This window comes from Glycine soja, chromosome 13, assembly GCF_004193775.1.
Source record: "Glycine soja cultivar W05 chromosome 13, ASM419377v2, whole genome shotgun sequence".
NCBI classification, from domain to species: domain Eukaryota; kingdom Viridiplantae; phylum Streptophyta; class Magnoliopsida; order Fabales; family Fabaceae; genus Glycine; species Glycine soja.
This window is the reverse complement of record NC_041014.1, coordinates 11,571,098-11,628,599: the sequence shown is the minus strand read 5'-3', so window position 1 is coordinate 11,628,599 and position 57,502 is coordinate 11,571,098. Positions and strand designations below refer to the sequence as shown.

General features: G+C 38.4%; 2 protein-coding genes across 3 annotated transcripts; one reads left to right on the top strand and one right to left on the bottom strand.

The window, feature by feature from the left end:
* The first annotated feature begins 11,053 nt into the window (after positions 1-11,053).
* Positions 11,054-22,178, top strand: LOC114382504 (small RNA degrading nuclease 5-like). Of its 2 annotated transcripts, none has more exons than XM_028341973.1 (14): positions 11,054-11,262; positions 11,930-11,986; positions 12,062-12,127; positions 14,325-14,458; positions 14,542-14,654; positions 15,776-15,904; positions 15,999-16,069; positions 16,508-16,567; positions 17,751-17,806; positions 19,807-19,867; positions 20,006-20,273; positions 20,468-20,649; positions 20,766-21,061; positions 21,389-22,178. In XM_028341973.1, exons 1-14 carry the CDS (start codon positions 11,128-11,130, stop codon positions 21,393-21,395), a joined length of 1,635 nt encoding a protein of 544 aa, XP_028197774.1. In that variant the 5' UTR covers positions 11,054-11,127; the 3' UTR covers positions 21,396-22,178. The 2 variants fall into 2 exon arrangements, with proteins under 2 accessions (XP_028197774.1, XP_028197773.1); XM_028341972.1 differs by having other exon boundaries at positions 11,055-11,262; positions 21,918-22,165.
* Positions 22,179-23,020: 842 nt separating this feature from the next.
* LOC114381437 (scarecrow-like protein 1) lies at positions 23,021-26,867 on the bottom strand. Its single transcript, XM_028340686.1, has 3 exons — positions 26,404-26,867; positions 25,160-25,223; positions 23,021-25,065 (listed from the first exon to the last, which is right to left on the bottom strand). Exon 3 carries the CDS (start codon positions 25,023-25,025, stop codon positions 23,250-23,252), a length of 1,776 nt encoding a protein of 591 aa, XP_028196487.1. The 5' UTR covers positions 25,026-25,065; positions 25,160-25,223; positions 26,404-26,867; the 3' UTR covers positions 23,021-23,249.
* Between the last annotated feature and the right edge of the window lie 30,635 nt (positions 26,868-57,502).

Sequence of the window (57,502 nt, the reverse complement as noted above, 5' to 3'; positions counted from 1 at the left end):
TTTTAACCGGTGGAGGGTTTTGACCAACGAAAAGTTGAGTGAAGTACCCCCCATGTTAAGTATTGTAGTGTGAAAGCAGTCGAGAAGTAAAAAATCAGGGATGTTTCAAGCAAGGCCTAAACAAGTGGAGTAGGCGATGATAGCATCATGTTTGCCCTTGTCTCTAGAAGTAGCCTCATTTGAAGTTATTGTCTGCTTAGGCACAGGTTCTATGGCATTGTGTTCAACTTCATTAGTTATGGTTGCATTAGATGCCTTAGGAGTTTCATCCATGACACCAATGTTGTTAAGATCAATGATGACCCCACATACAATGGTTTTGTCCAAAACTTTAATAAATGCTTCTGTTTGGACTTAGGCAACATCTTTCATAACAACAGTAAGTCAACAACAACTTCTTCTTCTTCAGCCTTCCTCTTTTGCTGAGCTTCATAGAGCTTAGTCACATGAACTAGCATCTAGTCTTCAATCATCTTTTTTAGATTGTAAGTGCATTCATATTGAATAGTAAGAAGTTTAAGTAGGCGTTGAATAAACAAGTATATGTCAGCATCCGTTGTGAAGCAGACACAAGTATCATCAAAGTGGTACTTCCTAACAAGATGTAACATTTTAACAACATCATGATGCTCAACATTGTCACCTTCTTCTGAAACTTGTTCTTGGGGGTTTAACTTCTTGTGAATGGTCCCTTTTGTGTTTTTCAAACAGATCCCTAGAAATGTTATTTTGTGTGCTTTTGTGTCTTTGAACTTTTGAAGACTTCGTCGTGCTTCTATGGGATACCTCGATTGATGAATGAACTCATTGCTCAGTATTAGGTGCAAGCTAGTGAAGAGGTATCTTGATAACATTAGGATGCATTGGACGAGTCCACTGTGGAAAAGGAAGATGAACTATGACATCTGTTGGTAGAACCTTAAAGGCCTTAGATGAAGTATACTCATAGTCATGCTTCATTCATGTAGGTGCTTGTGTTGGATCAAGTGGCCTCGGAATAATTAAGAAGGGGGGTTGAATTAATTATTACTAGACCTTTACTAATTAAAAATTACCATTCTTAGGCTTTTACTATGTTGTTAAGAAAATAAAGAATAAAAAAGAAACTTAACCAAAAGTAAAAGCAGGAATTAAAGTGCACAGTGGAAATTAAAAGAGTAGGGAAGAAGGAGACAAACACACAAGAGTTTTTATACTGGTTCGGCAACAACCCGTACCTACATCCAGTCCCTAAGCGACCTGCGGTCCTTGAGATTTCTTTTCAACCTTGTAAAAATCCTTTTACAAGCAAAGATCCACAAGGGATGTACCCTCCCTTGTTCTCTTTGAACAACCTAGTGGATGTACCCTCCACTAGAACTGATCCACAAGAGATGTACCCTCTCTTGTTCTCAGTCAACAACCCAAGTAGATGTACCCTCTACTTATACCACAAAGGATGTACCCTCTAATGTGTTAAGACAAAGTTCTCAGGCGGTTAAACCTTTGAAACTTTGTGAATGGGGATACAAAAGAATTCTCATGCGGTTAGTCCTTTGAAATCTTTTGTATATGGGAAAGGGAAGAATCAAAAGAATTCTCAGACTGTGTCGTTTTGAATTCTTTGACAAGGGAGAAGGGAGACACAAAAGAATTCAGGCGGTTAGTCCTTTGTTCTTTTGGAAAAGAGAGAAGAGAGACACAAAAAGAATTCAGATGGTTAGTCCTTGGCGAATTCTTTTTGGCAAAGGGAGAAGGGAATGAAAAAGATGAATAGCACAAGTTTTGTTTTCAAGGTTTAGAAAACCAGAAAACTATAGAAAGCCTTTGGCAAAGGAAGAAGAAGAAGGAGTTCAAAGAGATTCAGAAATCAATTGGCAAAAGTTTGTTGTCTAAAGAATGAATTGGAAAAGTATATCCAAATGCAAAACAAAGCCTTGCTTTTATAGACTCTTCATGTTTGGTCAAGAGAACCATTAGAAGAGTTATAACCTTTAGAAAAACTTAAAAAACCATTTGAAAAAGTTGAAAACTATTGGAAGAGTTACATCTTATGATTTTGTTCAGAAACTATCACTGGTAATCAATTACCAAATCAGTGTAATCGATTACACAAAGCTTTTTTGTAATAGGATGTGACTCTTCACAATTAAATTTGAATTCCAACATTCAAACACACTGGTAATCAATTACCAAATCATTGTAATCGATTACAACATTTTGAAATCAATTGGAATGTTGTAAATTCAGTTGAAGGCTTTTTGAAAACCATTTTGCTACTGGTAATCGATTACAACAATTTGGTAATCGATTACTAGAGAGTAAAAACTCTTTGGTAAAAGGTTTTTGAGAAAAGTTCATGTGCTACTCAGTTTTTGAAAAAACTTTTTAATACTTATATTGATTGAGTCTTCTCTTGATTCTTGAATCTTTAGTCTTGAATCTTGATCTTGATTCTTGAAATCAAATTTCCTTTTGAACCTTGAAGTGTTCTTGATTCAATCTTGAACTCATTCTTTGATTCTTAAGATCATCATCTTTGTTATCATGAAGTGTTCTTGACTTTTGAACTTTTTGTCATCATCTTTGTTATCATCAAAACTCTTTGAATCAATCTTGATTCATCATGAAGCTTGCTTCTACAGCTTGGACATTGATTGTTTCCCTTTCAACAGGTTCAACATATATAAACTCAAAGTATGGGTTTTAAGGTGTAGGACTACCATTAATCAATGCTAGAGGAAACCTCTGAGCATTTGTTAAAGGTTTCCTTAGACCAACCCTTCTGAATCTTTCTAGATGAATGGGTTATGGAGATAGACACGGTTATGCAGAGGAAACATGTTTGCGGAGATGGGAGCTAGGAGTGTCATTTTTGGACTCACTATCTAATAATGATGAGGCTTGATCCTCCTTGTTCCCAATGAAGGAAACTGCCCATTCTTTGTCACCAATATTGGGGTTGGCTTTGGTCACCCTCATCTCGATACGTCTTGGTATCATAGAGGGAATGATAGATACTCATGGTTTAGAGGCTGCAAACTTTCTTAACCTTTTTTAGGGCAGGAGCAACCAGGGGCAGCTGCTTTCCTTTTTTGAAAATGCAACATGTACGAAGCCTTTATCTTTTTCATCAGTCTCACTCAGGTCTTTCAACCTTTGTTCCCTGAGGTTGTAGCCGTTGGACGCACAGGGGTGGACGCAGTACATTGCTCATGTCTTTTCTTCGTCCCGTGCTCCCTGGCAAGTAACTATTTCTCCTCCTCTTCTTTCTGGGATTACTTCCTTGTTTTCTTTCTCTTTTGTTGCTCTGCCATAATCTTCTATATCTTTTTGGAGACACCAAAGTTGTTCATACCTTGATCTTCATCAGCAATGGCTTTGGCTGGCCTTTTCTACTTCCTTTTGTTGATGGCACCCATATCCATCAAGGAAGCCTCATTTTGGCTTTTTTCTAAAGCAACCCTCATAGCTTTTAGGTTATTCTTGCTAAATTTTTGTTGTGTTAGCAACAACTGAACCCTTGGCTATTAGGGTGTGCTTAGAGTCTTCGTGTATCTTAAAAATGTGATACACACCTTGATCCCATAACATCTTGTTGATAAGAGCAGCATAATTGATGTCATCCAGACCACCTAAGCCCTTTAGGTTTATCAATATGTTGATGTAGATGGTGTGTGACAGGTCAAATGGGAGATTCTCCGTCAAGTGAAAAAGAACAAACTTGTGGAGGTTCGACAGAGTTGTTTTAGAACTTGCTTTGTGGAGAATACTCTTATTCAAAATGTTGGCCCAAATCTTTGCTTTCTCACACATAAGATTATACACAATAGTCTTTTGATCTCCTGTTTTTTCAACATTTTCTTGGTAGAGCGCCCTTGTAACATGGGAATCATAGTTCTTTTCTCATCCCTCTTGATAGGTACTACCTTCACGTAGGCACCCTATTGGCTATAGTGTTGCTAGACAACACAACTTTGATTCCCATAATCTTGGATGCTATCGTCTTCTTGTTGACAAACTCAACATTTCTTCAAAAGGTTCAGATGAGTTCAGGTTATATAGTTTGTGGCTCGTTAAAGAAATTCTTGGCACCAAAAAGCCTCATTGAGCTTTAGACCCACTTTTTCGAGTTCCTAAATGTTGAAAAAATGTTCTACATGAATAGAGGGTTCATTGTTTATGTGGATGGTGATGATTTACAGGGTTGGGATAATCTTGAAAACAAGGGAGTTGGAGGTGGCCATTGTAGAGAGTTTGAGAGTTAGGGTTTGAATTTCAGAGAGGAAGATAAAGTGCTTTAAAGCAAGAGTTTCGACATTTTAAGGTTTTATAGTGGACTTTTTTTTCCAAAAGCAATCATTAAGCCCACTTTTCAAAACTGACTTAGCAAAAAACTTTACAACGTTTCTATATAAAAATGTTGCATTTTATATAATAATAATAAATGCATGATATGTTTGTCCATATATTGAACCGAGTGTGTTATTGTCTATTAGATGATATATCCTTGGATGTAAAAGTTGACAACATATAGATATTAAATCATTCATTAACAAAAATCATTCCAAGTTAACTTCTTAACAAATTTAACCTTTCTTCAGTTAAGGGTTTTGTGAAGATGTCAACAAGTTGATCATCAGTGGGTACAACTCGTAAATCCACTGTTCCATTCTGGACATGATCTCTTATGAAATGATGCTTAATTTCTATATGTTTAGCTTTAGAATGTAATGCTGAATTTTTCAAAACACTAATAGCAACTTTATTGTCATATTAGATGGGAATTTTACTCTCATAAATATTGTAGTCTACAAGCTGATTCTTTATCCAAAGTAGTTGAGCACAACAAATTTTTATTGACATGAATTTGACTTCAGCAGTGGACAATGCAATTGAACATTGCTTCTTGCATATCCATGTTACTAAGTTGCCACCAATAGAGTGACAACTTCCACTTGTGTTTTTTTCGTTTAACTTTATCACCAGCATAGTCAGCATCATAGTATCTTGTAAGTCTGAAACCTTCTCTTCTTTTAAACATAAGACCAAGATTAGAAGTTCCAATTAGATATCTAAGAATGAATTTAATTGCAATTAGGTGAACTTCCCTTGGTTGTTTTTTAAATCTTGCACATAGACAAACATTGAACATAATATCGTGCTTGGACACAGTGAGATAAAGCAATGAGCCAATCATTGCTTTGTACTAAGTCTCGTCCACCTTTGTTGATTCCTTGTCCAGTCTAAGGTATGTCGTGTTAGACAAGTGGCCTCAATAACTTTAAGAGGGGGTGAATTAAGTTTAAAAAATTTCTCTAACAAATTTTAATTCTCTCTTTAAAAGAAATTTGCAGACTTAATATGCAGAAAAGAAGTAATGAACAATTAACTTGATGCTTCTTTAAATATGCAAAGTAAAATTAAACTGTAATAAAGTAAAAGAGTTTAGGGAAGAGAGAATTTCAAACTCAGTTTTATACTGGTTCGGCCACGCCTTGTGCCTACGTCTAGTCCTCAAGTAATCCACTTAAGATTTCCATTAACTTGTAAATCCCTTTACAACTTCTGAACCACCCAGGGATACCCTTCCCTTGTGTTTAGAAAACTTTACAAATCAAGAGACCCACTGTCTCTTGATTAACAATAGATTGCTTTGAAGTATAGAAGATTATTTTTCTCTCTTTTAGAGAAGAATGATACAACTTGAAGAACTTGTAAGAATCCTTAATGATTTAGCAAGTGTTTGGCTGAAGGTTTTTCTTGTGAGAGGGTAGGACAATGAATGTTCTGAAAAACTCTAAAGAATTTTGAATACAAGTCACATATTTATAGGCCTTTGGTGACCTTTCAAAAACTTGTGAAGAATTGTGACTTTTCATAGTTATTTTCAAAATTTCCTTACTAGTAATCGATTACAGATATGTGGTAATCGATTACACAGTTAATTTTAAGGAGTTATGCCTTTTCAGTTTGAATTTCAAAATTTTCCGTTACTGGTAATCGATTATACAATAGTGGTAATCAATTACAACTTTTAAATTTCAAATTCAAACTTTTCTGATAGCTACTAAAATCATTTTTGCTTCTGGTAATCGATTACAGCCTCTGGTAATTGATTACCAGAGAGAAATACATATTTTTCAAAATGTAATATTTACTTAAAAACTTTGTAAGATATTTGAAAGCTTAAGTCTTTTAAGGCCAAACCTTTGCAACCTCTTTAAGAGATTCTTTTAACATATAAAGGTCTATTGTAAATCATTTTTCTCGATTTCTTGATCTTGACTTGAATCAACATTGAATAGCTTTAATCTTTTGGCATCATCAAAATCTTCATACATCATATGCAGTTACATGTCGTGGGGTGCATTGGATTCTTCATTTCTTTTGCATCGTCCATGTTGAATTTCTTCAATAATTCTTTTACATACTTGGTTTGATGAATGTAAATGCCTTTGAGTGTTTGTTTTATTTGTAATCCGAGAAAGAATTTCAGCTCTCCCAATCTAATTTTGTAGAGGTTTCCTTTTCTCTTGGCAAAGAACAAAGGAGACCCATCTTTACATAGAACGACACACTCATCCTTGTTGAAGGAGATACCATATCCACTGTCACATAATTGACTTATGCTCAGTACATTATGCTTAAGACATTCAACAAACAGAACATTATCAATAGAAGGGTAGGGGTGAATACCTATCTTAGCCACTCTAGTTATTCTACCTTTTTTATTTACTCCGAAAGTGAAATTTCCACCATGATAAGAAGTCGAGCATTGGAACATAAACCTTTCTCTTGTTATGTGTCATGAACAACCACTGTCCATGTACCATGATAGGCGTTTGCTTCCTACTATCAAGGATATTTGCAATAGGAATAACATTTTTCTTTAAGTACCCAAATCTTTTTGGGTCTTTTTGTGTTAGCCATGAAGGTATTGGTTGAACCCCTCTTAGGTCGATCCTTACATCTCGACGTCATGTGTCCAGTTTTTCCACAGAAATAACAGGCATTGGTGTCCTCATCATAAACATATACCTTCCTATCATATCCATTTCCAGATTTGTTTGAGGAACTTCTATAGTATCTTGAGGTTGACCCTTAAATTCTTGATTCTTCAAAAGCTTATCATTCAAGAATTTCATAGATCTCTTGTGTTCTTCACATTTCACCCAAAGATTATATTTACTCATTTTAAGGTCTTCATAATCTTTGTGTGCTTGTGCACATTTTCTCCATAGATCATATCTTTCTTCTTTTTAATAATCATGAAGTTCATTCAGTTTCTTCATATCCTTTTGAAGATTTTTCAATTTGTTTTCCAACTCTTGGAAGTTCTTGAGAAGAATAGCTTTTTCCTTGACACTTGTCTCAATCTCAAGACACAACTTGGACTCTTTTTCTTTTAGACTTATACAAGTTTCACATGTTTGACTGAATTTGTCTTGTGAAACATCTACTTGATCCTAAAGGGTTTTCTCAAGTTTTAAATGATCTTTGGATAGATTCTTGAAATATTTTTGTAGGTTTTTGTAAGGTTTTGAGAGAATATATGAGTTAGATAGAAGCTCATGATAAAATTTTCTCAAAGATTCAGGGTCGTTGAAACTTACCTCATCTTCCTGATTTGATTCAGACTCCCCAGACACTATATATGTCATCAGGCATATGTTGGCTTCTTCATCATCTTCATAAGACGATGTGCCATCCAGGTCCTCCCAGGTACTCATAAGACCCTTTTTTTCTCTAGTCTTGAAGAATTTATTCTTATCTTGATTCTTCTAAAGTTCTGGGCATTTAGACTTGAAATGTCCAGGCCTTTTACACTCGTAGCAAATTATGTAGCTTTCTTTGGGTATTCTTCTCGAGGAGTTTTTCCACTTGGAGCCTCCTTTGTTTCTCCACATCTTGTGGATCTTTCAAGAAATAAAGGCGATCTTATCTTCATCCAAGTCTTCCTCAGATTCATCATCATATAAATCATCGTTAAGAGCTTTGGATGAACTTCTTAAGACTTATTCTCTAGACGATGATGCCTTCTTGCTCTTCTAACTCTGAGAGCCAGCGACTTTTCTTTTTTGGGTCCTTCATCTTGCTGAAGTTCTTGTTCATGAACCTTGAGGGTACCAATAAGTTCGTTAAGGGACATAGAGTCAAGATTCTTTAATGCTCTCAGTGTTGTTACCTGCAATCTCCACTTCCTAAACAAACTTCTCAAAATTTTGTCAGTATGATCATAATTATCATAAGTTCTACCTAAGGATCTTAATTCATTAAGAATGATTTGAATCGAACATACATTGTATGTATTCATCTTATTCCATAGAGAAAAGTTTATACTTATGATTGAGGAGAGTGAGTTTGTCCCTCTTTATCTGTGATGATCCTTTGTATGTTACAGCCAGAGTGTCCCATATTTTTTTTGGAACTTTTGAAGTTGTTTACCTTGGTGTATTCTTCTTCTGAAAGAGCACATAACATCACATTCTGAGCCTTGGAGTTTAGCAGAAATCTAAGTGTTTGTTCCTTTGTCCATTGGCCTCTAGGAATTTCATTCAACTAATCATCATATGGAATATAATCTCTAATCCCTACCATGACTCATAGATCTATATGAATATATTCGAAGTGGACTGTCATACACTCTTTCCAATAATCATACTTTACGCCTCTAAACATAGGTGGTTTGTTGGTGGAGAATCCTTCTTCCATATCTGATATATTGAATCTTTTCCTTAGTATTGTCAGATACTCAACCCTTAAAGCCAAGCTTTGATGCCAATTGAAATAACAATAAACACACTAAAATGGGGGAGGGGGTTGAATAGTGCATATACCAAAGATTTAAACTTTTGCAATATTAAAGCAAATATAGATAGTGATATATATGTGGAAAGTCGTCCGTTGAAGATAACATAGATATTTAATGAAGACAAATATGGTCGTTCAATGACTTGATAAAAGAAAGAGTTCTTAAAACAATTTTTCAAATAAATACTTGGTGTTAAAAATGTGATAGAGAGTTCTATAAGAATGCTCAATAAATCGTTATGGAGAGAAGTAGAAACACTTGATTTCTACTGGTTCACTCAACCTGAGACACGTTTAGTTCTCCATTACTCACTTGTAAAGGGTTGCATTAATCAAAACTTGAATACAAAACAAGTATGCTAACCTACCACTCCTGGCTTTACAAGTATTCTTAATACCATTTCTGGCACTTTCTTAGACTCTCCTTGATTCAAAGAAACCCAAGTATTGTTTAACATTAAGCCACTTCTGGCTTTCACAAACAAAAGTTTGGATGAATACAATTATTTTGTTACACTCTATGAGTGAATAAACAGTTAAGCTCAAATACAAAATTACTTTGCTTAGCAAAGAGTAAATGAATGAAAATTGTATATTAGTCGTCTGGTGATTTCAATCGAGTTTTGCTTCAGATATTTTCTTGCTTTCTTGTAAGATGTTTTGTCATTCTTTTTCTAGATGGAGACTACATTTTATAGACTTCAGTGAAGGATCTGTTACATGATCAGCATTGATTCCTTGAAAAGTCCATTATCTCACACTGGAAGATAAGACTATGTGTCGTGCTCTAATTTAAGAGGAATGAACCATAGTACATATATCGTCATGTGTTCCTTGTCCGTAGCAAAAGTAACCCTTAAGAGAATATTATGTGAATACCTTTTATACTCTTCTATACTATTATTTTCTTAAATTCAAACATTAGCAATTCAAAATAAAGAAAGACAAATTGAATTTGTATAAAATAGAACACATGTACTTTCCTTTTTCGTCTATCACAGTCTTTTTGAGTTTCTTACTGGCTGGATGCAAGATTTAACTAAAAGACAATGTATAAAATCGATTCTCATAAAGGTGGATGCTTTCTGGTTTTAGCGCGTTGGTTGCTAGATAAAACAAAACATTCTTTCTTGGGGTGTGGAAGATACTTTAAGTCCTTTAACATATTGATCCTGTCCACTTGTCAAAAACTCATTATAACATCAATAATTTATACTTGTTGTCATTCATCAAAATCTAAGGTGGATGAAACGAATGGTTGTCCAGACCTAACAAATTGTTGGGAAAAGAAAGGTTGAGTGTGTGTTAGGAGAGAAGAACTTAGTGACAATAGAGTGATGGATTGAGGAGGAGAGAGATGAATTCAGTATGTGAGTATTTTTTTAGTTTCAAAAAAATTGTTTGGCTTCTCAATAAATTTTTGGACATATACTAGATCTTTATTTTTTGAAAAGTATAAAAGTTGTAGGTAAAAGAAAGGAGTGATAGAATACATAAATGCCCTTAGAGTGAACAACTATCATAAATGGAGGAAGGCTACCAGAGTCATTTAAATAGCCTAAAATTATTTGATGTTTCCTATCAATTTACCATTAAGATCTTGATGTACAATTGTTTGTAAGTATTGAAGCTTTTCGGCCTCATAAGATTCGTGCAATTGCTATATCCACCCCCTTTTGCCAACTATATTTACTTTTTCTTTTATCATCCAAATTGAAGGATCAATATCAATTATATATTTTCTCAGCTTCAATTATTTCACTATTGTATAGTTTTTTTTTTCTTTTTCTTTATATGAGATTTTTAATAATCTAGTGATTTGAGTGACTTTTTAGATGTTTTCTAAACATTCTGAAAGAAATTATCATAACATAATCTTTTTAACATTCTGAAAAGTAATTTCTTATACATAAAATAATATTTCAAAAAATAATTTTCAGAATGTTAAAATAATTAAACATTTTGAAAAGAACTTACCATAACATAATTTTTTTAACATTCAGAAAAGTAATTTCTTTACACAACAATATTTTGAAAAATAATTTTTAGAATATTAAAAATAAAATTGTATTCTAAAAAGTATTTTTTGGAATTTTAACATCAAAACATTGTTCGAGAATATACATTATGGAATAATGATTTTTTATGAATGTTATAGGTACAAAAGGCTGCATATGATAATATAAAAAATTGAAAAAAATCATGAGAGTGTACTTAGCTAAAAAGATAAGTGGATTTAACAAAAAATCAAGATCCCTCCCCACCCAGTCCACCATTTACCCAATTCCATAAAAGTAAAAATTAAAATTTGTGCTGCGTCGTTTCCGAACAACTATGTTCCAAGTAGTAGCCGCAGAGAGAATGGGTTCCTCGGAAGCCGAAAACGAGGCTCTCCGTGGCGCCGAAGAAGAAGAGGGTTCTACTTCTAACAAGAAATGCGGCAAGTTCTACGATGTTTATGGACCCGAAGTATATTTTCGTATCTTTATTTCCCTATTCAATGCCTGCGTTATTCATTTTTATTTTTATTTTTTATTTTTGTAAACTCTTTTTTCAGAAGAAGATTTTGTTTTCTATGTTTCTGTTCCGCTTTTGCACGTTAAGTTTGGACTTTTGTTTTTGATTAAAATTTGGTCTTAAAGATGAGGAGGTGCCTGTGGCTTTGGGATGGGATACTTTGATTTTGAAGTTGTGGTTTCAGTTAAAGCAAAGCCATTGATTTGATTAACTTTTTAACATTATAAAATGTAGTATTCTTAGCCGATTAGGGATTGTTTGTGGAATCCAATTGGGGTGATATGGTTTGAGAGTTCCCAATTTCTAGTTTCCCCCTTTCGTGTGTTTAGGAATTGACTATTTCATATTCATTAAATGCTTGTTATGTTGTTCGTTATGAACGGATAGATTATATTGTCCGATGAAACTCTGAAGTAATACATTGTTATTTGTTAATACACACACATAAATGCACACTAGTGTGGATTGCCGCCAATTGCTCACTTGGTATTGTAAATGCTGTCCTAAACTACCATTGACAATAAGTTTTTGTTGTTATGCTTGTGTTTGTTTGTTCATGGGGTTTTCTTTTGTTGGGGTATAAGAATCCGAAGTTGATTAATCTGTTGTGGTTTTGCAGGGCAAGGCAGACATTGTTTTTAACTCACCAGAAGATAATTCAACTCTCAATCTTAGTGTAGGTTTTGGCCACCATTGTTTGACTTAAAATTTGAATCAGAGTAGTTATGAATTGGTTTTGTATTGTGAGCAGGATGTTCAAGGACTTGTAACTTGGGTGCTCAGTGAAGGATTTATGCCGTCATGGGTTTTTATTAAGGTACAAATCATCTTTTATTTCCCCAATGAATTTTATTTCTAGTTGTGTGGCACATGTATTCCAAACTGCTTGTAATAGTAGGAGACGCGTGAATTGTAGCATGTATAATGTTCATGGGAGTCTTTACCCAATCTGAACAGATTGGATGGGGTATTGTGATTGCTTTGTCACTGGGATCACATGCTGAGTCCTAGGAATCACTTGAGTCCTGATTTGTGATTCCAGTGATATAATCACAGAGGGATACTGGGATAGCAAGGCAAACAGCCACTGGAGCGACAAACCGAGTCTCTGATGGCTGGTTGTTGCCAAAATCTTGTTGATAGAGAGATATGCAACTCAGATGTGCTATCACTCACTGTTCAGGTGCACCCAGACACAGTGAATTGGCGATCAACACCTGGCAGCACCTGGTCCCACCAGCAGTGGCAAGCCTCTGGTGGTTGGGCAGTCTCACACTATAGTGTTTTTGGGGGCGGCCACTACATTATCAGAGATTTAAACACTGGGCAAAGGAGAGAGAAAGCAAACAAATGAATGAAAACAAAAAAAAGAAGTGATTTTTCTTGCTATGTTTTAAATACCATTTATGAGAGAGATTTTCATGGAACAAATCCAATTATTGTGATAAAAAAGGAAATAAAAATTTATTCTAGGGTAAAATATGTTTAGGGTCCTTGTAAAATTTGAAAAATATTAATTTCGTCCTCATAAAATTTTTCGTATTAATTGGTCCTTGTAAAAATAAAAGATATTTTTTTGGTCCTCAATGGTAATTCCGTTAGACGGTAAGACGTGACTAACAAAATTACACGTGTAATTGGATTACAAATGAATTAAACTATTTTTGGAGGCTAAAACCCTCCAAAATGAAATAAACAATTTCTGGTGGCTAAAAACTCCCATAAATTGGAATTTTCCCTCACTTCCTGGGCGATTTTCTCGCACTTTTTAATGAGATTATGGGGGAAGATGAAACAACAATGGGCTCTGGTGTCTTTTGAGTGTGCTTGGTTAGGTAGGAAGAGAAAGTAATTAAGTCCGTTATCCACATTAGTGAACTGTCTAACTGAGTTACCACTGAGGGCCAAAAAAAATGTTTTATTTTTACAGGGACCAAATTAATATGAAATATTTTATAAGGACGAAATTAATACTTTTCAAATTTTACAGGGATTTCAAACATATTTTACCCTTTATTCTATTTCCTTATTTCTATTGTTTTATAAGTGAAATGAAAAATATATTTTTGTTATTTTTATTATTGATCTTACAATTCACAATTCATGATACTTTTAATTCACTATTCAGCTTTCTGATTTGCAATTTGGTACATCATATATACAGTCTCTATGTTTTGCCATGTCCAAACCCTTTTTATTGATGTATCTTAATTTACTCATTCAGTATAATATGCTTTGCAGTATAAGATAGTACTTTTATTGGAGGCATGACTTGACCATGTAATGGGGGTACTTCCTCCCCCTACACACTAGATGATAGTAGAAATGATGGATATAGACAGTGAACATTCTCAACAGCAGACTTCCTCTGTTTCACTAGTAGTGATCTGAGTTTTTTTATTTTTATTTTTAATTATTCTGCTATATTTTGCAGTAAAATGATCAATATCTTCTTCCTTTTCTCAATATTGCTTGAGTTATGGACCATGCAATATAATGGTTCTGCTCAATATAATTTGCTGGGGCGTTTAACAGGCTTTGAATGTGTCTCACATGACTAGTTTTTGTTAGTTTAACAAAAAGACAAGTTTTTCAATCTTCTATGCTTCTTAAGCTAGAATGTCATTAAACTTGGAAAATGTTGTTAGACTACCCTACAGTGCTATTAAATAGAGGCCATGGGACTGGCATGGTGGAATGGCATGGCGGATTTTTTCCCAACTGCCATAGACAATTTGTGAAGGGAGGTCTGCCATGGTGGTGACATAAGGTGCAATGGTATGTTTATATGGTGGAATTTCGGCCTTCTGCCATGTTCCGCTATCTGCCATTGATAACATTGCTATCCTAAAAAGCTTTAAGATTAAATACATGTTGGCCAATCCATTACATCCAAATAATGTGTTGATCACTCTTGTCAATTTAAAATAGCAAGACCTTCAATTTGTGCCCCATACAGCATATCAAATTTTATTTTGCAACAATCTCTAATGCAGCACTCTCATGATTTGCAGAATAAACCTCTTATTCCCAAAGTGGTTATGCTCTATGTGCCAGGCCTGGATGCAGCTTTGTTCTTGTCACAGTCTAAAATGCTTCCAAGATTAAAAAAATTCTGTGGCAAACCAAGGGCACTCCTAGCTCTTAGGTCTGTGGAAAATGTATTTACTTATTCTTTCCTTCAAAATGTCATTCCTTTGCACTTAAGTTTTTCCTTTTTTTCCTGGCTAGCTGTGTGTCAGATGGTATGCAGACGATAGATGCACTCCTAACATGCAAGATGAAAAGGAAAAGGGACGAGAATAGTTCAATTATGGGGAAATTTGCTCGGACATCTCAACAAGGTTTTCATTATTCAAACTAATATATGAAAATCTCTTTCATTAGGGAAAGTAGGTCTATTCTCGTCACTATCTAAAATGGTAAAAGAGTTCCTAGTGGCACTATCTAAAATTGTAAAGATTTCCACTAAGAACTCTTTCATTATTCAACATTTGAGGTTATTTAGATAAGTTAATGGTAAAAGAGTTCCTAGTGGGACTATCTAAAATGTTGTTTAGTCAATAATGCTATTTGGACTGCCTTTTGTTTTTCTACTCTCCCAGTCAAAGTACAAGAGTACAACTATGGCCGCAAGCCTGGAAGTCCTCATATTGTTGATATCAGTCCCTGTATTATGGTTCTAATTAATTCTAAAAAAGTTTTGTATCACAGCAAAAAGGAAATAACATTAATCTGGAATCCTTTCTGCTAAATTATTGTGTATAGTTGATGCATTTTGGCTGACTGAGTTGAAAATGTAAGTTATTAAATTCAAATTTTGTAGGAATGGCTTGTCTTTTGGTTTGTGTATCTGTAATATTTCGGGGGTGGGGAAGAGATAAAATTCCTCATTATACTTTACATAACCTTGGCAATGATGGTTCATGATATTTCCTCATTAATACTTTGTAATATTTGTGTGTATATGTTTACATGCTTGTTAATGATCTAGAATGGAATACTTGTTAAGCCTGTAAGGAAAATAGGCTCCATGGCAGTGGGATTTGTTCTGACTTTTGATATACATATTTTAATTCTCATTTGTTATTATTTTGAAATTACATTGATTCCTTAGACCAGTGATATATGTTTTGTAACTTTTCTCATGGTTCACTCTTAGTTGTGATGTATGTTTGTTAGATTTCATGTCTATGCCTATTTGATAACCCTTTAGCATTTTCTCTTAATTTTTAATTCATTTTAAGATTACCATCCCTATAGTTCTAATAAAATAAGTTTTGAATCTGAGAATTCAAATACAAGTGAAGGCTAGTGTGTGTCTTTTACCACATGGAGCAACTTCATTTGAGCTGTTCTTTTGCTGGCCACAAACATGATTGCATCGCTATCATTCCTTTGCAATTATATAACTTGTAACTTATATAAACTTAGTCACTTTATGAAATGTGAAATCTTCATGCAGAAGAAGGTTGTTGTGATACAGACAGTCTATCATTTAAGGAGCTTACAAAAGACATACCTTTCCCTGTTACATACTATACACTAACAGAGAAAGAGTTGGAAGAGAATGGATATTCTGTTAATAAGCCAGGTGATTTTTTATTCTGCTTCTACCAATTGCATATGTTAATCTATATGAACATTTGCTTACTGGGCAAGTTTTTTATTTGACCGGTTTACTACAGGTTTTCTTTCTACTTTGCCCGCTCCTTCAGGATCTCCTTTTTATGAGATGTTGGCACTTGATTGTGAGATGGTAAGTCTATCAATACCAGTTTTGTTTAAAATGCTGCTTTTATCATTTAGAAATGATGTTTTGGATGATGATAAACTTATCAGATTTTTGTCAGTCCAAGGAAGCAAGTTTCTCTGTTTGTGGAAATATGTTCATATTTTGTTACTCCCTATACTTATAGAATATTTATTTACTAGATTCTTACTAGACTAGGTGGGGACTATTTCCAAAGCAAAGAGTAAAGGGGTTCTACTTCCTAAATGCTAATTCCTATGAAAACTAAAAGCATTTAACGTAGCTGTAAATTATATTGACTGAGGTTTTATTCAAATACATAGGCAAAATTTTAAGTAACTTCATTTTTATTGAGACAAATTAAAGTAGTTATGGCATTCTTTTTATGGTTATCCTGTACATATGTAATCTTGATCAATCTTCATTTTCTTTTCATTTGCTTAGTGCATAACAAGTGAAGGTTTTGAGCTGACAAGAATTACTCTAGTAGATGTCAAAGGACAGGTATTCACTGAATTTATTTTCTGCACTAGTTTTGTAAAGTAAATGCATCTACTACTGATTTTAAGAGGAATGGCCATTAGTTTTAAATTTTCAATAAATAGTTATCAATATTTTAATTCTTTATATCTTGTGTTTGTTTCTATGTATCTATTTCCATTGAGATATATATAAATTGGCATGTCTTTCCTTCCTGAAGCTTGTTGAACTTGGAAGCATAGTTATCAATCTCATCATAGGGTGTTTAGCAACCAGTCCCAAAACTGCTATAGTGTGATAGAGCATGGCAAAATGACCACTATTTTTAAGTTTATAAATACAAATTAACTAATTTAACTACTCTCACACATATATGCTCAGAAATAATAAAAAAGTTATTTAAAATTGTTTAGGAATAATTAATAATATTCAAAATGGTAGTTTTCTCTAAAAATAATAGAACACATGAGGATACCCTGCCACTCTGAACGCGACATGGAAAGAAAGTAAGAAAAGAGAAAACACAACACATGCTGAAAAAAAATTGGGATTGGCCTGAAATGGTGCCTAAGTGCTGGGTCAGTGACCAGATATGGAGGTCAGCCTTAGCCGAGTTTCTTGGTCTAAACTCTCAAATACCAGCCAAGTGTGAAAGAAAGGTGTGCTATTCTCAAATCAGATGTCTAACATTGTGAAATGACAAAAATACCCAAAAAAGGCTTGCATGGATCACAAAATAAAATGGATGAATAGGGGATTTTTCTCTGTAAAAGAATAACACCTGTAAGGTCTGTGATTTTCCACAGTTGCAGCCATGATTTGTGGATGCGACTCTGCTCCTTCAAAAAACTGTGACAGTAATTAAATAACTTCCCAAGGCCATTCCTCTGCAATAGTGGCACTATTGATAACTAGGAAGTTGTTTCCTAAGAACCTTTTTTCACAAAACTGTGTTATGTTGCTCATCATTGCTTATTCATTGATATTATTGTCCTTTTGCCATTATGTTGCTCATTGTAGCATTTATTCTGCAAAAGACTTGATGCTATTCCATAGAGATTCTGTTTTGGTTGTTTTTTTATTGTCTCGTTTTTAATCTTTAAGAAATTGAAGTAGCCATTTTTCATATTGAGACTTGGTCAACTCTTTAAAATTGGTAACATTTACTTGCACAGAGATGGCTTATTTCTAATATTTATCTTTTCAGGTTTTGATAGATAAATTGGTTAAACCATCAAATGCCATCACTGATTACAACACAAGGTAAGCTGTTGTTTGAGTATCAGTCAATGTCCCAAAATAAAATAAGTTCATTATTTAATATTAGAAATTAAAAAAGTTATTGCTAAATAGATTTTAGCATCTTCTACGTTAGTTGCTCATAAGTCATGTGTTGATAAAACTAATCAACACTTGTATTATAAATTTGGGTCCTTATTCTTGAATGTGAGGACATCTTAACGTATTTGAGTCATTATTTGGCTCCTATTTTTATATTTTAAAAAATTCTTAAATTATTAATTGTTTTCAAATTTTCCTTTTGTATTGAAATCTTTCCTCTCAAATCTCAGCTTTAATTTACACTTTTATACTAAAATTTCCCTTTTCATTTTAAATCTCAAATACTTATAATCTCAAGTTAATTGTTTTCATTGTTTTTAATAAATTGCTTTCCCCCTAGTTTCAAACTACTTTTTTTTTTTACTTTTTTATTTGAATTATATATTTCTTATTATTTGAAATTATTTTTACACGTTTTTATATTTTACTTAAATTCAAAAATACCACAGAGCCATACTTGTTGCTTCTAATGCTCCCCCCTAGGGAAACTATGAGTAATCTGTATAATGTGTGAATTGTATGTTATGTGTAAAAATTATGTTTTTTTCTTTTTTCCATTCTGATGGGGGTAGTTTGGTGCTAAGACTTTCACGGTCTTAACGTGTAAAATAAGAGAAACCAAGAGAAATGAGTGAAAACCGTGTGCAGAGTACACAACTGGATGCTCATTTATATAGATGGATAGTAATAATTACACATAATTAGAGGATATTAAGTTTTCCCTAAATCAGATCCTATCAAATCAATTTATAATAAATGACATATTTATTCCTAATTCTCAACACTCCCCCTCTAGCTAAAGCTTACTAAGCTGAGAGCTTGATACAAATGAGGTAAACTCTAGAGAAACGAAGGCGGTTCTGGCCGTGTGGTTGTGCTGGATAAATGATGGCTTGGTGGCAGCCAACGAAGGTCTGCAGTGACGATGGAGACCAGTGTGACACTCGTTGGAGATGCATCACACATCGTGCACATGAACTTAACGTGTTGGGAAAGGGTCTTGTGATCAGTAGTGTTTTGAGTTGGCTTCGCATGTGGATGGTGTGGCGGTCTTTGGCGATGGGCGACAGTGGTCAAAGGTGAGCTTCAGTGAAAAGACGTCGGGAAGTCTGTCACAGAAGGCAGAGCAGCTGCACGGTACTGTTTACCGTGGAGAGGGATTGTGTGAAAAAAGGAAAACAAAGGGAAGTTGAGTGAAAACCCTGTGTCGGAGTACTCAGCAGGATGCTTGTTTATATAGATGGATAGTCATAATTACACATAATTAGAGGAGATTAAGTTTCCCCTAAGTCAGATCCTATCAAATCAATTTATAATAAATGGCATATTTATTCCTGATTCTCAACATAACTCATTGTAAACTCTTCTCATAAGGGTTATTACTTGCTCAGTTGCAAAGATATATGTACAGCTTGGAAGCTTGATTTCCATCTAATTAAGGGTTGAAATTTTGTAGGAAAATGAATAGATTAAATAAAAGGATTCTGTTAGGTAACCCTAATGGGCTGATTCTGTTCGTTGTAAGAGTTATAGTTATTTAGTCATTGTTAGTTAAATTTCTAACAGAATGTGGCAGAGATAGGCTATAAGAGATTGGGAGAGAAGACTAGAGGCATGCTTTATAGTAAGAGATTGGTCCTGGGGAATGGTCTTGGACCCTCAAAATACTGAGAATATACCAGAATGTTGTTTCTGGTGCTAGAAAACCCTAAATAGATTGAGAGACTACTGGATGATGTTTTTCAGTCTTGGGAGTTGGGATACTGTTATTTATTTGTAATGAAAGCAAACAAGTCAAAAACCATAAAATAAGTTGAAATAGAAAAAAGAAAAACAAAGTTTAAATTGTTCTGTATGACCTATTTTTCTTCCTTGGATTTGAAACAAAATTGTCAGCATCAAGTAATATTTATGCTTTGCAGATTTAGTGGAATAACGTCTGAGATGTTAGATGGCGTGACAACAAGTCTGAGAGACATTCAGGTTCTGTTACTTGAGTTTTCTTGATTTGTTCTTTGTCTTATTTCAGTTAATCGGCTGAAACTTCTGTTACTGTGCTGAACCATTTAAGTTGAAACTATTTGTTTAGCTGATTTAATTTCAGTTGCTTCCCATTTACAGGAAGAGTTCATAAAGTTGGTTTACAAGGAGACTATCCTTGTTGGGCATTCTCTGGAAAACGATTTGTTAGCATTGAATATATCTCATGACTCGGTCATTGACACAGCAGTATTATACAAACACCCCCGAGGATCGTCTCATAAAAATGCTCTACGGTTTCTTACTAAGAGATTTCTTTCAAGGGAAATCCAACAGTCAGGGAATGGACATGACAGCATTGAAGATGCTAGAGCTACCATGGAATTGGCACTATTGAAGATCAGAAATGGCAAGTAGTTCTTCATGCATTAATGCTGCAATCTTTAATGTTGGAAGTTCTGAATGCATTCTAGTTTAAGTACACATGCAGTTTTAGTATATAATCTTTTATTTATTGTTTTATCTTTCTGTCTTATCCCTTTATATTTACTTGGTTTGCCATATAGTTAGCATAACTTCTGTGATGTGACACTCTTGAAGCAGGGCCTGATTTTGGTTCCCCTCCATCCTTTACAAGGAAAAAGCTCCTTTCTATTCTGAGTGAGTCTGGCAAAATTTCCTCACTGATTGATGATATATCCGTAGTAAAACGGTATGCCTCAGAGTCCTCTCATGCAATTCCAGTGACCTCTGATGATGTAGCACTTGCAAAGGCCAACAAGGAGGTAGATGCCTTAGCTGGCAATATTTGCAAGTTTTCCCCTTTCTGACTAACATTTATAACTATTTTATGGTCTTGTTTGATTCCTTATTTTTTTATTTTTTTGTTTTTTTGTTTCAGGTGAAGAATGAAAAGGTACATTTTATCTGGACTCAGTTTTCAGAGCTACACTCGTACTTGAAGAAACAAGCTGAAGATTCTGAGAGCTTGAATAAAAGACTTGCAGAGATGATTGCAATAAAAACATGTCAAAATAATTTTGCAAAAGGGAAAGGCTTCAAGTTAAATGCATCTGCTGAACTGAAGGAAATTCTGGCTCGCATGGACGCTAGAATTCATAATCTGTATTTGTCATTACCCACAAATGCTATGATGATAATTTGCACTGGTCATGGAGACACTGCTATTGTCCGCAGGTAAATATGCGTGCCTCTTTTAAGTCCAACTATTCTATCTTTCTATTTGTTTTAATTGCTGTACACTTTTCACCTTACAATAACGTAGGAACAAATAAATGCTGGACTCTAGAATGATTTAAATTTTCATGAGTCTTCATATATGTAATTTCCTCAACAGGGTATATACAAGTGTCTGTTTGTATATATCTTGAAGTTCCACAAACCCTAGGTAAGTTTGAGGGCCAGATTTGCTCATGCAATTTATTGACTCCTCCTGTGGATGATGGACCTTGGGTCACATTGGACTCGCTGATTTGTATGCATGAATTTGGTTGCGCTTTGCAGTTGTTGAGTTGGCAACAAACTACATGGCTGGTCCTATATTATCATCTGTTGATTACAAAACTATGTATACGAGACTTCCAGAAAACCTGCTTTTTAGTATCTTTAATGGAAGCCCTTGTGCTGACTTGGGGATTTTGATTGTCTGTAGCTCATTTAGCACTGATAGGATTGGATAATGGCATCCTTTGCCCTAGGCGACTGTAGTTTTCATTATCACTTGATGTTCTGGGACCAAGTGACACCATTTATTAGGGCTTCATGTATGCTATCCACAAGTCCATGGAAGCTAACCCATTCATTAGTCCAATGTGATCCTTGCTGACGGACATTACTGATTGAAACATTGAAGCTATCCCACACAATTCCATTATGCATATGAGGATTCAATTAATTTTGTCAATTTAGACAGGCCCGGAGCATAAAAAAATCTGGGGGTTGCACTATTTTAACGTACATTTATTTTTGGTGAATTAACTTGTTTGTTTTGCATGTTATGTTTTGTGTTCTTAACTTCCCCCCCCTCATGAAGGCTGAGGAAAATGCTTACGGAGCAGAATGAAAGCAATTTATGTCGGGAAGAGATTGTGGAAATATTGGAAGAGGTTCAGGCCCGAGCTGAAGTAGCCTTGTGTTTTGTAGGTGTAAAACATTGAGTATAATAATTAATTCAAAATGAACTGAAATTAATTTTTGTTAGCATGTTGTGAGTACTCACAATTTGATCGTGAACGTTATAAATGTAAATATTGTGGCAGGAGGTCCAAGAGTAGTTATACATGTGTGTGCCATAGCAATTTTGTTTTTCTTTTGTGGAGGGGGGGGGGAATTACTTAATTTTCCCCCTAATATAATTTCTTACACGGTATTTTTCATAGTTAATTTTGAAGTTTCAAGACACGTCTGAATAAGCTGTTAATAAATTTGACTAACCTATTTTAAGTACTTGATTATGTATTTTTATTAAATAAATAATTCATAAAATTAACTTTTAACCTTGTAATAAATTGACTTAAAAAAACCTTATAATAAATTAAGAATAATTTATTCTTGTTATTTTTATGTAATTAATTAATGTAAGTTAAAAAGAATTCATAAATAAAGTATTTTGTAAATTTAAATTCTTCCAAACATTTTACTATAACTGTTCAGTTCAGTTTAAGGCAGAAAATTTGAATAATCTTCCGTCCAGTTATCTATAAATTTGAACTTCAGTGCAACAAAAGAATGGAGCTACAACGTTGTGAAGTAATTGGAATATGACAGAAATAGCATCCGAAAAGGGGAATAAAAGGACATTAATTTACGTATAAACATTGTTACAATCCCTTTTTTTTTTTTTGGATGTATTGATACTAAATTAATCATAAACTTAGAGCAACTCTAACGGGATATTGAAATTGATTTATTTCATAAAAAGATTGGTAGATGACTAAAGTTATTTATTTCATTTAAAGATTAGTAGAAATAGCTTGTTACAATTATGTATTTTTTTAGAGAACTTGTTACAATTATATACTATAAACGCACGTATCATCTTCAATTGTCAAAGCCTTATAACTGCCTTAAAGCGACATCCTAACCAAAATGAACCACACGATTGAACCGTTAATGTGAACGAGAAGCAGAAGTGGAAACGCAAAATTATATGCTAACTAACAAGAAAATGATGTCATTACAAGCCTAAGCATTGATAGCTGTTTTGTGTTGCCATACACATGAAAGTATGTATTAGCATAAGTTGCACGTTAGTATACATCTGAGTCTGAACCAAGCATAAACATAACAGATACAAACTAAACAAGCAAACAAATACTACATCAACACTACAATGAGTCTCATGCAACAAAAGAATTTGTATTGGTCACTTCCATGCTGAAGCAACAATTAAGTTTTTGTCTTCCCACCCAAAATGAAGACCCCCCATTTCCTCCTTTATCTTGAATTTGTCACAGTATTGCTTAATAATGAGTTTCCTAATTGCTTCTCTCACATTTGTGCTCATTGGGGATGGAGTGAAGCCAGCCATTGACAACCTTGCCCTCCATTTTCCGGCGACTTCATACCGTTCTATTCTTTCCTCACCCTCGCAAGCAACAATGTTGACTATGTCCTTTGCCAGGCATTGCCTTTCGACATTCATCCTGTCCTGGCTCTCCCTAGGGAGAGTTGCATCAAGTGTGTTAAACACAGCAGAGTAGTAATTGTAGGCTTCAACAAATCTTGGGAGAAAAGGGGAGGTGTTGGTGTTCATGTCCTGCTCCACAACTGTCACAAGTTTTGGATTCAAGCTCTTAACCATGCGAAGAAGTTGGTCTCGCTCGTTCACTGTCGATACAGTTTCATCGCGCATGTGGTGAAGCTGGAATGCAAAGTTCACCACAAGTGCTTCCCCCGGACGACAGTCAAGCATTGATTGTGTGACATTTGAGGTCCCTGACGCCACTGCTCGAAACTCAAATGGCAATCCAAGTTCCTCTGCCAGCTTTTCAAGTCTTTGTCCTATGATGTTTATGCCACCAATGGAACGCTGCACAGACTCAGGATCATCCACCCCGGTTAATCTCACATGAGGTGGCCTACCTGGCATTGAAGCAAGTGTTTGTATTAGAGTTATGTATTGAGTTCCTTGGCTGATGTCAAAGTCTATTATGTGAACCTTCTTTTCATCTCTAACAGCCTCAGCTATTGCACCATTTGCCGCGATGTATCCAAATTTAAAACACGGGCAGACCTCAAATAGTATTTGCATTGCTGCTAAGCGATCGTTAGAAGGAGGTTCCTTGCATCTCAATGCTTGATAGATGCATTTTCCGGATGTAGCGACACGAGCTGCAAGTCCTTCCACCATGTAAGCTGCAATTCTCTGAGAAGGATCACCCTGAATTGAGACCATTTGCCGGAGCTTGTTTATCATAGATGTGGCTTCCTGTTCATTTCCTTCTGAAAGTATCCTAGCACAATCATAAAGCAGTTGCTTAGGGGTTTGGGGTGAGTTTTGTGATGTGTCTTTGGTGGTGCTACTGATGCTGCTAAGATTGGAAGAATCTGAGGATGAGGACTCCTTTGGTGAGTCATGGAGCAGCATATCTTGAAGCGGATTGGCCCACTCGACCATGTCAGGATCAATCTCCATGCTTTGAACAGTCTCAAATATGCCTTGCTCCTCCTCTTCTTCATCAGAAAGCAAAGCCCTCTCCAATTCTTGAAGTTTTAGTCTCATTTCACCATCGAAGTCAAGGCCATCCGGGCTCCCATTTTCCACGAAATCTGATACAGAATTGGACTGATAGGCATCGCGATGCCTTGTAGACCAGATAGAAGTGTCAAATGGGTTATTAACAATCACAGAAGCTCCTGAACTAGCTCTGAGCAGGTAAGAAGAAGCACCATCAGGGTGAACTGAGTTTCCTGATATGCTGGAACTTGATGGTTCTATCAGCTCTTCTGTTGGTGAATCGTGGAAGTACTTTTCATAACTCTCACAGGAGTATGACTTTGTCATGTACATGTTTCTGTGCTTATCTGGTGCAAAATTGTGGGAGGACAAATCTGGTGTAACATCAGTTCCCTTTAGTGTGTAGAGCTTGGCATTCCCATATGATGTATCAGCCAACTCTGTAGATATAACCAATGACATAGTTCTCCTTTTATTCACTCAGCTCATACAAAATTTCAGTCTGTACCAAAATATCACAAAGATTAGTCAGGAATTTGCTATAAAATTTGCAATCAAATAAGACTAACTGGCTTTATTTTTTCTCCCTTTCCTACCTTGAGAAATAGTAAAACAAGTGCTCACTGATAAAATCTTGTTGAACCTTCTAAGATGACTTTGCTGAGAAAAAAGGAGAAGACATTTTCAGTTAGAATAAATAACCAATCTATATAAAATACACTGAAAAGTTTAGTACTTTATATACTGTGAGTCTCATGAATAAACAGATTGAGAATTATTTCAATCTGCAAAAAGTTTTAACTAAAAGTTGAAATAGACCTATGCAATTGTGTGCTTTAGTCATAAACAGAAACTTTTGCATCCTCAGATCACCACTATGATTTTGATTTTTGAATGTATTCCAGAAGTAAAAGTGATCTCACTTGGCCAGAAAAGAGAACCAAAATAACCCTTGTTAACACTATTTAGTATTTAGCTTTGTTCAAATATGAATTTACATGGCAGATGAAGTTCAACCTAGCATGCATAGCAAAGAGTATCGTTGTTACCATAGTGGCCTCATTCAAAGTATTTGGAAGAGGAAAATAAATATTAGACTATTCTTTACAGTTTAGACCCATATGCACAATATGGTGACATGCCTGCAGAAATTAGCTGGATAATGATCCAATCAACATATCCAAATGCATTCTTGAAATCGAATGAAAATACCAAGGAAACAAAAGCTTTTGTATTTTCCAAGATTCTCCAGACTTTAAACATATCTGCCATTAAAAATGAGGAACTCCCACGAGACAAAATATTTGCCTTTTTCAACAATGTTCACTCTAGCCAGAAAGAAGAAAGAAATGAATCTCCTGCTTTGAACACAAATTTTGATGTTAAAGCATAGGAGACTCATGCAACAATTAGTCAACCAAGGTTCCAATTCATCTTGATTACATAGATAAAATTGATGACCATACATAAAACTTTTCGGGTAGTACCTATCACTATGAGGAAACAGCTTTATTTTAAGACAACAAAACTCCCTTCCAAAATCCAACTTTGTTGCAAATGCAGAAACAGAAAAGGATAACCAAAAAAATCCATTTGGAGAACCAACCCATCATAGGAAAAATGAAAAGAAAAAAAAAATCCTTCAATAAAACACTAAATTAAGAAACTAGAGAATAAAAGACCATTTTCCGCTAGTCTACTTAACTTCAATTCACAATTAATCACAAGAATTGTAAAAGATGGTACCTCTTATTAGAAGGAGCATCCAAGTTACAAAATTAAAACCACACAGTCAAAATTCAAGAGGTAGAAGTATAATTAAACAAGAGACAAAGGGTACCTGATGCAACTTGAGACAGATAAGGTTGATGCTCCTAGAGACACAGAAGGAAACTCAGATAAGGCTTTTGACCAAGTGGTTGAGCGTTTGATTATAGCAAACCAAAGGGCAAGACAATCTCTTGAAGACTCCTTAATATATTAAACAATTGGTTTCCTTAGGAAGGTCCGATTGGTGGAATAGCAATAAATCAGAAAAAAAAAAAATGAACAATAGGGTACTTTGGAATTGATATGCACAACCAATAAATTCTAATAAATATAGATGTAGACAAGGGAAGAAAAAGATAACAAACAAGACTTTTAAGTTTGAAGCTTCCAAAAAATTAAGAATGGAGGTAAGTTAGGAGCAATTGAGAAACCCAAATAAAAAGATAATATGAATTTATGAACATATGGTGTTATAGTCTAAAGAGGCCAATATGTTTATTTATTTATTTTATCTTATTATAAAATTGCAATCATGAAGACAATCTGAGCTTCTGGAACGGAGTGAAGTGGTAAGCGAGTGGAAAATCAAACCCACCTAGAATTAACGAAACTTGGAATTCACTGCAACTTGTCTATCTCAGACTAAAGACATTGGCCACACGAAACTATGATGGTACAATGACATATATACCTCTTATGGACGGCGATAACTGCGAATAATGTACACCTTTGGTTCACATATATCAGCAACATTGTAGGGGCAATTGTGTCTTTTCCCGTACTCTACCCACTTAACTTCAACCTTCAATGTGAATACTATAAGGTTTATCAACACAAACTTATTTATATTAAATTATTATTGATTGAAAGGGTTGAATAATTCTACCTGGGCTCGGAAAGACAACGAGAAATCCACATCATCTTTCAAAATAATTTTGTTATGATAGCATTATGAAAGTTCGAGTAAAAATGATCAATAAAATGAGAAAAAAAAAATTAAAATATAAATTACTTTTTCTATGTTTGTCGTGTAATTTAGACATCTAGGGACGGTAATTAATACATAGAAATTTCTAAGATTTTAGAGTAATTAAGTCACATTATAGTATTTTAGAAATAGACGCATTATGCCAAATGAGTATTAATGTGTTTATACCCGATCTATTAATTATGTTTTAGATAAATTAAATACTTTAATATGTCTTTTTATTTGATAAATTAGTTAAAAAATATTATTTAAATATTAAAATTAATTATGAAAAATAATGAAAAATATTAATTAAAAGTATAAATTCCAACTCAAATAAAAATTATTTAAAAATTTAACAATTTAATTATAAAGTATAAAAATGTATAATTATCCAATTATATTTATTACTTATACCTGTATAAAAATGGATTTAGAGTGGGTCTAGGACTAGATCCCTAAACTCACAAAATTTTTTAGAAAATTATTATGATGTCAATTGGATCAATAAAATTCCTATTTAATTATTTGTACTTTCTATAAATATTTATTGAGTCGGAATCTAATTTAATTGTAGGATTTATAGGTACGTGTGTATATTCATTAAGTTTGAGTCCAATATCATTTATACGTAATATACTTCAGTTCTAAATTCTAATAGTTTAGCCGCGTACATGTTTCAATTATAACATTTATTTTATTCATATATTAAATTATTTTGATTAATTAATAATTATAAAGACCTTGAACCCTAGACCCTTATCGATTTACAAGAATGATAGGTTGAAGTTTTTAATTCGTTTTATGAATTAAAAAAAATAGATCCATAATTATTTGCTCAGTCTTTTCTCATCAAAATCTTGGAACGCGCTAGAAACAAACACAAGTGGGGCTGGCCAACATAACATTGTTTGTATATATCTCAAGATTTTATGTGAAAAACTCAATAGTGGCTTGTGACGTAGAATCTATCATCATATCATAACTCCATGACGTGTGTTTCTTTCTTTCTAATTAGCTTTCTTTTTTCTTTTCTATCTGAACGTTGTATGTTTATTATTTTTGAAGGCATGCAATAAGGAAATGAAATTTAACTATGTTACCAACACGTTCGAATTTTTGTTTCTTAATCTTTGCATCAAAAAATAATATTCGTTCAAAACGATTTTCTTTATTTTATTTTGAAGAGTAAAATAAACTAATCAACCCATCCATGGGGAATCAACTTTTAGTACCCAAAATTCTAAAAGTGGAAATAGGAAAATGATTATCCTTTTTGACCAAGTCATAGTTGTGCAAGCCTACCCTTTTATTTCTAGTTCAAACCTTACTTGCTACCAACACCATTGTTGGTGGGCAACGTTGGACAAATTTCTTACCCTTTTCTGCTACCGCGTGAGATCTTGAACGAGCATGCGACTGTAAAAAGACATATAAGCCCTCATCCCCTCTCATTATTCTCAAGTAAAATGATGACACAACGTTTCAACTAAGATGAAAGTTACATGCTAGAGCATTTTTAAAAATCAGGTGAAAAATTTGTTTTCAGGTAATAGTACTTTTACAAAATGATTAGAATTATTATTGTTTTATTTTATTTTATTTTTATCTATTAAATCTATATCGAATTACATGCCACGACATTTTCAATTACGAATCAAGTATGCATTTATTTAACTACCAAATTACTTTCTTGTTTTCATATATAACCAATGAAGGATTCACATTATAAGGAAGTGTAAATTCACTCCTTACGAAATAAAAGGAAGTCTCTTACGAATTTGTGTTTTCATCAAGTATGCATTTATTCACATTAGTGGTTGGCGTTCGATTATGTAACTTGAGAGTTTATGTTACAAATAAGGGAGTGGGAGATGGTTCGGATTTTGCCATTTCAAAATGTTCAAGGAAGTCTCTTACGAATTTGTGTTGGGAGAGTAGAATGCCAGAGGTAGAGGGAACTAATTCAACCCCTAAGAAATAATGTGGTGTGCCCATAATTTTAGGGAAAAATGGGTTGACAATGAGGCTATGAAGGCAGCCATGAATCTTGTGTCCTTACCTGTGAGTAGAAGATCATCCACATAGACCAAGAAGTAGGCTATCACATAGTTGTTGGTGTATACGAAGAGAGATGGGTCACTTTTGCTCGCGGTGAACCCACATGACACGATGAACAATTTTAAAGCATTGTACCAGGCTCTTGGTGCTTGTCTTAGACCATAGATTGCTTTATGAAATTTGCAAACATGATCCGGATGTTGAGAGTCTTTGAGGCCAGGAGGTTGGGCCATGTATACTTCTTCATTGAGTGATCCTTCACGGAACACATTGTTGACATCAAGTTGATGCGTCAGTTGTTGCCAAGGACTATTGCATGGATGATGTTGATCATCTAAGGTCGAACAACTAACACAAATGTTTCTTTAAAGTCAATTTTGAGGCATTAAGTGAAACCTTTAGCTACCAGGCTTGCCTTGTAATGGGCTACTGAACCATCTGGGTTCCTTTTGACTTGAAAAAGCCATTTGCAAGCAACAATGTTTTGACCTTTGGGACGAGGGACAAGAGATTAGGTTCTATTCCTGATGAGGGCATCAAATTCATCTGATATGGCTTGATGCCAATGATGATGTTGCATAGCTTGTCACACATTGGATGGTTCTATGTTCTCTGGGAGGGTATGTACGGAGGTAGTGTGTGCTCTCGTTGGTTTAAAGATGTTGTTTTGGGACCTTGCTATCATGGAATATGTATGATTTGGAATAATGGTTGCATTGACAGGGTTAGTAGAAATAAGATTTTCTTGAATAAGTGATAAGGCAGGAGAATCATTACTTGGTGAGGAAAGGACAATGGTGACAAGGGTTTTGCATGCATAATTGCCGAAGATGGGGACCATTGTGAGATGGCATGGTGGGAGTTACTGGGTTAATTATGGGAAGTGTAAGGTGTAGGGGTTGATTCAGAATGGTGTATGAAGTTGTTTGGGTTTGGTTGTTTGGAATTAATGATGGGTATGGGAAAATTGTATGTTTAGAGGTGTATATTTTATTTGTGGTTAGGTCAAGACATTGGTAGGTATATTGGGTGGGTGAGTAACCAAGGAAAATGCATGGAGTAGAGTAGATCTTGGTTGTAGTTTGTGATTTATGTAGGGTCATAACCATGGGAAGCATAAACATCCAAAGGAGTGCAAGTGTTTAGGATTAGGTTCAGTTTTGTGAAGTATTTGAAATGGAGGCTAGATGTTTAGGTTTGGGGTAGGTAGTTTGTTGATGAGATAAGTGACAGTTTGGAAGGCAAGGGTCCAAAATTTTGGTGGTAGTTTAGCATGATGGAGAAGAGCACAACCAATTTCTACAATATGGTCGTGGCGTCTCTCGACAATGCCATTGAGTTATAGAATATAGGGTGGTGTTGTGTAGTGATAAATGCCATGAGTGGATAAATATGTTTTCAATTTAAGAAACTGACCACCATTGTCAGAATATGTTGCTATGAGAGGTAAATTAAAATACTTTTCAACAAGAGGTTTGAATTTTTGGAAGATAGAAGAGACATTTGAGTTATTCTTGAGTGGATACAACTAAATATATTTTGAAAAATGATAAAAAAAATTAGATAATACTGAAAATCATCTAAAGACCTCGTAGGAGTAGGCCCCATGCATCAACATAAACAAGCTCAAGAAGTTTGGTGGTGACAACACTGGATATAGTGAAGGGCAATTTGTGACTCTTGGAGCTGCTACATGAGATGCAAGGTGTTGTGGTGCTTGACCTTATTTGATGGTGGGATGCTAGATGTCTTAGAATGCGATCAGATGAATGCCAATAGATGTTATGTTGTGCTTTGTGAGATGGTGAGGTCATGATGTATGTTGTTGGTGATTTGGGTAGATAAGGCATGTGGTAAAGACCATCCCTATGTAGTCTTTTAAGTATTGGAACCCTTGTCTTCAAATCCTTCACCAAAAAATGATTAGAGAAAAATTCAACAGAAATAGGATTAGTTTTACACAATGAGGAAAAAGATAATAAGTTTTGGGAAACAATGGGTACATGTAAAACTTTTGGTAGTGAAAGGTTATGTGTGTGTGTCTTGAGAGCTGTTTTACTTGTGTGTGTGATAGGCAGAGTCGATCCATTACCAACAAGGAGGTGATCGCTGCCATGATATGATTGTGTGAGGTGAAGGTTATCAATATCATTGGTAATGTGGTGGGTTGCTCTTGAGTCCACTATCCAATCTGAGGGATTGAATGAGGGTGTATGTCTAGTATGGGTAGTAGATGGACCATTGTTTCTCATGGGGGGATATGGATAGCCATTGATTTTGCAACAATCCTTGGCTATGTGCCCAATTTTGTTACAATAATGACGAACAACTTTCTTGCAGCCAACGGGGTGGTGGTGTGGCTTGAGGTGGAGCCATAGTTTTTGTAGGACATCTTACCTTTGTATGCACCATGTGTAGTGACCACTAAAGAAGAGTCCTGGTTGGTGTCTTCCCTCTTTAGATTACTTCTTTGTATTTCTATCCAATATCATCGAGAGTGTGAATGACGAGATTGACATCATCCATGGGAGTGATGACATTGGCAAGTTCATTTGCAATGGATTTGATACCTTGAAGGAATTCAGTGATAGATCTGATGATGTAGCTCCATGTGGAGCTTGTAGGCCTTGGATCTTCTTAATCAATGGAGTCCTTTGCTTCTTGAAGATGAATGGCAGTGCAATGGAGAAGGAAGAAAGATGATTGGAGATGCAACTTCTGTTGGACAAGTGGCCTTAGAAATCTTAAGAAAGGGGGGTTGAATTAAGATATCACAAACTATTCCTCAATTAAAAATTCTACTTTGATTTTAACCCAAGTCCCAAGATTCCTTTTAAAATGAATTCCTAAATAATAATTCAAATTAAACTTAATGAATAGAAACAATAAGCAACAATGAATAAAAGAGTTTAAGGGAAGAGAAAGTGCAAACACAGTTTTTATACTGGTTCGGCAAAGTCCGTTGCCTACGTCCAGTCCCCAAGAAACCCGCTTGGGAATTCCACTATCTCACAAATCCTTTACACCTTCTGAAACACACAAGGACAACCCTTCCTTTGTGCTCAGATGCTTTACAACAAGAGACTCATAGTCTCTTAGCCCTTTATCAGAAGTAAGAAGAAAAAGAAGAAATGATCTTTCTTGAAAGAGACAGATGTTACAATGAAGCCCTCAATTCCTTATTGAATAACACAAGTGTTTGGCCAAGGAATTTTTGAAGATTAGAGATTTTTGTTTGAGAGGATTATGCCTTTTGTGAACAGTGAAAACTCTAAAGAAAATTCGTGTCCAAGCCACCTATTTAAATGCCTTTGATGACCATTCAAAAATCCAATCAAAAGTTGTGACTGTTGGCAGATTTTCTCAAAAATCCTCTCTGATAATCGATTACAGCATTAGCGTAATCGATTACACAATTATTTTTATTCAAAATTCAAATGTCCAACGTTCAAAAGCTCTAGTAATCGATCGATTACACACTTACAAAATCATGTTTGACCATTTTAAAACATTGGTAATCGATTACAACTTTGAAAACTTTGAAAATAACTTTGAAAATATTTCCAGAAAGCTTTGTGGCCACTAGTAATCGATTACAACCTCTGGTAATCGATTACCATAGAGTAAAATGCTTGGAAAAGTTTTTGTTAAGATAGAAACTCACTTGGCCAATCATTTGTGCTTTTCAAAAACTTTTCTAAGAGTCTATCTTAATTCTTATCTTGAGATCTTTGCTTTGCTTGACATCTTGCTTTCTTCATCCTTGAAATTCATCTTGAATGATCTTTGAAATTCCTTGGCATCATCAAAATAATTCTTAAATTCCTTGGCATCATCAAAATAATTCTTGAAGCTTTGCTTCTACAATCTCCCTCTTTTTGATGATGACAATTCCTGAAATCAAGATAGTATATACAAATACACCCCCTTTCTTTAAGCTCTCTTGATTTCTAAGTTCTTTAATTTTTCTCCCCCTTTGGCAACATCAAAAAGCCAAAATGCGAGGAAATTTAAAAGATCAAACTCAAGCAATCAGTAAATTCAAATGTTTCAATCAACCAATCAATCCTTATTTATCCAAATTACTAACATCTAAGAGGCCTGTCATACCCTAATTTCGTCCGGGGATTATTATTTGATGATATACAACCTTTGATTGGCCGCTTCGAGATACTTGGCACCCTTTGTTGCACAATATGTGAAGTCCTGAGACGTGCCGAAAATCAAAAGGAAGCAGGCTTACGCGATCCGTGAAAATTCCGTAAGGTGACGAAAATCGAAAGGAGGTGTTTTTTGCAATCCGTGAGTTTTCGTAACTTCTTCGAAAGCTAAAAAAGAGTAAATACATAATCTGTAAGGATTCGTAACCTTGCGGAAGGAAAATAAGTATCGTTACGAAATTCGTAAAGTTTCGTAACGTTACAGAAAAAGAATTACCAAAAAAGGTAAACGGGGGTGCATTTAGTAAAAAGGGGGATACAAATAGAAATCAGGCCCACTTGGGCCTTCCAGATTCTTCCTCCAAAAGGCTGTTGCTTCTGGAGGAAGCAACCTTGCTCGCCTGGGCGAGCTGAGCTCGCCTAGGCGAGCTGGGTGGCAAGCTCCTCCCCTATTTTGCTATAAATAGGGGGAGGAATGAAGGGAGAAGGGGTTCAGCCTTCTTGGCACTTCTTATTCTCTCGAAATTGCTGAGGAAAATTGTTTTCGTGAAGAAAATCCAAGTCGAGGCGCTTCCGTAACGTTTCCGTGAGTAATTACACGAAGATTTTCAACCGTTCTTCGACATTCATCGTTCGTTCTTTGTTTTCCTCAGTCTTCAACTGGTAAGTACCCCAAACCGAGCTTTTCAATTCATTCTATGTACCCGTGGTGGTCCACATTTTGTTTCATGTATTTTTATTCTCGTTTTCATTCGCTTTCTATACCCCCTTTTGACGTGCTTCAATCATTTATTTAAGTCATTTCGCGCCTAATCTAAAAATAAAAATAAATTTCCATCGATCATTTGAATTGTAGTATTCGTTAATTTATGTTAAAATGAATTCCGACCGTTCGGTCGTGCCGTAACCACGTTGGAAATAAAAAAAAGAGGTAAAATAATAATATAATAATCAAAAAAATATCTTTTAGTAAAATGAAGCACAAAAATCAATCGGACGTTTTCTCTTTGGGATTTCTCATTCTTAATTGAATTGACTAATAACTAAAGCGAAACTAAGGCTAAAATCAATTCGCCAAGTCAAGCTCGTCCACAAAAAAGTCACTAAAAAGGGTTTGAAAGTTTATCATTTCAGTTTTCCTTATCAAGTAAATGGATCATTTTTAAGGTCCAACGCTTTAAAATGATCACCTTTCAAGTAAAAAGAATCGCTTGATTCACTCTTAAAAAAGAACTACGTAGGTCTGATTTCCTCTCCAAAGGAGGGTACGTAGGAGCAAAAGTCCCGCTTTTGTCGACCTCAAAAAATAAAAAGAAATAAAAGTTAAGGTAATACAATTTCCACAATTCTAAAAAATAGGCTGTTGTCCTTTGAGACAAACGCGAGAGGTGCTAACACCTTCCTTAAACGTAAATACAACTCCCGAACTTAGAATTTTCATTTTGACCGGTTTCCTTCGGTTTTTCCGATGTTTTCCATAAATAAACGTTGGTGGCGACTCCGCGCATCTTTTCCTCCTTTGGAAAGTGCACCCGTGAGCCTCGCCTCGCTCGCTCGCAAAAGGGCATGTTGCGACAGTTGGCGACTCCACTGGGGACTATTTTTGTGAGTTAGGCCTATTTTAAGGAATTGTGGATTTGTGAAACTTCGTGTGTGCATTTGTTGAACTGTGTAAAATGTAAATAACTGTTGTCTATTTTGCATTCTTTACACTGCATTCTAAGCACCCACGGGTTTGAGTAAAAAAAAAAAAAGGGGGCCCTACACCCGGGTACATGAGAATTTAAGGAGTGGAGGTGAATCTATCATCATGCTAGGTCTCCGACTTGCTTGATAATAGTGAAACCTCGTCTAGAGCTTTCTCTCTTTATAATGTGTTGTCGCTGGTATTCCATACCGCCACAATATTATTATCTTGAGTGATGATACCTCTAGAAAACAACCGTGTGAGTTATGAATTGTTGGGGAGTAGTTATTAGAGACCCCTAGATATTGTCCTATAGGTTCCCAAATAGGGGAAAGAACAAACACGCTCCGTGCCATTTGTTCTCATGCATCTTTTGATAAATAACACTAGTTTATAGTTTTGCTAGTGATGTTTGGTTTCTTCAGAGTAATGCGTAACCTTTTTAATACTACGTTGAGACGCCATCATGCCCTAAACGTAGCATTAAAATTGGATCTCTACGGTCTCGTATGTGTGAATTACCCATTTGTGTTGTTTTCTTTCCGTTTCATGCATACACATTGCATCATTCATGTCGGAGTCTTGATCCACCCCTTTTTAGGTAAATGATGGGGACAAATCAAAACAACAAAAGGTTTTATCAAGTCAAGGTTAAAAGTCTAGATGTCACCAGCCTCAAGGAATTGGGACGATTGATGGGACCTCTCCAAAGGCAAGCCTTCCGCAAAGTGTATGGGAAGATTCTAGATTTGACCGCAGCAGAGGTATTTACGGAAGCTGTCGTATCTCTCGCCCAATACTATGACCAGCCGTTGAGGTGTTTCACGTTTGGGGACTTCCAAATGGTATCGATTATTGAAGAGTTTGAGGAAATATTAGGATGCCCTCTTGGGGGGAGAAAACCGTATCTTTTCTTCGGGTTTCTTCCCTCCTTGAGCAAGATTGCAGCTGTGGTTAGAGATTCGGCAAAAGAGATGGATCACATGAAGCAAACTCGGAACGGCGTAGTGGGCCTGCCTCGGAAATACTTGGAAGGCAAGGCAAGGGATATGGCGAGCCAAGAGAAGTGGGGGCCGTTTGCGGATATATTAGCTTTGTTGATTTTTGGGGTTGTCCTCTTTCCGAACGTTGACGGTTTGGTGGACTTAGCCGCCATTGATGCTTTCCTCGCATATCACCATAGCAAGGAGAGTCCAGTGGTGGCTATCTTGGCAGATTTGTTTGACACCTTTGACCGGAGGTGTGAGAAAAATAGTGCACGGATTGTCTGTTGTTTACCCGCTCTCTGTGTGTGGTTGGTTTCACACCTATTCCAACAAGACACAAGACACCCGTGTCCGCTTCAAAGTTATCGCTCATGCACCGGAAAAGGAAGAGTCTATTGGGACCAACATTTGGCTGGGATAGGGGGCAGCGCAATCAATTGGTTTCCTCGTTGGAAGGAAGGCAAGGAAGGAGTTCTTTTCTCGTGTGGGGACTACCCTAATGTTCCATTGATAGGGACTAGGGGTTGTATTAATTATAATCCCACACTCGCCATAAGACAACTAGGGTACCCTATGAGGGGAGTGCCAACAAAAGAAAGTTTCTCGCCTTTTCTTCTGAGGGATCTAGGCACGCAAAGTCTCAGTGTGATACAAAGAGTCCACAAGGCGTGGAGAAGTCCGTTGAGGAAAGACAAGGAGCTTAGAGGCATCCGAAATGGCGTCATCGGAGGTTATCATGGATGGCTAAGAATTCACACGCGAGAGTTAGATTGGCTCTCCAAGTTGAAAGTTATCGATGAGGAGAACTTTGAAGCTCCGGAGGAAGATGAAGAAGTCTGAGCTCTAAAATTAGAGCTAGGGAAGGCAAGACTCGCCAAGGAGAAGTTCAAATCAGCCGCTACACACATCTGGAAAGAGTGCATCGAGTTACAAGAGGAAAACGCGGCTACTGCAAGAGCCCTTGAACAAGAAACTAAAAGGGCCCGCAAGGAGGAATATGGCCGAGAGAAATTCTGAGGAGCATTGTGGGGTAGCAACAATGAGCTCAAGCTCCGAAGAGAGGAAAGAGACCGGTCACGGGTGCATGGCATGATCTTAAAAGAAGAGTTAGCTGCTTGCGCAAGGTCCAAGAGGAGTTTGGCTCAACACTTGGAAGCCACAGAGCAAAGCATGCTAGCTATCATAGGGCAATACAAGGAAGAGTTGAACCAGTCTGTGGCCCATGAACAAAAGCGAGCGGAGGATTTTGCACAAGTGTACGCCGAAAAAGAAGCAAGAGGGAGGGTGATTGATGCATTGCATCAAGAAGCGACTATGTGGATGGATAGGTTTGCCTTGACCTTGAATGGAAGTCAAGACCTCCCGCGTCTATTAGCCAAAGCAAAAGCCATGGCCGAAGTGTGTACGGCTCCCGAGGAGATTCATGGGCTAATCAATTACTGTCAACACATAATACATTTGATGGCCCATATAATTAGAAACCGTTAGGTTCTCTTGTAACACCTTTGTATAATCTTGGCTAGATGAAAGCTTTGTTCTTTTTATAAAATGAGAAGTTCTGAACTCATTACGTTATCTAAAAAACCCTTGGGATGGATCCAAGTGCTCTGATCATTCATTTGCATATTCATGTTTTGGTGGCATACTCACCGTTGTTTATTTCTTTAGGAAATTCATCATAACTAAGAAAGCACAAAGGCACCCCTATAACACTCAATCCATAAAAATGGATAATGAAGAGGGCATGCAGGAACAGATGAAGGCCGATCTATCGGCCTTAAAAGATCAAATGGCTTCCATCTCGGAGGTCATGTTAAAACTCCAGAAAACTATAGAGGATAAAGCCACGGCAACCGCCTCCAGTACAGTTAGGGAAGCGGAGCCGGTGCTGCAGCCCGCCTTAAATCCAGGCCGAGACAGAAACACGGCAGTGTTTGGTCGGAGGTATAGTCCGCAAGCTTACCCCTATGGCTTGCCTCCGGACTTCACTCCCCGTGCCACCCCGGAAGATTTAAGCCAAGCCCCTACTTTCGAGGGGCAACTCCCACCTTATGACGACTATCCCGGGCAAGACGATGAGGAAGGAGATACCCATCTCGATCCCCTGCTCCACCTCAAAGATCCGTCCCCCCATGAACTACCCCAACCAAACATAGTCCGCCATATCCCGGCTTCACCCACACCCGTAAAAGAATCTGTTCCCTTCGTGGAAGATAAGGGAAAGATTGAGGCGCTTGAAGAGAGGTTGAGAGCAGTTGAGGGCCTCGGCAATTACCCATTCTCAGATCTAGCGGACTTATGTCTCGTACCCAATATCGTCATTCCTCCCAAGTTCAAAGTACCGGACTTTGATAAGTACAAAGGGACGACATGTCCGAAAGGGCATCTTCGGATGTATTGCCGAAAAATTGGGGCGTATTCTGCGGACGAAAAGTTGTTGGTCCATTTCTTTCAAGACAGCTTGGCCGGAGCAGCTGTAGCGTGGTATACGAATCTGGAAGCTTCCCAGATCCGATCATGGAAAGACTTGGCAACTGCCTTCATTAGGCAGTACCAGTACAATACGTATATGGCTCCCGATCGGAACCAGCTTCAGAGTATGACTAAGCGAGAGCATGAGTCCATTAAGGAATATGCCCAAAGGTGGAGAGATCTCGCAGCCCAAGTCGTACTGCCCATGATGGAGAGGGAGATGATCACAATTATGGTAGATACGTTACCCACGTTCTACTATGAAAAGCTGATAGGCTACATGCCAGCTAACTTTGCGGATCTCGTCTTCGCCGGAGAAAGGATTGAATCTGGACTACGAAAAGGCAAGTTCGAATACGCTTCCAATGTGGCCCCCAACAACAACAGAAGAGCCCCAGTAGTGGGCGCAAGGAAAAAGGAAGGAGACGCCCACGCGGTCACCACCGCCCCGATGTGGATGAAAGCACCCCAAAATATCCAAAGCTCATACCATCCCAATCCCCCAGATTTTTCAATCCGAGCCGGGAGTTCCCCCCCGACTCAAGTAAAAGGACCGCCCACGGCAGAGAGAACGCCTGCCCAACGCACAGTTCCAGCCACGTCCCGGCCAGTCAATAATACGGCCCTCGGCACGAGCTATAATAATGCACAGAGCCCACTCCTGAAAGATAACTTCTCTCCTATTCCCATGGCATACTCCGAATTATGGCCTTCATTATTGGAGAATCATTTGGTGGTAGCCATACCCGGGAGGGTCTTCCAGCCACCCTACCCCAAGTGGTATGACCCGGGTGCCAAGTGTGCGTACCATAGTGGAACTCCCGGACACAACATTGACTCCTGCCGCCCGTTCAAGTATAAAGTGCAGCACCTAATCAGTGCCGGCTGGCTATCGTTTCAAGAGGAAGGCCCAAATGTTAAAACTAACCCGCTAGCTAGTCATGGAAAGGCTAGTGTAAACGTCATCCAAGAGGATGGGCCATCGCGGGCAAGGAGATTAGGAGAGGTGGCTACTTCCAGACGTTTTATCTACCAATCGTTGCAAGCGGCATGTATAGTCTCCCGTGGCGGAGGCGAAAGGGAAGAATGTTTGTTTCACCTCGGGGAGTCGCACGACATGGAAACCTATCCCGCAGTAGAAGAATTGCTTCAGCGGCTCATGGATTGCGGTCAGCTTGAAGTGTCCATAGGAGGGAGGGAAGAACCACAAATTTGCATGTAGTCGAAAGAGAAGAAGGTTCCTCTGACCCCCAAGGCCCTAGTGATATGTTTTACTAGGAAAGGGACCGGCTCCACACCCATATACCCCCGGACAGCGCCCAAGCCAACGACATTTGCATATCAAAGTAATAAGGCCATTCCGTGGAAGTATACCCCTCCCGCGTTCAGCGAAAGAGTTGCAACCGAAGTTGACTCCCTGTCAGCTAAGGTGACCAACATCACCGACCTCAGTGGCATAACCCGCAGTGGTCGGGTGTTCGCTTCCCCTCACCTGGAGGAGTTGCCCTCCAAGGGGAAAACGCCCATGGTCCAAGAGCCCACAGACGTAGCCACCCCCTCGAAAGAAGTAGATCCTCCAGTGGTAAGAGGGGCTGAAAAGAAAGAAGGTCTTCAAGGAAAGACGATGACTTTGGAAGAGGCCCACGAGTTCCTTCGCCTCATCCAACAAAGCGAGTTTAAGGTAGTCGAGCAACTGAATAAAACTCCAGCAAGGATCTCGTTGCTTGAACTGCTCATAAAATCCGAGCCTCATCGTACGCTGTTGATAAAAGTCCTTAATGATGCCCATGTAGCCCATGATATCTCAGTGGAGGGTTTTGAAGGCATCATTAATCATATAACCACCAACGATTATATCGCGTTTACGGAAGAAGAGATTCCCGTAGAGGGGAGAGGACACAATAAGGCTCTTCATGTGTCGGTAAAGTGTATGGACCATGTTGTCACAAAGGTGCTTATTGACAATGGATCGAGTTTAAATGTAATGCCGAAGACCACTTTGGAAAAGCTTTCTTTTAGTGCGTCACGTTTAAAACCGAGCTCGATGGTGGTGTGAGCCTTTGATGGTACTCGGTGGGAAGTGATGGGGGAAATCGACATTCCCATTCAGATAGGCCCCCACACTTGCAATGTGGTGTTTCAAGTAATGGATATAAATCCCGCCTATAGCTGCCTCTTGGGAAGACCTTGGATTCATGCCCTGGGAGTGGTCCCTTCAACGCTTCACCAGAAATTGAAGTTCGCAGTGGGTGGACTTTTAGTGATAGTGTCGGGTGAAGAGGATATGTTAGTGAGCTGCCCTTCCTCCGCCCCATACGTAGAAGCGGCGGAAGAATCATTGGAAACGACTTTCTAATCCTTCGAGGTGGTGAGCTGCGCCTCTGTGGAACCAAGTCCGTTGCTACCTTCTCTCTCCAACGCGGCCATAATGGTGGCGCGTGTTATGCTCAGGAACGGATTTGAGCCCGGAATGGGTCTAGGAAAGGATGGCCTCGGAAATGCCGACGTGGTCGATATCAAGGGAAATCCATACAAATATGGATTAGGGTATGAACCCGGGATGCCGGGGAGGAGGAATGTGCCGTCAAGACTTCGGGCGGATAGGGTATGGCCCGGCCGTATTAGCCAGTGTTTCACCAGCGCCGGAACGGTGTCCGAGGAGGAGGTGGCCGCAATAGAAGAGGAGTTCCCTCAAGACCCACTAAATTTCGTGCAACCATGCCACCCTGATTCCCAAGTGGGGAACTGGCGCGTGATAAGCCAGCCAGAAGTCTATACCGCTGATTCAATGTAATTAGAGCCTATAGATTTCCTTTCTCTTTTGTTTTGTGAAACCTACCTTATTAAATAAAACAAAGAGATCTTGTTTCATCTGTTCTTGCAATTCCACCTTTTCTCATATCATTTTGCATGTTTTTGTTTCTTTTGTCTTGTTTGGTATAGATATGAGGGTCGATTCTTTGAGGATCCTAACAACGAGGGTTTGACAATCGATTTCGATCGAGATATAAGCCAAACGATAAACGAGGAAGAGGAAGAGGACGTCCTTTCACCAGAGTTGGAGAGGTTGGTCGCTCAGGAAGAACGTGAAATGAAGCCTTACCAAGAAGAAACCGAATTGGTAAACTTAGGGACCACGGAGGAAAAGAAAGAAGTAAAGGTAGGAACCGGTATGACCGCGCCTATCCGCCAAGGCTTGATAACCCTTCTTGAAGAGTATCAAGATGTCTTTGCGTGGTCATATCAAGACATGCCCGGTCTAGATTCCGACATTGTGCAGCATAAGTTGCCTTTGAATCCTGGGTCTTCCCCGGTTAAGCAAAAGTTACGAAGAATGAGACCCGAGATGTCTTTAAAAATTAAAGAAGAAGTAAGGAAGCAATTTGATGCAGGGTTCTTAGCTGTAGCTCGGTACCCAGAGTGGGTGGCCAACATTGTCCCAGTCCCGAAAAAGGACAGCAAGGTTCGAATGTGTGTAGACTATCGGGACTTGAACCGAGCCAGTCCTAAAGACAATTTTCCCCTGCCACACATTGATATATTGGTAGATAATACAACCAAGTTCGCCCTTTTCTCATTTATGGATGGTTTCTCGGTGTATAATCAAATAAAGATGGCACCCGAAGATGTAGAGAAGACCACTTTCGTCACTCTATGGGGGACGTTCTGCTATAAAGTGATGGCCTTCGGGCTGAAAAATGCTGGGGTAACCTATCAACGTGCCATGGTGGCGTTGTTCCATGGCATGATGCATAAGGAAATAGAGGTCTACGTAGATGACATGATTGCCAAGTCTCGGATTGAGGACGAACACCTTGTCAATCTACGTAAGCTGTTTGGAAGGTTGCAGAAATACCAACTAAAACTAAACCCAACCAAATGCACCTTCGGGGTAAAGTCGGGGAAGTTGCTAGGATTTATCGTAAGTCAGAAAGGGATAGAGATAGATCCCGAGAAAGTAAAGGCCATCCTTGAAATGTCGGAACCACACACGGAGAAGCAGGTTCGGGGGTTCTTGGGCAGGTTGAATTATATCGCGAGATTTATCTCGCAACTCACCCCTACCTGTGAGCCCATTTTCAAGCTATTATGCAAGAACCAGGCGGTCCTGTGGAACAGTGACTGCCAAGAGGCCTTCGAGAAGATCAAACAGAGTCTCGCAAACCCCCCGGTGCTCATGCCACCTGTAACAGGAAGACCTCTTTTCCTGTACATGACCGTGTTGGACGAGTCTATGGGGTGCGTGTTGGGTCAGCACGATGATTCTGGGAAAAAGGAGCAAGCCATCTACTATCTAAGCAAGAAGTTTACCGCATGTGAGATGAATTACTCAATGCTGGAAAGGACGTGTTGTGCTCTAGTATGGGCATCACATCGGCTTAGGCAGTACATGCTCAGCCATACCACATGGCTTATCTCCAAAATGGATCCCGTGAAATACATCTTTGAGAAACCGTCCCTCACAGGACGAATCGCTAGGTGGCAGGTACTATTATCTGAATTCGATATCGTTTACGTCACCCAAAAGGCGATAAAGGGAAGTGCCTTGGCTGATTATTTGGCCCAGCAACCCCTCCAGGATTATCGGCCGATGCACCCCGAGTTCCCAGATGAAGATATCGTGGCCCTATTCGAAGAGAAGCGGACGCACGAGGATATAGACAAATGGATTGTTTGCTTCGATGGGGCATCTAACGCTTTGGGCCACGGAGTAGAGGCAGTCCTGGTATCCCCGGATGATCAGTGTATTCCTTTCACGGCTAGGCTAGGTTTTGATTGTACCAACAATATGGCCGAGTACGAAGCATGTGCCCTCGGGGTTTAGGCGGCCATTGATTTTGATGTAAAACTACTCAAGGTGTATGGAGACTCAGCTTTGGTGATACGCCAGTTGAAAGGAGAATGGGAAACTAGGGATCTGAAGTTGATACCCTATCAAACTCACATCTTGAGGTTAGCCAAGTACTTTGATGACATTTCTTTCCACCACATACCTCGGGAAGAGAATCAAATGGCTGATGCATTAGCCACCCTGGCATCCATGTTTCAACTTGCCCCACACGGGGATCTGCCGTACATCGAATTCAAATCTCAGGGCAGGCCGGCATATTGTTATGCAATAGAGGAAGAGTGGGATGGGAAACCGTGGTATTTCAACATCAAACAATATGTCGAGAACAGAGAATACCCACCAGGGGTTTTTGACAATGACAAAAGGACGTTGAGGAGATTGGCTACTGGTTTCTTTGTAAGTGGTACCATCCTGTACAAACGGAACCACGACATGACCCTCCTACGATGCGTAGATGCCAAAGAGGCGAACTTCATGATTGAGGAGATCCACGAGGGTTCCTTTGGGACACATGCCAATGGGCATGCTATGGCCAGAAAAATCCTTAGGGCCGGTTATTACTGGCTCACTATGGAAAGCGATTGCTGCGCTCATGTAAGGAAGTGTCATAAATGTTAGGCATACGCGGACAATGTCAATGTTCCGCCACATCCTCTGAATGTTATGTCCGCTCCTTGGCCTTTTTCCATGTGGGGAATAGATGTCATTGGAGCCATCGAACTCAAAGCGTCGAATGGTCACCGCTTCATTCTTGTGGCGATAGATTACTTCACCAAATGGGTCGAAGCGGCTTCTTATACTAATGTCACGAGAAGTGTGGTAGTCAGATTCATAAAGAAGGAGTTGATTTGTCGATACGGACTCCCCAGGAAGATCATTACTGACAATGGCACCAATCTGAACAACAAGATGATGCAGGAAATGTGCGAGGATTTCAAGATCCAGCATCATAACTCCACCCCTTATCGGCCAAAGATGAATGGGGTTGTAGAGGCTGCGAATAAAAATATTAAGAAGATTGTTCAGAAGATGATAGTGTCATACAAAGATTGGCATGAGATGTTGCCTTTCGCCCTACACGGATATAGAACCTCGGTACGAACTTCTACTGGGGCAACGCCGTATTCCTTGGTTTATAGGATGAAAGCAGTACTCCCATTTGAGGTAGAGGTTCCTTCTCAGAGGATAATAGCGGAGTCAGGCCTAGAAGAGTCAGAGTTGGCTCAAGCACGCTACGACCAACTCAATCTTATTGAAGGTAAGCGTTTGACAACCATGAGCCATGGGCATCTATATCAACAAAGGATAAAGAATGCATTCGACAAGAAGGTACGCCCGCACAAGTTCAACGAGGGGGACCTCGTGCTGAAGAAGGTGTCCCACGCTATTAAGGATAATCGAGGCAAGTGGGCCCCGAATTATGAAGGACCTTTCGTGGTGAAAAGAGCTTTTTCTGGGGGTGCTCTGATACTCACCCACATGGATGGCGAGGAGCTGTCCTCGCCCGTGAACTTCGATGTAGTTAAACGATATTACGCTTGAAGTCTGGGGCAATCGAGAGGACCGTTACATGTTTTTATTTATGAGTTTTTCTCGTTCTTTTTGGTTTCCTCTTGGGATTCCCATTCACTGTACTTGTCTCGTTTCTTTGAAAAGAAAAGATGGGTGAGGTTTCAGTCCTCCCTTTGGTTTCAAACCTTTAGTTTTGTTATAACCTGAGCCCTCTTCGCTCGGTTCATGGGGTGCCCCAAATGCTTATTTAAAATTGAATTTAACCAGCCTTCACTAAGAAAATCATCGCATGAGAAACATTCATACATGCACATGCACATGCATATCTTGTGGTAGCATGGAGCAGAATCGTCTCAAGCCACGGTCAGAAGTCAAGACAAGTCAATGGTAGAAATCAACCAAGGTAAGACGATGGCCGGTCACGATTGGCCGCGTATTGTTTGTCTCCTACTTGCAGGTACTTAGGGATGGAGGCAAATGGAGGATATGGTCACGGCCAACCGTTGTCCCTTCCCAGCGCTAGACAAACAGAGAACGTCGCTGCATGGCAGGCCAATATCCTTTGAATTCATAGTATTTTATTACTATTATTTGTTTTAAATAAAGTAATTGACGCCTGATTCTAACTTAAGTAGGTTCGAGTAGGCAAACGCTAACCAGTAAGGGGGGGAGGCATGGTTAATGTTTCTCAAGAAAAAAAAATTTTTTTTTGCAGGTTAGCTTGCCTGGGCGAGCAACCCCTGCATTCAAAATATAAGAACGAGGGAGGGGAACATTTTTGTATCCAAAAACTCCTCCCCCCCCCCCTCATTCAAAAGAGAGAACTCACGAAGGCTTGCGGTTTTTGCTTCCCTAAGCTACTTTTGGTTGCATTTTGCTTTCATTTTTGGTGTTTCTACTCACTCCAACAAGTAAGTATTCAATCCTTGAGTTTTTTGCTTCCCATTGGAGTATTTTCTTCATCTTTTGGTGCTCTAAATTGTGAGAACGTGCTTATATTTGTGGGGCAGTTTTGGGTTGTTTTTATGCTTGATTTCTTGAGTTGAGGATTTGAATGAGAAGGCCTTAGGCCTATGTTGTGTTCTAAAGCAATGGGGCATGCCACATTGCCCCCATTCTCTTGCAATTTATGTCCAAACGTGCGCCCACCAAGTGCTCGGTGAAATGCCCCAACGATATATGAATATGGTTTTGCAAAATTGGGATGGTGGGACTGTTTTATGTATGTAGAGACAGCATAGGAGATTCAAAATAGGTACCCACATGCAATTTCAAGCTTAGGAACCCAAAATTTTCAGCTTTAATGCAAGAAAACATACTCATGGCTAGGAACCCAAAATTTGGTTTTAGAATTAGAAAAGCATGAAAATTGGGACTTGCTTGCGAGAGTTTTTACTCGAAATTGTTTTGCCCCATGATTGATACTTTGCACCTAGGTAACGTGGGAAATGCTTTTCAATGGTATGTAGATATATGTGTAAATATAAGGGGCATGAAATTCCTTGCCAAGTGTGAATGATTATTTTCCTAAATGGATGTATTATAGCATGGAATTCTCTTTTGAATGCAAGTGTGTGTAGGATGTAATTAGCTTGCCAACATGAATAAATGTGAGTGAAACAATAAAAATTTGTATGATATATATTTCAAATATATGTAGGTAGTTTGTAATAGCAAATGTTTAGGATATAAATTAGGTGTGAATTTTGACGCAATGCCTTGAGCGTAAGAATGTATGTTCTTTTCAAATGCATATATGTGTGTGACAATTAGAATGTGTTGGATGGCCTCTATGTTGATATAAATGGTAGGATATTCCACACGTACGCGTGTGCATAAATAGATTACATGAGTTCGTTCTAAAATCAGAGGGATTAGCATGACATTTTTTGCGTTAAGATAAGCATTATCTTGTAAAATTAACTTCCAAATGTTGGCTTTCGCAGGAAATGGCCCCAAGGAAGCTTGCCTCAAAGAGATCCAGGAAGGATAAAGCGGCTGAAGGAACCAGTTCCGCTCCCGAATATGACAGCCACCGTTTTAGGAGCGCTGAGCACCAACATCGCTTCGAGGCCATCAAGGGATGGTCATTTCTCCGGGAACGACGCGTCCAGCTCAGGGACAACGAGTATACCGACTTCTAGGAGGAGATAGTTCACCGGTGGTGGGCATCACTGGTTACCCCCATGGCCAAGTTCGACCCAGACATAGTCCTCGAATTTTATGCCAATGCTTGGCCTATAGAGGAGGGCGTGCGAGATATGCGATCCTGGGTGAGGGGTCAGTGGATCCCGTTCGATGCGGATGCTCTCAGCCAGTTCCTGGGATACCCTTTAGTGCTGGAGGAGGGCCAGGAATGCGAATATGGCCAAAGGAGGAACCGGTCCGACGGGTTTGATGAGGAGGCCATCGCCCAGTTGCTATGTATACCGGGGCAGGATTTTGCCCGGACTGCTGCTGGAAGACGGGTGCGGATCATGCGCACCAACATGACCACCCTGACTCAAATCTGGATGACTTTGCTGCTCAGCAACATCCAACCCAGCGATCATAATTCCGACCTCCCCCTACCGAAGTGTCAGCTGGTGTACGCCATCCTGACACGGATGAGCATTCACGTGGCTCAGTTAATCGTTGATGCCATCTATCTATTTGCAGGTATGGCGCCTACCAGGCACCCTCTGGACCCGGATAAGTCCAACAGGGCCCTGGGATTTCCCGCTTTGATCACAGGACTCTGCCAGTCGTTTGGAGTCCCCGTCGCACCTAGCAAGGTGATTCGGCCGCCCATCACCCGAGCTTTGATTGAGAAGTATTGCACGCAGAGACAGGCCCAGGGGGATGCTCCGCAAGCCGCAGACGTGCCGCCACCTCATCAGGCTGGCCCAGCTGGATCATTTGATACGGAGCAGTATTTGCGGAATTTGGTTCGCCAGCAGGTGGCCAACCACTGGGCGCATGTACAGACCCATGATTGTCTTTACCAGTTGAGCCTTAGCCTGCAGAGCCAGGGTTTTACTTCTTTTCCGTGCCCTACTCCGGATCAGTTCAGGGCAGAGGTCGCATGGCCCGGAGATTGGCCAGAGGCACTAGCAGAGGCACCAGCAGAGGCTCCCGACGAGGCAGATGAGGCCCGCGAGGACGAGGAGATGACCGATTTACTTGATTTCTTAGGAGGGAGCGGAGCCACATGATTGGGAGATCCCTTGATCCGTATTTCTTTTTTGTTTCCATTTTTTCCTGTTACATATCATCTTATTTTTGTTTGACTAAGGGACTAACGTTTGTTTCGTGTTGATTGACTTTTGTTTTGTACATACATATCGTTTGAGTTGTTACGTCAGTACTTGTTTCGTTGTTGTCAATAGTGTTTGTAGAAATTCCGAAATCGCGTAGAATTTTTTTCATTTAGGAACGTCGTCCTAAAAATAAAATGAACCAAAATCATGATAAAAAAGAGAGAAGTGTAGTGAATAAAATGTCTGCGTATATAAAGAAAAAGGAAAATATGCATAAAAGGGTTTTTATAAAAAATACGTGTAGAGAAATTCTTGTGTGTGTGAACAACGAGTGTATATAAAGAAACTTTTGTTTGAACCATAGGTGTGCATTGGAGAAAAACGAAAAAGATCTTTGAATGTAAATAGGGTTTGATCGTGTGACGTAAAGAGAGAGAGAGTTCCAATGCGTATACAGAAAAAGTTTGTCATGTATAAGAGTGTAGATATACAAAAGAAAATTTCTTCATAAAGGACCACAGGTGTATAATTTTGTGAATATATAAAAATGAAACAAAAAGGAAAAAGAAAGAAAAACTGCAAAGGTCGACATGTTATAGTTAAGAAGTATAAATCATTCGTAAAGAGCAAACGTATCTTCTGGAAACAAGGGACTGATGCTAAGAGTTTATTGTCCGGAATAAACCGAGATAAGATTGGATAAATTCATTGAACTGATGAAAGAACATAACTTGGAAATGTTGGGTCTGTTTGTGTAAATTCCCAACCGTAGTATCACAATGGCATAAACGGGATGCTTGAGTGCCCACCTGGCTGTAGCCATGACTAATTTTGCACTTTGTTTTCAAATCATCATTGTCACGCGTGCCTTATGGAGTGATATGGGAGGTCGGCCCGAGACCGACACCTTGACACCCAAATTTGTTTTGCCCCAGATATCAAGATTGGGTTCCCACGATAAAAGACCCCATTGAAACACAACCTTAGACTTGTTGAACCTTGGCCTATAAAAAAGAATCCTCATTCTTTCCCTGAAGCAAAGGACAGCGGAATCTCCTCAAGGGAGAGCAAATAGAATCCTAAAACTCGATTTCCCAAAGAAAAGGATGGGGAAGGAGAAGTGAAAAGAAAGAAAAGGAAGAAATGGAAAGAAAGAAAAAGAAAAAAAAATGAAAATAAAGAAAAGAACAAAAGAAAGAAAAGGAAGGATTCCCGATCAAAGATTGAAAGGAAGTAAAAAGGGAAAAGAAGCAATTCTCGATCAATGAAAGAAAGAGAACGGAAGATCTATAGATCAGATAAATTTTCGGCAAGGTAAGTGACTGCCGACAAAGGAAAACCCATTTTCGGTGTCTCTTCCCTTTAGATTGCCATTCAAGGTCGTTGTCAACTGGCGATATCCCACCCCACATGAACAAAGAGGAAAAGACCGAAACACCCAGCTTCCTCTCCAAAAACTCTACCCTTGAGAAAATCCTATTGGTCCGTGATCGTACGTTTGATCTTTGATTCGATAGGAAGTCGTGTGCAAAATAGAGTCATGGTGCAGTTATGGTTTGGGAATAGGATAAAACACTTGCCTGTGTGAGTTTTATACACTATGAGTGATTTATTTTCAGCTTAGCCCGATGTTTCCCTTGCATGTTCATTTAAAAGCTAAAAGTTGACATCCTGCCCTTCATTCTCGGTTACAAGGAAGATTACCCTTGGCCCAAGTATATTGTTTCTATAAGATATGGTGCTCTCGCGAATGATTTATTTTTCTTTGCATAAAGCATGTTTGCCTTTTAGGTGGAAAAACCCGGTGGACCGTTCGGTCCTACCAACAAACTTTTTTTTGGAGCCCCATGAATGTTATTGCCTAGCGCTGTTCATGCATCCTCCACCTTCGAGTCTGAAGCCCCGCGAAGTTATTGCGTAGCGCTGTTCACCAATTTTCCATTCTCCATTTTTTTCGGAGCCCCATGAATGTTATTGCCTAGCGCTGTTCATGCATCCTTCACCTTCGAGTCTGGAGCCCCGCGAAGTTATTGCGTAGCGCTATTCGCCAATTCTCCATTCTCCACTTTTTTTCGGAGCCCCATGAATGTTATTGCCTAGCGCTGTTCATGCATCCTCCACCAACGAGTCTGGAGCCCCGCGAAGTTATTGCGTAGCATTGTTCGCCAATTCTCCATTCTCCACTTTTTTTTGGAGCCCCATTAATGTTATTGCCTAGCGCTGTTCATGCATCCTCCACCTTCGAGTCTGGAGCCCCGCGAAGTTATTGCGTAGCGCTGTTCGCCAATTCTCCATTCTCCACTTTTTTTCGGAGCCCCATGAATGTTATTGCCTAGCGCTGTTCATGCATCCTCCACCAACGAGTCTGGAGCCCCGCGAAGTTATTGCGTAGCACTGTTCGCCAATTCTCCATTCTCCACTTTTTTTTTCGGAGCCCCATGAATGTTATTGCCTAGCGCTGTTCATGCATCCTCCACCTTCGAGTCTGGAGCCCCGCGAAGTTATTGCGTAGCGTTGTTCGCCAATTCTCCATTCTCCACTTTTTTTCGGAGCCCCATGAATGTTATTGCCTAGAGCTGTTCATGCATCCTCCACCAACGAGTCTGGAGCCCCGCGAAGTTATTGCGTAGCACTGTTCGCCAATTCTCCATTCTCCACTTTTTTTTCGGAGCCCTATGAATGTTATTGCCTAGCGCTGTTCATGCATCCTCCACCTTCGAGTCTGGAGCCCCGCGAAGTTATTGCGTAGCGCTGTTCGCCAATTCTCCATTCTCCACTTTTTTTCGGAGCCCCATGAATGTTATTGCCTAGCGCTGTTCATGCATCCTCCACCTTCGAGTCTGGAGCCCCGCGAAGTTATTGCGTAGCGCTATTCGCCAATTCTCCATTCTCCAATTTTTTTCGGAGCCCCATGAATGTTATTGCCTAGCACTATTCATGCATCCTCCACCTTCGAGTCTGGAGCCCCACGAAGTTATTGCGTAGCGCTGTTCGCCAATTCTCCATTCTCCACTTTTTTTTGGAGCCCCATGAATGTTATTGCCTAGCGCTGTTCATGCATCCTTACCAACGAGTCTGGAGCCCCGCGAAGTTATTGCGTAGCGCTGTTCGCCAATTATCCATTCTCCACTTTTTATTCGGAGACCCATGAATTCATTGCCTAGCGCTATTCATGTGTCCTCCGTTATCAAGCGCGGAGCCTCTGGTGACTGGGAAATATGTTTTTCTGTTATTTTCCGGGTCGGTTCCTTCGCCAAACATGTGTATATGTATATTATATTCGTTGTTCTTGTTGTTGTTTGTTTTGTGTTGTGCAGAAAAAAAAAAGAGAGAAGGAGTAGAGACGAGAGTCGTCATCATGGAAAGGGCAGGACGGACGAAATCAGTGTCTTTGCTTTCCTCTTATCTCCGATGAGAGGTAAGTAAAGAGGGGCAACTGTCATACCCTAATTTCGTTCGGGGATTATTATTTGATGATATACAACCTTTGATTGGCCGCTTCGAGATACTTGGCACCCTTTGTTGCACAATATGTGAAGTCCCGAGACGTGCCGAAAATCAAAAGGAAGCAGGCTTACGCGATCCGTGAAAATTCCGTAAGGTGACGGAAATCGAAAGGAGGTGTTTTTCGCAATCCGTGAGTTTTCGTAACTTCTTCGAAAGCTAAAAAAGAGTAAATACATAATCCGTAAGGATTCGTAACCTTGCGGAAGGAAAATAAGTATCGTTACGAAATTCATAAAGTTTCGTAACGTTACGGAAAAAGAATTACCAAAAAAGGTAAAAGGGGGTGCATTTAGTAAAAAAAGGGGTACAAATAGCAATCAGGCCCACTTGGGCCTTCCAGATTCTTCCTCCAGAAGGCTGTTGCTTCTGGAGGAAGCAACCTTGCTCGCCTGGGCGAGCTGGGTGGCAAGCTCCTCCCCTATTTTGCTATAAATAGGGGGATGAATGAAGGGAGAAGGGGTTCAGCCTTCTTGGCACTTCTTATTCTCTCGAAATTGCTGAGGAAAATTGTTTCCGTGAAGAAAATCCAAGCCGAGGCGCTTCCGTAACATTTTCGTAACGTTTCCGTGAGTAATTATGCGAAGATTTTCAACCGTTCTTCGACATTCATCGTTCGTTCTTCGTTTTCCTCAGTCTTCAACTGGTAAGTACCCCAAACCGAGCTTTTCAATTCATTCTATGTACCCGTGGTGGTCCACATTTTGTTTCATGTATTTTTATTCTCGTTTTCATTCGCTTTCTATACCCCCTTTTGACGTGCTTCAGTCATTTATTTAAGTCATTTCGCGCCTAATCTAAAAATAAAAATAAATTTCCATCGATCATTTGAATTGTAGTATTCGTTAATTTCTGTTAAAATGAATTCCGACCGTTCGGTCGTGCCGTAACCACGTTGGAAATAAGAAAAAAAAGGTAAAATAATAATATAATAATCAAAAAAATATCTTTTAGTAAAATGAAGCACAAAAATCAATCGGACGTTTTCTCTTTGGGATTTCTCATTCTTAATTGAATTGACTAATAACTAAAGCGAAACTAAGGCTAAAATCAATTTGCCAAGTCAAGCTCGTCCACAAAAAAGTCACTAAAAAGGGTTTGAAAGTTTATCATTTCAGTTTTCCTTATCAAGTAAATGGATCATTTTTAAGGTCCAACGCCTTAAAATGATCACCTTTCAAGTAAAAAGAATCGCTTGATTCACTCTTAAAAAAGAACTACGTAGGTCTAATTTCCTCTCCAAAGGAGGGTACGTAGGAGCAAAAGTCCCGCTTTTGTTGACCTCAAAAAATAAAAAGAAATAAAAGTTAAGGTAATACAATTTCCACAATTCTGAAAAATAGGCTGTTGTCCTTTGAGACAAACGCGAGAGGTGCTAATACCTTCCTCAAACATAAATACAACTCCCGAACTTAGAATTTTCATTTTGACTGGTTTCCTTCGGTTTTTCTGACGTTTTGCATAAATAAACGTTGGTGGCGACTCCGTGCATCTTTTCCTCCTTTGGAAAGCGCACCCGTGAGCCTCGCCTCGCTCGCCCGCAAAAGGGCATGTTGCGACAAGGTCTAATTCTCTCCTAATGGAAAATAATTTTTCCTTAGGGAGCGGTTTTGTAAAGATATTAGCAAGCTGATTCTTTGTATCAACAAATTCTAAAACACAATCTTCCTTCAGAACATGATCTCTTAAGAAATGGTGCCTAATTTCTATATGCTTGGTTCTAGAGTGTTGAATTGGATTTTTGGATAGATTGATTGCACTTGTACTGTCACACCTAATGGGTATATGATCAAGAAGGATTCCATAGTCAGATAGTTGTTGCTTCATCCATAAAATTTTGGCACAGCAACTGCCAGCAGAAATATATTCCGCTTCAGCAGTAGATAAATCAATACTATTTTATTTCTTACTATGCCATGATACAAGAGTAGATCCAATAAATTGACATGTCCCACTTGTGCTCTTTCTATCAGTTTTGGATCCGGCAAAGTCAGAATCAGAGTATCCTATTAAGTTACATGTTGAGTTCTTAGGATACCATAATCCTAAATTGATAGTTCCTAATAGGTATCTTATGATCCTTTTTACTGCACTCAAATGTGATTGATTGGGGTTGGATTGGAACCTAGCACACATGCATACACTAAACATGATATCCGGTATACTAGCAGATAAATAGAGAAGAGATCCAATCATACCTCGATATTGTTTCACATCTATAGACTGACCAGATTCATCTTTATCTAAGTAACAACCAGTACTCATAGGTGTGGCCATGTGCTTTGCACTTTCCATCCCAAATCTTTTGATCAATTATTTGCAGTATTTTGCTTGGTTGACGAATATACCTTCTTTAGTTTGCTTGATTTCTAACCCCAGGAAGTAATTTAGTTCTCCCATCATCGACATCTCAAATTCGCTTTGCATATCAAGAGAGAACTCCTTGCACAATGAATCATTAGTGGATCCAAAGATTATATCATCAACATATATTTAAACCAACAGAATATCATCATGCTTTCTCTTTATGAACAATATGGTATCCACTTTTCCTCTAGAAAAATCTTTCTCTAAAAGAAATTTGCTTAGACGTTCATACCATGCCCTAGGGGCTTGTTTGAAACCATATAAAGCCTTTTTCAATCTATAAACATGATTTGGCTTATCTGACATTTCAAAACCTAGGGGTTGTTCAACATATACTTCTTCTTGAATTAAGCCATTTAGAAAAGCACTTTTAACATCCATTTGATAAAGCTTAAAATTCATTATGGATGCATAAGCTAAAAGAATTTTAATGGATTCTAATCTTGCAACTGGAGCATATGTTTCTTCGTAATCTATTCCCTCTTCTTGATTATATCCTTTTGCAACTAACCTAGCCTTATTGCTAATGATTATGCCATGTTCATCTAACTTATTCCTAAATACCCATTTTGATGAGGACATGACCAAGAGCAAGGGAAAGGATCCACTTGAAGGACTTGGAGGACCTATGACAAGGGCTAGAGCAAGGAAAGCCAAGGAAGATCTTCAACAAGTGCTGTCCATACTATTTGAATACAAGCCCAAGTTTCAAGGAGAAAAGTCCAAGGTTGTGAGTTGTATCATGGCCCAAATGGAGGAGGACTAAATGACACCACTTTGTTTCAATTTTAGAGTGTTTAGTTTGTCTAAATAATGACCCAATCCTTGTAAAGTTGGCTGACCAAAAATATGTTTTGGGTTAATCAACTAAAAGGGCTTTAGTTAGGTTTAGTTCAAGTTGTAATAAGGGCCCAATTGGCAACCTAGGAATCAGCCTTTTGGGAGACCAAATGGTGGCTGACTTGTTGGCTGTTGGGGGTGACTTTTGGTTGCCACAAATTCAGTTACACTCAGCCATTAAGTTTTTTTTTAATTCCCTAGGTTAATGACATTAAGTTATTTTAATTCTAGGTTAGTGGGTCATTACTAAAATCTGCTATAAAGCTTCTATATAAGCTGAACCATTTTATCAATAAACACAAGTTGAGTTTTATTCAGAAAATTAGAGTTTATCTCTTTTATCTTAGTGAGAGTGATTCTCCTAAATTCTTGAGTGATTCAAGAACACCCTGGCTGTATCAAAGGACTTTCACAACCTTTGTGTGTTGCCCTCGCTGGAAAGAGTGATTCTTTCCTTCCTTTCATCTTCACCCTTGTTCTTTCAAACCACAATTCCAGAAAATCCACCTCTGCTCAGAATTATCTCGTGGCCATAACTCCCGTTTTACGCACTCAAATTAAGTGATTCTTGAGCCTAAATTGAATTTCAAAACGAGACCTTTCACCTCGTTTTGGAACCATCTCATTTGGAGCCCTGTAGCTTCAGTTATTGTCATTTCTATATTTCTGTCCAGCCACTACTTAACCTACATTTTACCATACCATTCATCCATTTTATGCCAAGAACCACCTTATTAAGACCCACGAAATTAACCACCTTATTTTCCATCCTTTCCTTAATCAATTTCCGTATTTTCCATCAAGGTTTCATCCTAGACGATCCTAAGTCAGCCCTTGTGCCATGAGGGTTCATATCATTTGGTATCAGAGCCAGGTTCTAGGATCAACACTTCCTTTGCTGGAAATATTGGGTAACATCCTTCTTTATTCTCTTTTCCATTTATATTACCTTCTTATTCATATATATATTTTTTTAGGCTGAACCATTGCAAAAGTTAAGCCTTTTGATCTCTTTGTTATATATATAAAAAAAAGAAGCAAAATTTCGTATAAGCAAAATTAAAAAAAAAAATTGGGCTGAATGGTTCATGCTTGAAGAACTTTAAAAAAAATCTCTTTAAGGTAATATATTGGTTGCATGAAGGATTGTTACTTGAATTCCTAAATTCTGAATTTTATTTCCTTCATTTGTGCCTAAAAACATTGCTAGCCTTTTCTTGGTTAACCTTTTCCTTGTCTTTCTAGCCTTACCTTACACATATTGGTGAATTGTTCTTTGTTGTGGCCATAATCTCTTGAATTGCCTAAGAACTCAAGGGGAATTAGAGTGTTTCATTAGAGAAAAGCCATAATTGTGTGATACACTTGAGTGGGTGAGGTATTCAAACAGTAACTATAATTGTCTTGTTACATTTGATTTGTTTGTTTGAGATGTCAGGTACTAATCCTAATGATAGAGTGGGGCTTTCGCAATTCCAAATGCAAGCTTTGATGCAACATTTGGAGAGGTTAATGAAACAACGAGATGATGCGCTCCATGAGAGGTTGGATCAAATGGAGAATAGAGATCATAATGAAGAAGAAAGGAGGAGAAGAGGGAATGATGGTGTTCCTAGACAAAACCGAATTGATGGTATTAAACTCAACATTCCTCCATTTAAAGGAAAGAATGATCCGGAGGCCTACTTGGAGTGGGAGATGAAAATAGAGCATGTTTTCTCATGCAACAACTATAAGGAGGACCAGAAGGTGAAGCTTGCCGCCACAGAGTTTTCCGACTATGCTCTTGTGTGGTGGAACAAGCTACAAAAGGAGAAAGCAAGAAATGAAGAGTCAATGGTTGATACATGGACGGAGATGAAAAAGATCATGAGGAAGCGGTATGTGCCGGCTAGTTACTCAAGGGACTTGAAATTCAAGCTCCAAAAACTAACCCAAGGCAACAAGGGGGTTGAGGAGTATTTCAAGGAAATGGATGTGCTCATGATTCAAGCAAATATTGAAGAAGATGAGGAGGTAACTATGGCTCGATTTCTTAATGGTTTGACTAATGATATCCGTGATATTGTTGAGCTGCAAGAGTTTGTTGAAATGGATGATTTGCTTCACAAAGCAATCCAAGTGGAGCAACAATTAAAAAGGAAGGGAGTGGCTAAGAGGAGTTTTACCAACTTTGGTTCTTCTAGTTGGAAAGACAAAGGTAAGAAAGATGGGGCTGCTACTTCTAGTAGTTCCACACCTATCCCATCAAAAACTCGCTCAAAGTACCAAGAGGAACCCTCTAAAAGGAGTAGAGATGTGAAGTGTTTCAAGTGCCAAGGCCTAGGACACTATGCTTATGAGTGCCCTAACAAAAGGTCCATGGTTCTTAGAGATGGAGAATATATAAGTGAATCTGATGTTGAAGAGGAAGAGGAGAGTGAGTACGTAGAGGAAGAGGAGACTCCGGAGGGAGATTTGTTGATGATTAGGCGGTTACTTGGTGGTCAATTAAAGCATGAGGAGGAGAGCCAAAGAGAAAA

What these genes read in the sequence shown, in the direction of transcription:
- LOC114382504 (XM_028341972.1), top strand. Translation starts at nt 11,128, where the DNA reads ATGTTCCAAGTAGTAGCCGCAGAGAGAATGGGTTCCTCGGAAGCCGAA. An exon ending in CGTCATGGGTTTTTATTAAG is followed by an intron (nt 12,128 to 14,324) that starts GTACAAATCATC and finishes CATGATTTGCAG; the next exon opens with AATAAACCTCTTATTCCCAA. An exon ending in TTGCAAAGGCCAACAAGGAG is followed by an intron (nt 20,650 to 20,765) that starts GTAGATGCCTTA and finishes TTTTTGTTTCAG; the next exon opens with GTGAAGAATGAAAAGGTACA.
- LOC114381437 (XM_028340686.1), bottom strand. Translation starts at nt 25,025, where the DNA reads ATGTCATTGGTTATATCTACAGAGTTGGCTGATACATCATATGGGAAT.